At 43.7% G+C, this 72,089-nt stretch overlaps 2 protein-coding genes across 5 annotated transcripts in view; one reads left to right on the forward strand and one right to left on the reverse strand.

The window, feature by feature from the left end:
• Window positions 1–11,366: 11,366 nt before the first annotated feature.
• On the reverse strand, window positions 11,367–35,011 carry LOC115162513 (saccharopine dehydrogenase-like oxidoreductase). Its single transcript, XM_029713876.1, has 12 exons — window positions 34,690–35,011; window positions 30,590–30,702; window positions 20,537–20,617; window positions 20,214–20,343; window positions 15,457–15,506; window positions 15,184–15,314; window positions 14,950–15,067; window positions 12,866–12,985; window positions 12,651–12,707; window positions 12,422–12,533; window positions 12,246–12,327; window positions 11,367–12,118 (listed from the first exon to the last, which is right to left on the reverse strand). The coding sequence occupies exons 1-12, from the start codon at window positions 34,886–34,888 to the stop codon at window positions 12,028–12,030; spliced, it is 1,284 nt and encodes a 427-aa protein (XP_029569736.1). The 5' UTR covers window positions 34,889–35,011; the 3' UTR covers window positions 11,367–12,027.
• A 30,648-nt stretch (window positions 35,012–65,659) lies between these two features.
• LOC115162515 (consortin) overlaps window positions 65,660–72,089 on the forward strand; it is a 20,670-nt gene continuing 14,240 nt past the window's right edge. The window contains exons 1-4 of one of the 4 annotated variants that reach the window (XM_029713878.1): window positions 65,660–65,763; window positions 67,293–67,381; window positions 67,497–67,583; window positions 70,796–71,137. In XM_029713878.1, the coding sequence (XP_029569738.1) occupies window positions 67,574–67,583; window positions 70,796–71,137 (352 nt within the window). In that variant the 5' untranslated portion in view covers window positions 65,660–65,763; window positions 67,293–67,381; window positions 67,497–67,573. The remainder of the gene's footprint in view (window positions 65,764–67,292; window positions 67,382–67,496; window positions 67,584–70,795; window positions 71,138–72,089) is intronic. The other 3 variants (XM_029713879.1, XM_029713877.1, XM_029713880.1) reach the window with 3 other exon arrangements.

Consider the following 72,089-nt stretch of genomic DNA (forward strand, 5'->3'; position numbering starts at 1 on the left):
TAGGAACATCAACTGAATAATGTTTTCTACTATTTAGCAAGAGGAATGACCTAAAGAAGCCCATTTTTATTCTCAGCTTCTTAACCAACTCATCTATATGCCTCTTTTTTTAAGACAGCATTTCATCTATCCTTATTTTGTAAGCAGGGACACGATCAATACGGACACCATCCAGAGTTGGCCTAGGCCAATGACTCCTGATAAGTGCAAATATTTAGAAAAATATTTTAAACTTGTCCTGTTTCTTATCCGTTTGTATGTCTGTAGCTAGGTTTCCATTCAATTGGCGACAGATTTTCATTCGAATATTCTACAATTTGCATATAGAAAATGTGTATTTTCCCACCAGTGGTGTTTCCACTAAACTGACTTGATGCATAAAAATCAGTGCATGATGACAAAATGTAGGCCTACTTTTCCCACTTTAGTTTTCATTTCGGAATAAACATTTAAAGTTGAAAGTTCAACGTGTTAACTCTACCAATAGTTTTGTTCCAAAAACAATTGTGTTAAATAGCTAAATGTGTCTACTCTGGTTTTGGCACGTACACTTTAGCCAACAGTTTGCAGATACAGTGCAGGTAGGACTTTACTTGCATAAACAAATGAATGGAAACATCGTTACTGTACACTATTTTTCACTATCAATGCCTCCTTCACCAAAGGGGCCAGGGAACATAAGGTGCCATGAGTGAATAATCAAAAAAAAAAAATATATATATATATATATGACCGCTTTGTTCTTGAATTTAAGATTACCCCAATTTAACAAGAAAAAAAACTAGGCCTAAGACTCCTGATACGTGCAAACATTTATCAAAACGTAGGCTAATCTTTTAAAATGTGTTTATTATCCGTCTGTAATTCTGTGTGGTGTATTTCTCACGATCAACGATAACGCTTCGAACACACCGACTGTTTTTGCATCAACGCTGCGTAACATTTTGCGCAGCTAAGCAACTATACTTAATGCAGGTATCTACAAATACTTTCTATAGGACAAACTTCACGTCAGGATAGGCAACCGAAAGTAATAATTCATCTATGTATATTATATTAAACAGAGAGGGAGTAAAATGTAGGCAAGCAATAAACATTTCAGAACAACTACTAGTCAAATAAGACAGTGGAGAGAAGACGAATTTTGGCAAAGAGATATCAGACTAACACACTTGAAACAAATACCCAAATTGAAAACTGCAGACATTTCTAGTATCTCCCCCGCGATCAAACAGCCAGAAAAAAATGAAATGAAAGCGGCCTTGAAGGAAACACATTTAAAAATGCTTTCTGCTACTAAGATCAGTGAAATGTAGGCTAAACTGTCAACGGTACGAAGAGCAGAAATCTCAACTAGCAAGCAAGTCTCAGCAATGAAGAATTTAGTGTGTGCGCGTTCACGCGAAGGAGGGGGGGATTTTCGGTACAACAGCGCGATCGTGACCACTTTCCTCAACGTTGGTCTCTGTTGTTATCTTGACTATTTATTATTCCATTTCGCTCCAAAACTATGCATTTGAGGGAAATTATAGGCTCTCACGATTAAGTTTTGGATGTAATCTAATAAATAATACGTATGCTACTTGGCAAATAAATGAACACAAAATGTAAAGAAATTCTACAGTCAAACTGTTTTTATTATGTAATCCCCAAAAACTTCAATGGATACATGTGCAACAAATTCAACATTCACATTTTACTACTTTCTGTCAAGTCAACGCATACAATTTGATGCATACGTTCGATAAATCCAACGTATGTACCACACAGAACGCACGATAACTGCCTCCGCAACTCGACGCTGCAAGGCAAACGCCGCGTGCCATTGGAAATTAATGTACTTCTGGTGTACCGAGACGCAATTTTACAGTCGGTGTGTTCGAAGTGTAAGGATAATTCTGTTCTAGCTTTCATTCACCAAACGGGCCAGGTACCATATACGGAGCACTGAGTGAAGGACAACATAATGACTAAATGTGACCAATAGCCTTGAATGCGATATCACAGCAAAATGTGTCATGAGGGAAATTGTAGGTTATTTAATAGTAGATCGTGTTACTTTCCATGTCTAGTTCCATCTTCAATTTAGGAAAACATGTAAACTGCTTGGTTGCAGCGACTTGTTGAATGCTCTTTGTCTGGCAGAGACAAAGCACATGCGCCAAGCTTTTTTTTTCTCTCTCCTAGGGACCTTCCACATCCCCTCCTTATTTTTTCCTTCTTCTTCTTCTTTTGGTGTTATAGCAGGACTACAACCCAAAAAGGTGTGTCGCTGCCTCCAGCTGGATGGGTTGAAACAACATTTAAAAAAATATATAAAATCCATATGTAATCGTGAAACTAACTTAATCCCTCCCAATAAAAATAGTACATTGCCAAAACAAACAAAACTCCCACTTCTTCCTTCTTTTAATTCTCCATTTCTCCCTTCTCGGGCTCTAGGACCCGAGAGGGTGGTACGGCTTGTGCCAATATTCCATGTAACTCCTTCGCTGAGAAATCTTTTAGCCCCAGGAACCGCTCCGCTGCATCCACTATGATTTCTGTCTTCCTGGACCTTCTCTCCACATTGGCAGTGCCAATAATCACCATAGCTATAAAGGCCACAAAGTCCACCTTCTTAACCTTTAAAATGTCAGGATCCTGCCGGTGAAAGGCAACCGCTGCAGCCTGCAGTGTAGGCTTATCCACCACCATGGACTCTTCTGGTGCACCATTCAAACCCTCAACCCTTTTCACAGCTGCTGCATATGAAATGCTCTGTACAGCCCTGACTGTGGCCACCTCATTCTCTTTCACCCTTGTGGGGCATTCGAAAGACATGGCTTCATGGTTCCCACAGTAATTGCAACATGTCACATGTTCATCACTTTTATAACATATAATATGATATTTTCCACAACTTGGACATCTCGGCTTCTCCCTTCTGCAAACATTTGATACATGACCAAAAGCTTTGCAATGATCCCACTGCATTGGTCTCGGGATAAATGCTCTGACTCGGTAGTTAATATACCCTAACTGCACTTGAGTAGGGAGACTCCATATCAAAAAAACTAAAGAACAGAAAAACTCTTCACTTCTTCATTCACCACAGGAATATTTTTCATCTCTTCAACATCTACTTCCCACGATACACCAGACATAACCCCCTTGAGGGGTGCCTTGTTCCTAAGAGACACACACAACACTTCAAACTTATCAAATCGGGCGAGACGCAACACACGTTTCTTCTGTTCCTCTGAAGCACAAACAATCTAAACAAGTCCACCTCTAGTGATCCTCACAGCCTTCACTCTTCCCAGCACGCTCTCCACCAGTTTGGATATGTCAAATGGATTCCTCAAGATCGGTAATTCGTTCAGCTGCTCCTCATTTACAAACAGTACTCCTACAAGATACGAAGTGACATTTATCTTCGCTGTACTCTACTTTGCTCCTTTTTTCCTTTCTTTTGGACTATATTCAAATTCTCCTTGATTCTACCGCCGTTAGATTCAGAATGCACTTCATCATCAGTCTATCGTTCTGACCTCTTGTCATCTGCCTCTTGCAGATGACAAAGCGTTTCCCAAACTCGGTCCTCGGGATCCCAAGCTTTGATCGATTGAATCAGCTGTGTAGTGCTAGGGCAAAAACCAAAACGTGCACCCCTTGGGGTCCTGAGGACCGAATTTGGGAAACGCTTTCCTAGGTCGCCACTAGTTACCACAGCCACAAAGTAATATACCCCTCCTTTTTCTGCAATTACTCTTCTTAAAATGTGATTTTAAACCTAACCCTAACCTTAAATCACACTGCAACCTTATCCCTAGCCCTAACCTTAAATTAAGACCTAAAAGCAGATTTTTATTTTCATGAATTTTTACAATAGCCTATAGGTCGCCTTGCCAATTTTGACTTTGTGGCTGGGGTAACTGGTGGAAACCCTCCCACTATAGGCACTCCCACCTTAGTGGAGTTGAGTCTTTGTCTACTGATGTTCAGCAAACGTTGAAGAGATAGCTCTACGGGTACTTAAGAATGGCTTGACAGAATGGAAGAGAGCCATGGTGAGAAGAACCACTATTGGTAGAGGGACTGAAAGTGGTGCGGTTTGGAAAATGTTTTAAAAAAGGATGGGGAAGGATAAAACTGCTGGAATTCCAGTGTTGATAGAAGGAAATGTCACAGCTGTGTCAAGTAAAGAAAAGGCAAATGTCCTGGGTGGTGCGTCTGCAGTGGTTCATAGATGTGAGCACCTGTGTGATGAGAGTGAGAGGAGATGCAGGGGGAAGTTAAAGGGGGATGGGAACGTCTTAAAGAGAAAAGGGGAGTCAGGAGAAGCTATGGATGCAGAGTTCCCAATGTTTGAGATGACAAGGGCGTTGCAGGGCTGCGGGCGGCTCCTGGAGAAGATGAGGTGTGTTCTCCTGGAGAAGATGAGGTGTGTTCTCCTGGAGAAGATGAGGTGTGTTCTCCTGGAGAAGATGAGGTGTGTTCTCCTGGAGAAGATGAGGTGTGTTCTCCTGGAGAAGATGAGGTGTGCTCTCCTGGAGAAGATAAGCTGTGTTCTGTGATGTTTAAGCATGCACTGGACAGTGTGTTGGAAGCAGTGCTAGGGTTGTATGATAAGGAGTGGAAGACTGGGGTGATACCTGCTGGGTGGAAACGTGCGGTGGTGTTGCCCTTTGTAAAACCAGGTCAAGTTCCAGCTAGGTTGGGCAGTCATAGGCTTATTGCGCTGACATCCAACATGTGTAAATGGATGAAAAGATGATTGTGAGTGGAATGATGTACCTCTTGGAAGTCAGGGGTTTGATGAGCTTCTCACAGAGTGGGTTCAGGAGAGGGAGGTCTGCCATGGACGCACTGGTAACAGTTAGTACAGAGATAGCCAAGGTCCGGGCAATAGAATTGGTGATGTATTTTGACATTGAGAAAGCTTACGATACCATGTGGAGGGAAGGGTTGTTGATCAAGTTGAGTGTGTCGGGCATTGGGGGACGTCTGTGTAACTGGATCATGGACTTCAAATCAAATTGTGTTGGTCACATACACAGCAGATGTTATGTAGCGAAATGCTTGTTTTTCTAGCTACGACAGTGCAGTAGTATCTAACAATTCACAACAATACACACAAATCTAAAAGTAAAATAATGGAATTAAGAAATATATAAAAATTAGATTGAGCAATGTCGGAGTGGCATTGACTAAAATACAGTAGAATAGAATACAGTATATACATACGAGATGAGTAAAGCAGTGGGGTGAACAGGCTGTGGCTCAGGTGGTTGATGTCCTTGATGATCTTTTTGGCCTTCCTGTAACATCGGGTGGTGTAGGTGTCCTGGAGGGCAGGTAGTTTGCCCCCAATGATGCGTTCGGCAGACCGCGCCACCCTCTGGAGAGCCCTGCGGTTCCGGGCGGTGCAGTTGCCGTACCAGGCGGTGATACAGCCCGACAGGATGCTCTCAATTGTGCATCTGTAAAAGTTTGGGAGTGGGGAACTGCCACTGAGGATAAGGCGGAACAAACTTTCATTAGCATACTGGGTGAGGTTGAAAGGGAGTTCAGAAGGACATCCTGCGGTCACGGCAACTTGGGAATGCTAGGACAGAGGAGTGGGTAAGCAGCGGGTGTACTGGTGGACAATTGGGCAGAAGGTGTTGGAATGTGGACAGGGGGAGAGAGAGACAGGGCTGGTAATTGCATAGCGGAACGTTTCTCCGTGGCTGTTTCCGAAACCAAGTGTAGATGTGGATATGATTGAGGGCCGGAGAGAACGGAGTGAGGATGTGAGACGGTGTGTGGAGAGATAGATAGATAATCATTTTTATTAGTTTTTTAACGATATACAGTATACCAATGGTTCAAATGGATCCAGTCAGTGGTAAGGTGGGGGCAGGGGTGTATATCCCAGATTTCAATGTTAGAATATGTAAGCGGTTAACTGATTATGTGTCAGTGTATGCGGGAATGTTGATGGCCATGATTCTAGGTTTGGGATGGGTGGAGGAGGTGAAACCACTCAGAGTGGTGATCTGCTCTGATTCAGCTGCAGTGTTGAGTGGTGTGAAGACGGGCAGATCAGACAGGGGAGACTTGTTTGTGGAGACGATGGTGCTGTTAATGGGATTGGAGAGGATGGGAGTGGTGGTAAGCATTTGCTGGGTTCGCACCCATGTAGGTGTGGAGGGTAATGAGAAGGCCAATGTGGCTGCTAAGAGTGCTGTGAGGAGAGAGGGTGTAGATATTCAGGTCCCGCTGGGTCACAGGGAATTCAGGTCCTTGATCCGGGCAAAAGGGATCGATCTTTGGCAAAGGCAGTGGGATGTTAGTAGTAAGGGGAGGCAATTTTATCGCGTGCACTGGTCAGTAAAGGAAGAGGTGGGGAGTATGGGATATTTTCAAAACTAAATATTTAATGCTATTACATTCCAGAATCCGAATTCGGCCATGGTCTCTGCTGTCATTAAACTAATATACTGTAGGTTTTAAATCATTTTTAAAAAGTGATGTTGTTCTCATGGATAGGAGTCCAGCGGTAGGCCTTGTTCAGGCTTCCACAAACTTAAAGTGGGGGGAGGGGTGGGAAGGTGGGGCTCAACTACAAAGACAGGAATTCAAATGGTTTACCCTTTGCTAGGTCCCAGCCCAGAATGAGGTGGTTGATGTGTTGGCTAAACAGGACCCTACAGCAAACGAGAGAATATAGGCTAAAATGTACTATCTTTCTTTACTTTTAAGCTATTACACTGCTCAAAAAAATAAAGGGAACACTAAAATAACACATCCTAGATCTGAATGAATGAAATAATCTTATTAAATACTTTTTTCTTTACATAGTTGAATGTGCTGACAACAAAATCACAAAAATAATCAATGGAAATCCAATTTATCAACCCATGGAGGTCTGGATTTGGAGTCACACTCAAAATTAAAGTGGAAAACCACACTACAGGCTACAGACCCCGTTCATTGCTGCTTGCAGATATATTTCAGGCTACACAGCTGAACTAAGCTCATGAAGCATTTATCAGTTATATTTTTCAAGAATCAGTGGTTATATATACAATTCTGGATTTTTTTTTTAGCAATTGCAGATAACCTAGACCAGACTCTTTAGTCTTTATATTTATCATATGTGAAAATGGTTAAATACATATTTATGCTACATTTGACAGTTACCCATCTTGGCAAAGATAGTTAATGACTTAATGCAACCAGAATTGGCACATTTATCCTAGGGACCTTAAAAGCATCCAATTGAGTTTATTTATCCATCAATGAGTGAGGCTGGTTTGATCATGGAAGTAAATAATCCCAACTAGTCTACCATACCTAAACCTGCCACTATACCCTAAGCCGAGAACCAAATACATTTCAATATTCATATCTTAATGTAACGATGTGTGTTTGTTCTTTTAGGATAAAGACGAGCGCTCCTTCCCTCTCAAGAGGCTGTCTGTGATCCTGACAGACTACAGGAAGATACAGGTCATTATTCATAAACCAACCAGACAATATACTCTACATCTTGGGAAAATAAACCCAGTCAACATTTGGTGTTGATGGTACATAAAGCTATCTTTAATTTAGAATGTGGATACTTTGAGATTAGAAAGGTTCACAATTCATTTAAGACAGCACAGTTAAAATACATGGCACATGGAAATCAAGAGAGGGTGGTCTACAGATATAGGTGGGATGGGCTGAGAGAAGTTGAGGGGTGGCATTAAAAACTCATGATCTGTAAGGACCGAAAACACCATATCATGTATACCGTATGTCAATCTATTTCATGTGTAAATAAAACAATATTTTGTCATATAACATGTGTGAAATGTATGAATAATCTATGTAACAAAGTAGCTGGAAAAAAACAAATGTAAAAAAAAGTTGTTTGTCCTCTGAAGAGAATGGGCCAATAAGACATTTTTAAACAAATACAAAATATTATCATGCATTTAGATATCTTATACCTAAGTCTAAGATGTCAAAGTTTCAATTAATGGAATATACTTTGAAAAATATGATATGAGTGTGGCCTGTAGCCTAGTGGTGTGTTTTGTAATTGTAGAATACAGAAGACCAGTCAGAGCCCAGTGAAGCCGAACTGGGTTCTGACTGTAACAGTGGAGTTCAGCACTCCTTTCCTCCCCCCAAGAAACTGTCTGTAAGCCTGACAAACTGCAGGAAAACAATGGACATCAGGGATTGGATTTCTCAGAGTAAGTGCATGTTTTATTAGAGCTCTGTGCAATGTTCCCTCTACTTTTCTCCGGCACTGAGCAAATTTCAGGTCTGCTGAGTGCAAACTTGAACTTTGTGAAAATTCTGTGCAACTTCCAGTGTGTGTTTTAATTGAAACACTGAGGCAGTATCTGCTTTGAGTTCGTTTCAGACAATGGTCAAGTAGGCTACTGTGGTAAACACAGTCCAGTTCAAAATGAATGGCACAGATACGTATATGGAAATGGTTTATTTGCATATAGGCCTACTGCAGCTCTGGTTATGCCGCACCGGTGTGTCTCAATGCAATAGAATCCTACTCCGATGCGTTCTGCCTACAACAAAATCTATTGCATAGTTTTGTTTCGGTATGTTGCATTGAAAGTGGCTAATATTGCATTGATTCGATCACAATTCCCACAGTAAAGGGAAACTTAACTAAGGGGTAAACTCTAGAAAGTTGAATGAAGTTCAATCTTGTCCTTCTCTGCACGGGCTGATATTTCTTCTGCGCTGCAGTCCCGGGAGTTACGCGCAGCTTAGAGGGAACATTAGCTCTGTGCACTTGAAGGATATTTTCAAATATGCAGCATACGGTTATATTCAGCCACAATTCTGGAATTACAAATTGATTCATAGCTATTTCATAAACCCAGGTTCTTGCTGAAATCCTGTGCAAGTGTTTGGTTGGTATGTGTGGCTGTTCTGTCTATTGTGTTACCCCAGTCTCTCATTTCAACAGAAGAAAGACCCAACCCTCACTCTGCCTCAGGAGAAGCCAAACAACATCAGAAAACCACAGCCAAGAAACCGATCAACTGCTCTCAATGTGGGAAGAAATTTGTATGTTTATCATTCCTGAAAAGACAGGAGCTTGTACATACAGCAGAGAAGCCATACCCCTGCTCTCAGTGTGGGAAAAGATTCAGTGGTTTATCAAGCATGCATGTACACACAAGCGTATACATACAGGAGACAGCCCTTACCCCTGCTCTGACTGTGGAAAGAGTTTCAAAACATCAACTGGATTAAAAATACACAACAGAGTTCATACGGGAGAAAAACCTTACCACCGCTCTGACTGCAATAAGAGCTTCTCTCAAGCAGGAAATATGGCGAAGCATCAGCGAGTACATACTGGAGAGAAACCATATTACTGTTCTGACTGTGAGCATAGATTTTCTCAATTAGCACATTTAACAAGACACCAGCAGATACATACTGGGGAGAAACCTTATCACTGCACTGAACGTGGGAAAAATTTCAGAGCAATGAGTGCTCTTAAATCACATCAGATGTTACATACAGGAGAGAAGAGGTATGGCTGCTCTGACTGTGGGAAAAAGTGTGTTACCTCAGGAAGCCTAATCAGTCACAAGCGCATACACACTGGAGAAAAACCTTATCACTTATCTTCTGACTGTGACAAGAAATTCGCAAACCGCAATTCCTTAGTAGCACACCAGTGGTGGCACACAGGAGAAAAACCTTATCACTGTCCTGACTATGGGAAATCATTCTCTCAGCTCAGTAACCTAAACACACACCAGCATATACACAGGAGAAAAACCCCACTACTGCTCTGACTGTGGGAAGAAAGGTCTCTCTCTCCATGAATTACAATCACACCAGAGGATACACACTGGAGAGAAGCCATATCACTGCTCTGACTGGCGGAAGTGTTTCGCCCACGCTTCAGGTTTAAGATCACATCAGAAAATACACACCGGAGAGAAGCCCTATCATTGCTCTGAGTGGGATGTGTTTTACAACATTAAGTGTATTAGCAGTGCATAAGGTCATACTGGAGAAAAACCATACCACTGCACTGAGTGTGGGTTGGGATTCTCTCAATTAGGAAATGTCAAAACACGAGAAGGTGCATACTGGAGAGAAGCAATACTCCTGTCCTGATTGTGGGAAACACTTCAATACGTCTTCATCGCAGAGCACATACAGGAGAGAAGCCCTACCATTGCTCTGACTGTGGGAGGGGTTTCACTTTCGCATCCAACATGTAAGAGCATCAAGAAAACATATGAGAGATCATGGAACTTAAACCATTAATTGAGTCAAGTTATCACAACCATGGATAACGTTGACAAGAGCAGTAAAGTCCCAACTGTATGCTTGTATAATATACTTTAAACTGGAGGTAATGAGCCATATTAAAAGATCACATACACAAAAGGGGAAAATAATTCATATTGGATACGTTCCCTGAAAAATAAATATGCAGTATTGCTATCAGAGTGCAGATTCTGGTACTTCTTAAGATCAAGAGCCTAATAGTAAAGACGTACCAACTTTTAATGGTGCAGTAACACCCAGGCATGTTTATGATTGTCAAACGAATACTTAAGTAGGCTATACCTGGGCACGTTCGTCAGCAAAACAAGAATTCCTGTATCTAAAACAGTGCACCCGCCCTTTGATGGAGGCAATTAACACAAGTGTAATGACAGACACACTTATAGCCGGAGTTGTTTGATGTATCCCTCTGTCCCAGCCAGTCATTTGACTGTTTACCTCAAACCACACCGAACTGAAGCTATACCACCCATTTAAGTTAATTCGCTAATTTCTCATGCGGTAATGATAAATGGTGTATTAGCCTGTTTTCTTTCCATCTTTGTTTTAATTATGATAGGCTCATGTTTTACCAGTATGCCATACTGGCCCTTTTATGCCGGTAATCATCCGATGGAATCTGAATGGCACAACCGAAGGGTGATGATTGTAATAAAGATTGTTAACTCTGGCTTCAATTCGGACATCTGGTCTCTTCTTTCCCGGACTTTAACCATTTCCAGCATTCCAATATCCTGCATGCACATTCAAGTATTTAAAATGGACCTACGTCCATCAACACTGCTTTACATTTATATTTAATATACCTCTAACACTTGAAATAGTTCTGAGCCAACTACATCAAATATGAACTGTAGAGCCAAAATAAAGCCAACGTTCCCACGTTTGCGGAGACTTCATTCACGGCAAACGCTGCACATGTCGGCTCAATCTGAAATTACCTTCATTTTTTTATGCAGATCTTCTGCAATACGGATTTAATCCAGCCTTAAGAGTTGTCAGACCGGGACCTCTGAAACTAAACTCTGACTGGTCAGGTGAGGAATCAGACACGAGGCTAGTTTATTTCAGTAGTGTTGGTTTTATTCAGCCAAGTAGAGAACAGAACCTGTCCAACACACGCTCAGTGAATCACAGAAGACACTGCAAAGTTGTGGAAAGGATAATTTCAGCTTTGTGTGTATGTAGTACCCAAACAACCATTTCTAACAAGCAGCAAGCACTATTTTGTTGCACATTCTTTAAACAGATCCTGCTAAACTATATTTGATTACAGCACACCATCGTTCAAAGGAGGAATTTCTGATCTTCTTGAAGTAAGGTAGGTTTCGGACAGTGCTTGGAAATTAAACAAGTATTGATCAGAGGAAGGACAGAAGCATCATAATGCAGTCAAGCTTTTTTGAGAGAAACAGGCACTCACAGGCATTTCTCTTCTACTCTACTGAGCCATGACAAACTGCACAACTGTTGGCGAGTTAGTTAAAGTGGAGGCACCATTATTTGACAAGAAGGAAACTGTCTCTTTAAAAACTAGTCACAGACAAGCAGCATTATTGGGCCATGTTGGAAGGAAAACGCCCCCCCCCCCCCAAAATCAGATTTTAAACGTAACCTTAGACCTAAGCCTAATTAACTAAATGTTGCCGCTAGCCAAGTTTCACTTTGCAGCATGACCATCTAGTGATAAGTGCTGATGACATGGGGGTCAGGGGTCACACATTAGATGACAGAGAACTGGATGCCATGCTTGTTGAGACGCTCCACCAGCTTAGTTTTGGCAAAGGTTGCTCCTGGGGTGTACACACCTCCCCTAGAGAGAGAGAGAGAGAGAGAGAGAGAGAGAGAGAGAGAGAGAGAGAGAGAGAGAGGAGGTTGAGATGACATGCATCAGATGTAATACAATAGCCGCACAAACACTACCCTGTGTGTGAACTCACTTCTTGGGGAGGGCTGTGGGCTCGTTCAGGATGGTGATAGCGGCCTGTACCATGGCGATGGGCGTGGCCACGTAGCCCGCCTCTGAAACAGGGAGAGAAGCGTTGTGTTAACCCCAGCAGCGGCAGATTACGTGGAGGAGGGGTTGGACTAGTGCGGTTTGTGTGTGTTCATGTACCTGGTCCTTGGACTAGTGTGCGGATCTTAGCATTGGGTCGTCCCTGGCTGGGGTCCTGTCCCTCAGTGTAACCTTCTCCGTAGAAGGCAAACTTGAAGGACGAACCCTCCATCTGAGTGACACAGAAGCACACCAATCACTGACGAGAAGGACCAACCATCCATCCGAGTGACACTCAAACACCAATCACTGGCAATTTTGCAAACAAGAGATATTCATAAAACTGTACCTGCTTTCTTGTCGGTCCATCCTTGGAGAAGAAACCAAAGGAGAAAAACTCTGGATACTAAAGACAGAGAAGAGGGGAAAAAAAGAGGTCGTGAGAGGTTTTCATTCTGTGTGTATGTATGTATATATATATATATATATATATTTATTTATTTATTTATATAAATATAAATTATTCATATAAATATAAATAATTGTGTGTGTGTCCTTGTTCACCTTAATCAGCAGGTCTCGTCCAAAGCTGAATTTGACCAGGAACCAGAACATCATCCCAGCGAATAGCATCTTGACAATGTTGGCCACACCTCCTACTCCTGCATATGCACCATACTGGACCTGGGGTCACACAAAAGGCCAAACGGGTCACAGAGGTCCATTTCTCAACTGGGTTTGGACATGAGAGCCACATCACACTAAATTTGCGGATTGCCCAGAGAGAGAGAGTGAGCAAGAAAGGGGGGCTGAAGCTCATTAGCTAGAATTTTAATTGCAAGGGGGCTGGGCCCACAAGGGAGGAAATGTAGTGAAAATTGCATGGCATAGCTTCAAGAAAAGTCGCTTTCAAACCTAGGGAATTCGTGGCTAATTGATGTAAAACAGTCAATCTGCTCATAGATTATCCTCTTAAATGTAACTACATTATTTGAGACTGTTAATGCAATGCTGTATACTGTAGAATGCTGTATACTCCACGAAAGGTTAAAATCTCACCTTTCTGGTAAAAATAGTTAAATTGCTGAGGTGTAGTCACTTGAACATAAGCTCAAGTACACAGTACAAATATTTTACTGTATATGATGTATTTCCTATTGAACAAAAATGTATGAATAAATCTTGAAATTACATGTTTTCTAAATATAGAATTATCAAATTATAAAAGCACTAACTATAAGATTTAACCTTATAACTGTGAAATACATACTTGTATGTTTAGTGTTCGAGATAATGTGCATATATTCTAAAGATTTTTCGATCAAAACATCTGCCCCCATCGCTATGAACGTCACAGAGCTGTAGCTTGGCTTCCTGAACTCGTTAGGAACTCGCCTTTCATCTCATAATAATCTTGTCCATCTATGACAAACAGAAAGTGTTTAAAATCTATGGATTATTTTAGATGAATGGCTACAAATCGATATCAATGTGCTATAGTGATGAAACCACTCTCCCCTGCTGTGCTACGATGTAAGGATTGCAGGCATGTTCTTTGTCAGTGGCAGTGACGTGGGGCTCAGCAAGGAGTTGATGGACAGTCGGAAAAGGGAATGAAATGGTAGGAGGGACATCCCAGCTTCAAGTTGTTTCAGATTTCACATCCTACGTCACACAGGTGCAAAAAATATACTACCGTGTCTGTGGGAACCAGGGCTATCGCTCAGTCATAACCGGTTACAGAACCACGCAGGTCCCCTAAACGGGTGACTTTACACCTAAGACTATGTATCTAGTAACTACACATTGACACAGAGCCCAAAGCGGGAGGTTTAAAAAATACTTTCTTATTCGCCAAAGAACCAGAGCATGTCTTTCTTTGACTTGAATGCCGTTGTAAACAACTGCCAACTTTCCGGGACATAGACATATCTTATATGGGCAGAAAGCTTAAATTATTGTTACTCTAACTGCGCTGTCCAATTTACAGTAGCTATTACAGAAAAAAAATACCATGCTATTGTTTGAGGATAGTGCACAACAAAACATTTATTACGGCAACTGGTTTGATATATTCACCTCTGAAGGTAAATAATGTACTTACATTCAGTAATCTTGCTCTGAATTGTCATCCTGAGGGTCCCAGAGATAAAAATGTAGTGTAGTTTTGTTTAAAAAAAATAAATGTTTATATTCAAAATGTAGGAACTGGGGTCTACAGTTTGACCCCACTGCTGTCTCTGGCTCCACACCCACACCACCCAGCCATCTAGATGTGTGAAGGTTAGTCTTTTCTGTAGGGAAGCTAATGATCCATCATGTATGACATTCCTGGGAGTGTGTAAACTTAAATTGAAAAAAAAAAGGGTCCGATCCTTAAGATGTTTTAACATAAATAAGGCTTACATCAACAAAATGTACTCCATTATCCCTTGTAATGAAGTTTGGAGCCAACATTATTACATTAAATACATACAAGTCATCACCCCATGCCCTAGCTGTGATGCACACACAGACACCCAAGATTTAGTAGGCCATATTCTATTTCTCACGTTTAGACAGAGCCACATCCCACAAAAATTGCACTGTGCTCATGACAGGCTCTCGCTCTGTGTGTGTGTGTGTGTGTGTGTGTGTGAGAGACCCACAGGTGTTTCCTGGTGTTCCTCCAGCAGAAAGCGTTGAGATCTCTTCACCACCGAGGGGTCGGCTCCCATGAACGGAACTGCATACTGCTGAACCTCATTGCTGTAGAACAGGGCACTCCTACACACACACACACACACACACACAATGTAAAGTTAATTCAATATCAAATAAACACACGTGCAAGCGCGAACACACACACACACACACACACACACACACACACCTCCCTGTACCTGCGTTTGATCTTTGAGCCCACCACAGGGAGAGGTTTGTGTCCAAACTTCTTTCTGAGGCTCCGCAGCTTCCCACTGTCAGCAAAACCATAGATGGCCGACTTCCATGTCCCATCATTGATAGAACCACCCTGAGACAGAGACGGATCGGAGTACCAACACACTTTTAAAAACAGATTCTTACAAAGATGAGGCAGGGATTACAATGATTTACTGTTTACAGGACAAATGAGGCCTGGGCAGTGTGTGGATTTATGGGTAATGGAGTCTTACCTCAGGTCCTGTGCTGGCTGTCAGGAAGCTCTCTAGAGCTGTGAGTGTCCCTGTGATGAGAGAAACACAACTGTGACACACAAACCCAATGGAGAGCACACACAAACAGATGACGTATAGATTGCAAAATAGTTGGGAAGAGATTTGCAATGTACCAATTCCATGGCACATGGTTTATGAACTGATACGCAAAACGACAGCAGATCAAAACTTAGAATTTTTCTATTTAAATTATGCAAAATTCATGCAACCAAAAAAATATCATATATATGGGGGATACAACAAGCCTAGCTCTGCAGATTTTGTTTGCGAAGAGACAATCATTCAATAATTTGTTTTGATACTGTCCATATGTAGCTTGTTTTTGGTCGTAGGTCCAGGAATGGCTGAAGAATTGCAACATTTACCTGAGCTAACTTTACAAAAAGCAATACTGGGTGATTTGAAAAGTCAGTCAATCGATCAATAATATATGAATACTTTTTGCAGAAAATTGTATCTGTAGAAACTATGAGAATAGCAAGGTTCAGAACTTTTGTGAAACATCATAGCACAGTTAAAATATGGCAAATAGAAGAAAAAAAATGGGATGTCTTCAGAGATAGATGGGAGGGGTTGAGTGGAGCTGAAGGGTGGGACTAATAAGATAACTAATGTAAAAATATACTGTGTCCGTAAAGTGTATATAAACTCAGCAAAAGAATAAACATCCTCTCACTGTCAACTGCGTTTATTTTCAGCAAACGTGTAAATATTTGTATGAACATAAGATACAACAACTGAGACATAAACTGAACAACTTACACAGACGTGACTAACAGAAATGGAATAATGTGTCCTTGAACAAAGGGGGTCAATATCAAAAGTAACAGTCAGTATCTGGTGTGGCCACCAGCTGCATTAAGTACTGCAGTTCATCTCCTCATGGACTGCACCAGATTTGCCAGTTCTTGCTGTGAGATGTTACCCCACTCTTCCACCAAGGCACCTGCAAGTTCCCGGACATTTCTGGGGGGAATGGCCCTATCCCTCACCCTCCGATCCAACAGGTCCCAGACGTGCTCAATGGGATTGAGATAGGGGCTCGTCGCTGGCCATGGCAGAACACTGACATTCCTGTCTTGCAGGAAATCACACAGAACGAGCAGTATGGCTGGTGGCATTGTCATGCTGGAGGGTCATGTCAGGTTGAGCCTGCAGGAAGGGTACCACATGAGGGAGGAGGATGTCTTCCCTGTAACGCACAGCATTAAGATTGCCTGCAATGACAACAGGCTCAGTCCGATAATGCTGTAACACACCGCCCCAGACCACGACGGACCCTCCACCTCCAAAATCGATCCAGCTCCAGAGTACAGGCCTCGGTGTAACGCTCATTCCTTTGACGATAAACGTGAATCCGACCATCACGCCTGGTGAGACAAAACCGCGATTCGTCAGAGAAGAGCACTTTTTGCCAGTCCTGTCTGGACCAGCGACGGTGGGTTTGTGCCCATAGGCGACTTTGTTGTCGGTGATGTCTGGTGAGGACCTGCCTTACAACAGGCCTACAAGCCCTCAAGCCCTCAGCCCAGCCTCTCTCAGCCTATTGCGGACAGTCTGAGCACTGATGGATGGATTGTGCGTTCTTGGTGTAACTCGGGCAGTTGTTGTTGCCATCCTGTACCTGTCCCGCAAGTGTGATGTTCGGATGTACCGATCCTGTGCAGGTGTTGTTACACGTGGTCTGCCACTGCGAGGACGATCAGCTGTCCGTCCTGTCTCCCTGTAGCGCTGTCTTAGGCGTCTCACAGTACGGACATTGCAATTTATTGCCCTGGCCACATCTGCAGTCCTCATCCTTGCAGCATGCCTAAGGCACATTCAAGAAGATGAGCAGGGACCCTGGGCATCCTTCTTTTGGTGTTTTTCGGAGTCAGTAGAAAGGCCTCTAGTGTCCTGAGTTTTCATAACTGTGACCTTAATTGCCTACCATCTGTAAGCTGTTAGTGTCTTAACGACCGTTCCACAGCTGCATGTTCATGAATTGTTTATGGTTCATTGAACAAGCATGGGAAACAGTGTTTAAACCCTTTACAATGAAGATCTGTGAAGTTTGGGATTTTTACAAATTATCTTTGAAAGACAGGGTCCTGAAAAAGGGACGTTTCTTTTTTTGCTGAGTTTAGGTTCAGAACTTGTTATAACAGCACAGTTAAAAATAAATGGGAAATAGAAATCAAACTGGATGGTCTTCAGAGATAGATGGAAGGGGTTGAGGGTAGCTGAAGGAAGGGATTAAAAACAAACAATAACTATTGTAAAATACATTGTGTCCGTAAAATGTATAACCTAGAAGTAGAAGCCTAAGTGTTGCTGTCCGTTAATTTACTCCAGATAGGGGTGGTAAGGTTAGGGGAAAACATACATTACATTACATACATACATAGGAATGTGTGATCTAAGAAAAAGGATTGTCAGGAGAGAGAGCATGACCGATAAGGGCCTAGTACTCCAACTAGAAGTGTAAAACTTCTCACAGCCGTCCATAAAGAATGCCTGAAGCCTCTTGGCCTGTGCTGAATGTATTATAGGTATGTTGTGCTGCAAGCTCCCTTTTTTTTCTCCACAGGTACACCTCCAATTGACTCAAATTATGTCAATTAGCTTATCAGAAGCTTCTAAAGCCATGACATCGCATTCTGGAATTTTCCAAGCTGTTTAAAGGCACAGTCAACTTAGTGTATGTTAACTTCTGACCCACTGGAATTGTGATACAGTGAATAAGTGAAATAATCTGTCTGTAAACAATTGTTGGAAAAATTACACAAAGTAGATGTCCTAACCAACTTGCCAAAACTATAGTTTTATGAACAAGAAATTTGTGGAGTGGTTGAAAAACTAGTTTTAATTACTCCAACCTAAGTGTATGTAAACTTCCGACTTCAACTGTAGGGATGGCTCTATCTATATACACACAAAAACACACACATTTTACATTACATTTTAGTCATTTAGCAGACACTCTTTTCCAGAGCGACTTACAGTAGTGAATGCATACATTTCATACATTTTCTTTTTCCCGTACTGGTCCCCCGTGGGAATCGAACCCACAACCCTGGCGTTGCAAACACCATGCTCTACCAACTGAGCCACACACACACAAAAGTTTGCACACCTACTCATTCAAGAGTTTCTTTTTTTTTTTTACATTGTAGAATAATAGTGAAGAAATCAAAACCATGAAATAACACATGTATTAACCAAAAAAAGTTAAACAAATCGAATATTGTATTTTATAGATTCTTTTAAGTAGCTTTTGCCTTGACAGTTTTGCAAACTCCTAGCATTCTCTGAACCAGCTTCATGAGGAATACTTTTCCAACAGTCTTGAATGAGTTCCCACATATACTGAGCACTTGTTGGCTGTTTTTCCTTCACTCTGCGGTCCAACTCATCCCAAATCATCTCAATTGGGTTGAGGTCGGGTGATTGTGGAGACCAGGTCATCTGATGCAGCACTTAATCACTCTCCTCGGTCAAATAGGCCTTACACAGCCTGTAGGTGTGTTTTGGGTCATTATCCTTCAGAAAAACAAATGATTGTCCCACTAAGCACAAACCAGATGGGATGGCGTATCGCTGCAGAATGCTGTGGTAGCCATGCTGGTTAAGTGTGCTTTATTCTAAATAAATCACTGACAGTGTCACCAGCAAAGCATCCCCACACCATCTCCTCCATGCTTCACAGTGGGAACCACACATGCGGAGATCATCCGTTCACCTACTCTGCGTCTCACAAAGACACGGTGGTTGGAACCAAAAATCTAACATTTGGATGGATTTCCACTGGTCTAATGTCCATTGCTCGTGTTTCTTGGCCCAAGCAAGTCTCTTCTTCTTATTGGTGTCCTTTAGTAGTGGTTTCTTTGCAGCAATTCAACCATGAAGCCTGATTCATGCAGTCTCCTCTGAACAGTTGATGTTGAGATGTGTCTGTTACTTGAACTCCGAAGCATTTATTTAGGCTGCAAATTCTGAGGCTGATAACTCTAATGAACTTATCCTCTGCAGCAGAGGTAACTCTGGGTCTTCCTTTCCTGTGGCGGTCCTCATGAGAGCCAGTTTCATCATAGCGCTTGATGGTTTATACAACTACACTTGAAGGAACTTTCAAAGTTCTTGAATTTTTTTGGATTGACTGACCTTCATGTCTTAAAGTAATGATGGACTGTTGTTTCTCTTTGCTTATTTGAGCTGTTCTTGCCATAATATGGACTTGTTCTTTTACCAAATAGGGCTATCGTCTGTATACCACCCCTACCTTGTCACAACACAACTGATTGGCTCAAATGCATTAAGGAAAGAAATTGTAAAATACAATGCCACAGTGACTACCTCATGAAGCTGGTTGAGACAATGCCAAGAGTGTGCAAAGCTGTCCTCAAAGCTAAGGGTGGCTACTTTGAAGAATCTCAAATATATTTTTTGGTTTAACACTTTTTCGGTTACTACATGATTCCATGTGTTATTTCATAGTTTTGATGTCGTCACTATTATTCTACAATGTAGACAACAGTAAAAATAAAGAAAAACCCTGGAATGAGTAGGTGTCCAAACCTTTGACTGGTACTGTATACAAAAAATATATATCGGGGATTGGAAATGATGCATATAATTACATTGATGGAAGCTACCATCTATCTGCAATATTAAAGCTGATCTACCCCTAAAATATATATTTTCAAAACCCTCAGGGAGAGAACACACATACACACCTTTGAACTGGTCCCTGGTGTAGAGAACTCCCATGTCTGCAGGTATGGAGTCGAAGCCACAAGCCCCCACGATGTACACTCCTTTATCAGCTGCCTGGCTGTCGTAGTTCAACTGCATACTCTCTAGGAACTACACACACACACACACACGTAATAGGGAACAGCATGGCATCCAGCAGGCCTCCCAATTCACCTAGTGGTGTGTGTGAGATATTTCTTCCATCTATCAAGTCCTGTCAGCTCTACATGAGCGATGGACGGTAGGGAACAGGGTCAATTAGGGATTGTAGCCTTGTGAGTGTGTTGTTATGTTGTCAACTTACCTGGGGTTCTCCACTGATGTCAATGCAGTGTGCGCCGTTCTCCACGCATGCCTTTACCACAGGCTCGCCCCAGAACCTGTACTACACACAAATATAAACAAAATCCCTTCACCAAGTTGCTTGTGTCACTACAGTATAATTTCTTCTCCAATCATTTATTTATACATTTTGTATGAAGGCCTTTAGAAGTCATTATGATTTCATGTCATGTTCAATGTCTGGTCACTGTTACACTCACAGCTATCGCTTTTCTCTGGACTGGCTAATCTAGCGTGAACCGAATACAGTTCTTGATTCGGCTTTCCTTTCAAACCTCCCCTGAAACGCTCTGGTGCCCCCCTGGGGAGGCGCACCTAGGGCTGTGGCGGTCATGACATTTTGTCAGCCGGTTATCGTCATGCAAGAGACTGCCGGTCTCACGGTAATTGACCGTTAATTAACATGAACAAGTTTAGCATCTCCAGGCCTACAAACCACTGATGCGTGCCTTTGGAACATCTACATTTTTAAAAAAAGTTATAAATCAATTTACAATGAACAAAAATATGAATGCAACATGTAAAGTGCTGAAATAAAAGATCACAGAAATGTTCCATACGCACAAAAAGCTTATTCCTCTCAAATTTTGTGCACAAATTTCTTTACATCCCTGTTAGTGAGTATTTTATCCTTTGTCAAGATAATCCATCCACCTGACAGGTGTGGCATATCAAGAAGCTGATTAAACGGCATGATCATTACACACTCTAAAATGTGCCGTTTTGTCATGCAACACAATGCCACAGATGTCTCAAGCTTTGAGGGAGCGTGCAATTGGCATGCTGACTGCAGGAATGTCCACCAAAGCTGTTGCCAGAGAATTGAATGTTCATTTCTCTAACATAAGCTGCCTCCAGCATCGTTTTAGAGAATTTAGCAGTACTTCCAACCGGTCTCACAACCGCAGACCATGTGTAACCACGCCAGCCCAGGTCCTCCAAATTCAACTTCTTCACCTGTGGGATCATTTTAGGAGGGAGGAGGGTTCTGAGGATTATTTCTGCCTGTATTGAAGCCCTTTTGTTGAGAAAAACTCATTCTGATTGGCTGGCCTGACTGTACAGTGGGTGGGTATTGCTCCCAAGTGGGTGGGCCTATGCCCTACCAGGCCCACCCATGGCTGCACCATAGATTAGGGCCTAATTTATTTATTTATTTGACTGATTTCCTTATATGAACTGTAACTCAGCAAAAAAAATTAAATTGGTGTATTATACAAAAAATATAAAAACGCAACATCACAGTAAATCCATTATTTATTTTAGTCAGGTCTAAAGAAACATTACGATATGAAGAAAATGTGAGTTGGCCTACTCTGTTATCTGGCTATTCTCCATGCCATAGGCTGAAGGCTTGTTCATTAAGCTAACAAGATACGCGTATAAGTCCTGTGCCATTATTTTATATTATAGGATTTTAAAGTAAGAGTATAATTGAACTTTGATGAATAAAATATGAATGATCTTTTTCCAATCCGGGCGAGCGTAAAAGTGACCATTTGAAACAGGTCCTATATGCTAGATTTAGAGTTATTTGGCAACGTCAGTTGTGAATGATACAAACCTTCGAATGTCTTAGAAATCAAAACATATATGAGCTGCATGGTCCGACTATAGGCTACTGATGATTTGAGAAAGTCGCAAAAAAAGCTTGCAGCGGCAGGGGGGGGGGGAAGATGGGTAGGATGCTTCGGTTTTATAGCGGAGCTGTGCTTAATATGAGCAAATGAGAAAAATATAAAAACACTTACTTCACTCCACGCATCAACCACTGTTTGAGGAGCATACTCTCGCTGAGCAACAGGCCATTTCCCGCCCAAACTCTGTAAACCATGGGCTCGCGAAGCCCGTTTCTGAAGCTACCCAGTGCTTCATTTAAGAAACCAAATGACATCTGTTCGGGAACATCGATAGTAACAGGTTTTCACTCAAATGTTGACACGTTCGACACATTAATAAAGGAGAGAGAGGAGGAGGTGGATTTGCATGCTGGATCAGATATTTTGTATAGCTGAAAAAGTAATGCGTCACCCAATTAATTATGAAAATGTAGAATTGTTAAATACAAATTCCCTGTCGGCTAAATGTAAGCCGCCCTGCGCAATCAATAAACTAACAGCATCGCCTAGGGCTATACGTCATCTCCCATACTCGTGGATAGACATTTTTGGAGCAATAACATTAGGTAACCTGTCCATCCAGTATGCATAATAACAGTTCACACTCAAAGGCCATGACTTGAATTTGTTACATTTTGGAGTATAGGCTAGACCAATTATGTACCAATGACATCTTAAATCAGCTTTATGTTTTTCTGCCATGCCTAATATGTGGTAGGCTATGTATTGTAGAACAGCACCATCATCATTGTAAGTTTTGTTCTGGGGTGAGGGCTCATAAACCTATGTATCAGCTGTAATATGCGTAAGAAAGCATCCATTGTGTTACATTTCGTTGTGTTAGGCTTTGAAACAACATCCGCAACCCGTGTTTTACACCGTTTCAACCTGCTGTTGAGATTCTTTCTATAAAAAATCAAAACCTCTCAGATTTGTGCATAGGGTCCAGGGGTCCATTTGGGATTGGGACCTGTCTGTTCAGAACAATACATTTCTATCTGAGCTTTGTGTAACGTTGCACCTTCCTGAACACGCCCCAGGAAGTGTTTGAAGAAGGTAGGGAGAAAACTGAGAGGCTGAGGTGATGATCAGACATGACACCAGTGCCCCCTACTGGTGGAGATGGGAATAGACACTTTACTTCATCAAGAGTTCTGTGGTGAAGCTGTGTATCACAATGACAGGGATTCTACCACACCCAGTCACACCTGACAGCCCTGCAATGGCTGTCTGTGTGTGTGTGTGTGTGTGTGTGTGTGTGTGTGTATGTGTGTGTGTGTGTGTGTGTGTGTGTGTGTGTGTGTGTGTGTGTGTGTGTGTGTGTGTACAAGGTGCACTGGTGATAGCCACCATCATCATTGCAGGTGTTTCACAAGCTGTGAGGCTATGGCCTTACTGCTATCAGGCCACTATCTGCTGCCCCATGGCACAACAGGAGAGCAGAGTGGTGATCAGGTCTGATATAACTTATGACAGAGTCATTGTGTCTCTGCAGTACTGTCACAGTGTGTATGTCTACAGTATTTACCAGATGTCTGTGGGTGTGTGTGACTGCTGTAGTGTATTGCATCTCCACAGTCAGCTCTGCTACCCGACCCCGACGTTTTTTCATCAATAACAAACGTACTGGTAGGGTTCGGGTATCATTAAATTGATCACTACCATTTTGAAAATTAAATAAATAATAAGTCATATCTGCTTCAACCTCATCAAATATAAGACAGGGGAGATTATTTCACAGAAAATAAAAATGTTCCTTGAGTTTTGTCGGAGTTTAGTGATGAAAACTATTTAACAGTTCACTGCTCTCTAGGGTTGGGCAATATCCAGATTTCCATATCGTCATATACCGTCCTTCTCTCATCCCTGGATTGCAAAGACAGGCAATTCAGCTCATAAAGTTGTACATATATAGCTAGATGCTACAGAATGTCATTTTTGGTGAGTTTGGATATTTACAAGCAAATGTGAACTAGAGAAATTGAGCAAATGAACAAAGTTGCTTGCTTGCATGCTTGTCTGAAGGAAGAACACTACTGGCTCTGGAGCAGCTTGTGTACATGTTGTGTCTGTGTGGAGTCTGGAGTCACGAGGGAAACGGGCCTGCCTGCTCTGCTCAGAAAAGATGGGGGAGGAGCAGACAGAGGAGAAAAAAAACGCTAGGAAATCAAAAGCTAACAGCTGTACAGATAACTCATCCAAATGGCTTTGACTTCTCAAACACGGCAGAAAGCTAACACAATATGATGCGCCGTCACTTTATTAATTCAGCCACTTAAGATTAACTACTATAGTAAATAAAATTAAAACATTTAAAAACGCATAAGAAATATATTTCTGCATTTTGTAAAAGCAGATCTAAAATGCTTCCTATTGTAATTTCTGCTCTTCATCAGACTAATTGTGTGCTTCAGTTGCACTTCTCCACTCAGACGAGAATTAATGAACTGGCATTCTAAACTCAGCAAAAAAAAAGAAACGTCCCTTTTTCAGGACCCTGTCTTTCAAAGATAATTAGTAAAATCCAAATAACTTCACAGATCTTCATTGTAAAGGGTTTAAACACTGTTTCCCATGCTTGTTCAATGAACCATAAACAATTAATGAACATGCACCTGTGGAACGGTCGTTAAGACACTAACAGCTTACAGACGGTAGGCAATTAAGGTCACAGTTATGAAAACTTAGGACACTAAAGAGGCCTTTCTACTGACTCTGAAAAACACCAAAAGAAAGATATCCAGGGTCCCTGCTCATCTGCATGAACGTGCCTTAGGCATGCTGCAAGGAGGCATGAGGACTGCAGATGTGGCCAGGGCAATAAATTGCAATGTCCGTACTATGAGACGCCTAAGACAGCGCTACAGGGAGACAGGACGGACAGCTGAATGTCCTCGCAGTGGCAGACCACGCGTAACAACACCTGCACAGGATAGGTACATTCTAACATCACACCTGCGGGACAGGTACAGGATGGCAACAACAACTGCCCAAGTTACACCAGGAACACACAATCCCTCCATCAGTGCTCACACTGCCTGCAATAGGCTGAGAGAGGATGGACTGAGGGCTTGTAGGCCTGTTGTAAGGCAGGTCCTCACCAGACATCACTGGGAACAACGTCGCCTATGGGCACAAACTCACCGTCGCTGGACCAGACAGGACTGGCAAAAAGTGCTCTTCACTGACGAGTCGCGGTTTTGTCTCACCAGGGTTTATGGTCAGATTCACGTTTTTCGTTGAAGGAATGAGCGTTACCCTGAGGCCTGTACTCTGGAGCGGGATCGATTTGGAGGTGGAGGGTCCGTCATGGTCTGGGGCGGTGTGTTACAGCATCATCGGACTGAGCTTGTTGTCATTGCAGGCAATCTCAATGCTGTGCGTTACAGGTAAGACATCCTCCTCCCTCATGTGGTACCCTTCCTGCAGGCTCATCCTGACATGACCCTCCAGCATGACAATACCACCAGCCATACTGCTCGTTCTGTGCGTGATTTCCTGCAAGACAGGAATATCAGTATTCTGCCATTGTTAGCGAAGAGCCCGGATCTCAATCCCATTGAGCACGTCTGGGACCTGTTGGATCGGAGGGTGAGGGCTAGGGCCATTCCCCCCAGAAATGTCTGGGAACTTGCAGGTGCCTTGGTGGAAGAGTGGGGTAACATCTCACAGCAAGAAATGGCAAATCTGGTGCAGTCCACGAGGAGGAGATGCACTGCAGTACTTAATGCAGCTGGTGGCCACACCAGATACTGACTGTTACTTTTGATTTTGACCCCCCCTTTGTTCAGGGACACATTCAATTTTCTGTTAGTCACATGTCTGTGGAACTTGTTCAGTTTATGTTTCAGTTGTTGAATCTTATGTTCATACAAATATACTGCTCAAAAAAATAAAGGGAACACTTAAACAACACAATGTAACTCCACGTCAATCACACTTCTGTGAAATCAAACTGTCCACTTAGGAAGCAACACTGATTGAAAATACATTTCACATACTGTTGTGCAAATGGAATAGACAACAGGTGGAAATTATAGGCAATTAGCAAGACACCCCCAATAAAGGAGTCGTTCTGCAGGTGGTGACCACAGACCACTTCTCAGTTCCTATGCTTCCTGGCTGATGTTTTGGTCATTTTGAATGCTGGCGGTGCTTTCACTCTAGTGGTAGCATGAGACGGAGTCTACAACCCACACAAGTGGCTCAGGTAGTGCAGTTCATCCAGGATGGCACATCAATGCGAGCTGTGGCAAGAAGGATTGCTGTGTCTGTCAGCGTAGTGTCCAGAGCATGGAGGCGCTACCAGGAGACAGGCCAGTACATCAGGAGACGTGGAGGAGACCGTAGGAGGGCAACAACCCAGCAGCAGGACCGCTACCTCCACCTTTGTGCAAGGAGGAGCAGGAGGAGCACTGCCAGAGCCCTGCAAAATAACCTCCAGCAGGCCACAAATGTGCATATGTCTGCTCAAACAGTCAGAAACAGACTCCATGAGGGTGGTATGAGGGCCCGACGTCCACAGGTTGGGGTTGTGCTTACAGCCCAACACTGCGCAGGACGTTTGGCATTTGCCAGAGAACACCAAGATTGGCAAATTCGCCACTGGCGCCCTGTGCTCTTCACAGATGAAAGCAGGTTCACACTGAGCACATGTGACAGACGTGACAGAGTCTGGAGACGCCGTGGAGAACGTTCTGCTGCCTGCAACATCCTCCAGCATGACCGGTTTGGCGGTGGGTCAGTCATGGTGTGGGGTGGCATTTCTTTGGGGGGGCCGCACAGCCCTCCATGTACTCGCCAGAGGTAGCCTGACTGCCATTAGGTACCGAGATGAGATCCTCAGACCCCTTGTGAGAACATATGCTGGTGCGGTTGGCCCTGGGTTCCTCCTAATGCAAGACAATGCTAGACCTCATGTGGCTGGAGTGTGTCAGCAGTTCCTGCAAGAGGAAGGCATTGATGCTATGGACTGGCCCACACGTTCCCCAGACCTGAATCCAATTGAGCACATCTGGGACATCATGTCTCGCTCCATGCACCAACGCCACGTTGCACCACAGACTGTCCAGGAGTTGGCGGATGCTTTAGTCCAGGTCTGGGAGGAGATCATCCTTATCAGGAGCATGCCCAGGCGTTGTAGGGAGGTCATACAGGCACGTGGAGGCCACACACACTACTGAGCCTCATTTTGACTTGTTTTAAGGACATTACATCAACGTTGGATCAGCCTGTAGTGTGGTTTTCCACTTTAAATTTTGAGTGTGACTCCAAATCCAGACCTCCATGGGTTGATAAATTGGATTTTCATTGATTATTTTTGTGTGATTTTGTTGTCAACACATTCAACTATGTAAAGAAAAAAGTATTTAAGATTATTTCATTCATTCAGATCTAGGATGTGTTATTTTAGTGTTCCCTTTATTTTTTTGAGCAGTGTATGTACACATGTTACGTTTGCTGAAAATAAACGCAGTTGATAGTGAGAGGACGTTTCTTTTTTTGCTGAGTTTATAAACAGACAGCACTCCGACTTTTGTAGATGTAACCAGCCTACTTTTTTTCTGTTAAAATGAAAGATTAACTTTAAAGCTGCAATATGTACATTTTTTGTAAAAAAGTGAGTCTAAAAATGAATCTGACATTCTCATTGGAAATAAGTCTAAGGAACGGTAGTAGATCTGTTTAATGTGCGCCATTTCTATACTGCCCGTTCTTAAGTTTAGTTTTGGGTCTTTTACATTCGGTTTTGTACACCATCTTAAAATACAATATTTGGTGTTGTTTAGATGGTACAATGATTCTCTACACAATGACTGCTTTTTTTGTCACAATCTGAAATTAGGCGAACTATTACAATTTTAGCAACCAGGAAATGACTGAGCGGTTTCTGCATATTGCATCTTTAAGCAAAACAATAGGAAATGTAGCTGGCTACGTTGTTTCTATGATAAGCATTACAAATATGATGTCCATGCATCGTTTTTGCAAAAAATATCTTCCTTTTTAATTGTAAGCTAATTTACCTGTGTGGCTGCCAGCTAAATAGCTTTGCACTTTGTCGTCATCTGATGAAAATGAAGCTATTTTCTGCAGAATGTGTTTTCTGTGAATGAAAACGTTATCCGCTTTGTCTCCTATTGCAAGTGTGAGACTGCAAGTAGTTACTTAAAAAGCAGCTATTGAGCAGGGCAGTCAAGAGGAGCCGTTGCTATGGATACATGTGCTAACTAGCTAGCGCCATGAGCATAGTGCATGCAGAGCGAGATGCCTGTAGCAAGTGACTGACAGAGAGGAGCAGCTAATGGATTTACTAAAGAGGGAAGTTATTTCTGACGTCAGGCAGGGCTTTAAATTGGGAAGAAGCAATCGGGCCTAGGTAGGGTAGGGCCTGAATGTCACAGGCATGGGTAGGGCTCGGGTTTAAAATGCATGCCCGTGGAGGGCTCTACAGTCAGTACTTTTATTTTACTTTTTGGTATTTTCACCCCTTTTTTCTCCCCAATTTCATAGTATCCAATTGGTAGTTACTGTCTTGTCTCATCGCTGCAACTCCTGTACAGACTCAGGAGAGGCCAAGGTTGAGAGCCATGCGTCTTCTGAAACACAACCCAACAAAGCCGCACTGCTTCTTGACACAATGCCCATCCAACCCGGAAGGAGGAAACACCGTTTACCTGGCGACTGTGTCAGCGTGCACTGCGCCTGGCCCGCCACAGGAGTCGCTAGTGCGCGATGAGACAAGGATATCCCTGCCGGCCAAACCCTCCCCTAACCCGGACGACGCTGGGCCAATTGATCCCGGCCGGCTGCGACAGAGCCTGGACTCGAACCCAGAATCTCTGGTGGCACAGCTAGCACTGCGATGCAGTGCCTTAGACCACTGCGCCACCCGGGAGGCCCTACAGTCAGTACTTACTGGCCCCACACAGTTGAGAACAATGACAGCCTGTTTTCACATGGCAACCAGAGTCAGGCTCTTCCACATCAGCCACGATGACCTCCACCGCAGACTGACTAATCCTAGTGTGACCCGAATACAGTTTGTTTTGGCTTTCCTTTCACACCTACCCTGAAACTCTGGTGCCCCTCTGGGGAGGCATGCCATATTTTGAAAACCTCTGGTATAAGGAATATGGTGAAACTTTCACCTAGTCTATCAGAGGGAAAGGTGGAGCTATTACCATATTGATTGCCCTGTGAAATCCTCTCAGATCTGTGCATAGGTTCCTGGGGTCCATTTGAGATTGAGACCTGTCCGTTTTGAACAATACATTTCTATATAAACGTTGTCTAACGTTGCACCCTCCTTATTTCATTTATAAACAACACAAAACATACAAACGACTACATCATACAAACATCACACCTGCCCAAGCCCACTAGCCCACACCCCCATCGCCTTTATATCACTTTCTGTCACATGGCCTCAAACTGCATGACATTTTTTTTCTCTCCGTCGCCCACGTTTTTTAGATAATAATGCATTTGACCTTTCCATTGTGTGAAAGACGGAGGATTGGCTGATTTCCAGTTTGAGTATACATTTTTTGTAAGATAATTTATGAGAAGAGTATTGTCCAACCCATTGGATATCTCACTGCACCCTCATATGTCATGTCTTGAAATAGATGAATTAAAAGTATATTTACATTACAATATCTCTGACGCCCATCTTTCCAACTCCGCCCAGAACTTTAGTATTTTGTAGCATTCCCAGAAGGCATGAATTGTTGAGTCATTAGTAGTTTTACACTTCATACATGACTCGTGACATTGTACTCTCCTGAACACACCCCAGGAGACAGTTGAAAGTGTTTGGAGAAGGTGCAGCCCGCAATTCGGGGCATTCCTGCATATGCAGGAACCCCTCTTTACACTTCTATTATTACGCCATGACTCCAGTACATAGATGGGTGGCAAGGGCGCTCCAGTACAGTAAATGGCGGTAATGCACCATAACGTTGGATGCCAACCTGCCGATAAACCCCACAGAAGAAGAGGCGGGGGCGACAATGGTAGATAGCTATATCTAGTACACACCAGTAGAGTGTCCTTCGCTGTAACGGCTGTGTGTGTGTGTGTGTGTGTGTGTGTGTGTGTGTGTGTGTGTGTGTGTGTGTGTGTGTGTGTGTGTACAAGGTGCACTGGTGATAGCCACCATCATCACTGCAGGTGTTTCACAAGCTGTGAGGTTATGGCCTTACTGCTATCAGGCCACTATCTGCTGCCCCATGGCACAACAGGAGAGCAGAGTGGTGATCAGGTCTGATATAACTTATGACAGAGTCATTGTGTCTCTGCAGTACTGTCACAGTGTGTGTGTGTGTGTGTGTGTGTGTGTCTACAGTATTTAAAATATGGGTGTGTGTTGCATCTCCACAGTCAGTACTTACTGGCCCCACACAGTTGAGAACAATGACAGCCTGTTTGCACATGGCAGCCAGAGAGTCAGGCTCTCCCACATCAGCAACGATGACCTCCACCGCAGTCCTCAGCTCCGGCTTACCTAATAACATAGCAGAGGACTAAGTCATTTCACCTTTATATTATAAACATCTACTTACCAATACACCACACATCATTATGTGTTTAACTAAGTCACTGAGGACTTGTCACGGACCAACACCACCACCGCTGGGCGCAACAGCGTCTCTACTTCTTAAGGCAGCTGAAGAAATTCAGCATTGCCACCCTGGGTCCTCTCCAAATACTACCACTGCACCATTGACACCGTCCTGACTGGTTGCGTCATGGACTGGTACGGGAAATGCTCTGTCCATGACCGCAAGGCCCTCCAGCAGGTGACGAAGACGGCCCAGTACGTCACTGGAGCCGTGCTCCCACCCATCCAGGACATCTACTTGAAACAGTGCCCGAGGAAGGCCTGCAGCATCATCAAGGACCCCACACACCTCAGCCACAAGCTGTTTACTCCCTTACCAGGCAGACGGTATCGGAGCATGAGGTCTGATACCAACAGGCTCAGAGACAGTTACTATCTACAAGCCATCAGACTACTGAACACTTTCACTGGACTGAGCACCTGCTCTGACTCTCCACACCTTAGCACACACTCACACATGCACACATACAAGCATACACACACAAACACACAACACAAGAGAAATAAAAGAGAAATAATCAACATTGTCTGAATACAGCAGTACAGAACCTTTGGGAAGAATTAAACTTGGTTAAAGCTTCTCTAGTGTCCGTGAGTTATTTACTCTGAAAAAATGAGAACCTAACACTACTTATGCTAAAATGTTTATTATATTCCACTGAGCCATTTACGTTATGTTCCTATTCTGAGCTTTTATTATTTCTTACTGTTGCTGCATTGTCGAGAAGGAAGCTGCCAGTCAGAATTTTGTTGGATGGTGTAAACCATGTGTATCCCGTACAGACGACTAATAACGTGAAACTTTAACTAGCTAGGATATGATGATACATGTACAACCTGGTTTAAAAAGCTCAGTGACCAAAATGTTTGTCAGACCCCTGAACTGAACGCTGTATGTGTAGCCTGTGTGTGTGTGTGTGTGTGTGTGTGTGTGTGTGTGTGTGTGTGTGTGCACACATAGCATATCCTTTTGCTTGGGGAAAACAGACTTTGCTAACCGTTTTCCCCAAGCCTCGTGTCACCGTTGACTTCAAATGTAGGCCAGGTAAAATATCTAAGTACTAAAACGCTGCTATGTTTGTATTCTGGTTCAATAAAGCACATTTGAGGAGCGTCAACAATACACCGTTTGTTCTGTGCTGCTTTGTAGGGCCGGGACGATGCCTATATCGCAATCATTTTTTCCATGGCAGAAATGAAAACACGAAGCAGACCAAACTCTTCTGTCCTTTTAAAAACCTGCTGAATGTAAAATATTGTATTACAAGACAATGTTGGTTTCCAACATTCCCAAAGTTATATTTCGCTTTAAATGGCTTGTTTCCTTGCCAAGACACCGATGAGTATCGCGATACTGGTATCGTCCCAGCCCTACGGTGCTTTGCGTCAGCCCCCTGAATAGGTTAACATGTTATAATGTACATGGTATAATACCCCCTGTAGCTCATGACCAAACACGGACTGTTATAAGTTAGCCACACGTTGAACTCTGTCCCGTAGCCATAACAGATAGGAAAATACTGCCCTACTGAAATCTCAATGACGGAGGCAAAACATGGGCCATAGCAGGACGAATGGCTATCAAATAAGTCATATTGTACACGCATGACGAAGTAGACCACGTGTCTGGTGCGTATTCCAAACAAGCTCTCTAATGTACCTGCAAATGTATTATATTTAGAAAATATTGCCTAACCCATGACAATTGTGTCTGAAATATCAACCTGGCCATGTAGACTGTCACTTTTGGGCAGGGTAACCATTGAGAGGCCAGGGGGTGGGATTGTATAGAGGCTATTGCGCTGCAGGGGCATTTTCAATCAGCTGTTGGTGAGGGCTATCCCAGGAGGGCAGAAGGTACAAAGAACAGCTCCATTCTCTTTGATGCCAACCCCATCAGAACCTAGGCTATCCCTTTTCTGGCAAGCCAACCACTCTCCCGATTTAAAATTATACTGAATGTATCGAGTGCTGCAACTTTGTACGAGTGCGCGATATCTGGTCTGACAACATATTCCCAGCTACCACAACTACTATTCACAGACATTCCTTATGTCTGTGAAATTGAGATGTATACTTTTGGTTGTTGCGAGCCTATGGCACTAAGCGCAATGCAAGTGCAGAACATCCTTGATCAAAACACTTGGTGGTATGATAACTGATACAACACAGTGACTAGGTTTTAAATGAGTCCAGGTGAGCGTCCTGTCTGGCATGACACACAGTAAACTCAGTGCGGACACGATGACACAGAGCTGTCAAGAAAGCTTCCTTCCTTGAATCCCCCTGGAAAATCCGATTACAACGCACAAATGGTGTCAATCAACTAAACTAGACCAAAGGTCATCTCTGGTTAATCTCTCGTGGACAGTGTAAACATATTGACGGGAAACTTTAGATCCGAGTTAACTGAGATTACTCTCGAGTTAACATCCAGCGTGACCAAATTAAATGTGGAATATAAATTCTATTAGCTAGTTAGGGCAATGAAGCCAGTCTGATGATGATGATGCTCGGTCGCCAGACTTTGAGCGCACTGATTAAGATATGAAATCTAAAGACCTTATTGTCCCTAGAATTTCTAAGCAAACAGCTGGAGGAAGGGCTTTCTCCTATAGAGCTCAATTGTTATGGAATGGTCTGCCTACCCATGTGAGAGATGCAGACTCTGTCTCAACCTTTAAGTCTTTACTGAAGACTCATCTCTTCAGTAGGTCCTATGATTGAGTGTAGTCTGGCCCAGGGGTGCGAAGGTGAACGGCAAGGCACAGGAACGACGAACTGCCCTTGCTGTCTCTGTATGGCCGGCTCCCCTCTCTCGACTAAAATTCTCTGCCTCTAACCCTATTACAGGGTCTGAGTCACTGGCTTGCTAGTGCTCTTCCATGCTGTCCCTAGGAGGGGTGCGTCACTTAAGTGGGTTGAGTCACAGACGTGACCTTTCTTTTCCGGTTTTGCACCCCCCCTTGGGCGGGGGAGATCTTCGTGGGCTATACTCAGCCTTGTCTCAGGGTAGTAAATTGGTGGTCTGTTGATATCCCTCTAGTGGTGTGGGGGCTGTGCTTTGGCAAGGTGGGTGGGGTTATATAACCTGCTTGGTTGGCCCTGTCCGGGGTTATCGTCGGACGGGGCCAGTGTCCCCCGACACACCCGTCTCAGTCTCCAGTATCTATGCTGCAATAGTCTATGTGCAGGGGGGCTAGGGTCAGTCTGTCTTATCTGGTGTACTGTGTGAATTTAAGTATGCTCCCTCTAATTCTCCCTCCCTCCCTCCCTCCCTCCCGGAGGACCAGAGCCCTAGGATCATGCCTCAGGACTACCTGGCCTGATGACTCCTGGCTGTCCGCAGTCCACCTGGTCATGCTGCTGCTTCAGTTTCAACTGTTCTGCCTGCGGCTAGGGAACCCTGACCTGTTCACCAGATGTTCTACCTTGTCCCGGACCGGCTGTTTTCCACTCTCTACCGCACCTGTTGTCGACCTCTGAATGCTCAGCTATGAAAAGCCAACTGACATTTACTCCTGAGGTACTGACCTGTTGCACCCACTACAGCCACTGTGATTATTATTTGACCCTGCTGGTCATCTATGAACGTTTGAACACCTTGAAGAACAATCTGGCCTTAAATGGCCATGTGCTCTTATAATCTCCACCCAGCCCAGCCAGAAGAGGACTGGCCACCCCTCAGAGCCTGGTTCCTCTCTAGGTTTCTTCCTAGGTTCCTGCCTTTCTAGGAAGTGTTTCCTAGCCAACGTGCTTCTACATCTACATTGCATGCTGTTTGGGGTTTTAGGCTGGGTTTCTGTATAGCACTTTGTGACATCTGCTGATATAAAAAGGGCTTTATAAATACATTTGATTGATACGTACCGAGGGTTCCGGCGGTCTGCTCTAGAACTTTGTCAAGTTTCTGTCTGCTTCTCCCAGCCACAGCCCATGTCAGCGACCCATTCGGCCCCTCCGATACGGTCCTGGCCACCTCTTCAACCACGAACTGCCCGGTGAAACCCGAAGCACCAAAAATAACAATGTGATAGGGTCTGCTAGAGGAGGTATCCACCTTCGCCATAGTCACAACTAGTTATACTCAGGGAAACGCTACGACGCGAGAGGGTATGGGAATGAGCGAACTGCAAGGAGCGTGCTAATATAAATGACAGATAGCAAAGCTGTCACTTCCGTAGTCTGATGATGATGCTCGGTCGCCGGACTTTGACCGCACTGATAAAGATATGAAACCTAAACACCGCTGATGCAAATAGTCTGCATGCACGTTTTATTGATGTTAGTTTAAATACAGCTTTTTGTATTTGTTATAAACATTTGTTATAAACATATTAAATAACATAACCAATTGAAACGCTGATATCTGAAAAGTAGGTGTGGTTGTAAAGGTTTTGGTTTACAATTGGATGTCTGTGCTGTCAATCCGTCTTATTTTGAATCATGGCTTGATAGCGCGGGAGTTCGATTAATCTCGCCCAGGCGCCCGTGTATGCCCGTGTATGCGTGTTTTGCTCCGGCTGAAATTTGGATGCATTCCATTTGGAACCAGGCTGCCTCCTGGGCGATAGTCAGATTCGCCCTCTGTCAGACGGAGAAGTCGGCTCAAAAAAAAGTAATGTAATTAAGCAGATGTACTAATGAGGGACAGTTGCTTTTGTGGCACAGTTGATGACGTGCAGGTCTACATACCAGAAGGTTCAGGGTCGACTGACCAGCTAACAGCTCTCCCTGCCTGTTTCATTAGACCTACTCTATGATCAGAGCCGGCTGCAGACAATGATCAGCTAGGTGGAAATCAGATTTTCAACATCTTCATGCTATATTTATAATTATATAACATATTGTAATGAACAGGCAGGGAGCAGGTCTCGAACCCTCGACCTTCAAACCCGAAGTCCGGCGCGCTATCGACTGTGCCGCAAAAGCATGCTCGTCCGGCAGAGTCGATTTCCGCGCTTATAAACCCAGGGTCGTTACAATATATTCAAGGAATTGTCCACCAAGTTTCTGTGCCAATGCATCACAACCAATAAACAAAACAGACTTCGGCACTTCAACATCATGGTTTGCTTTTTCAAAACCACAATTTGGATGCTGGAATTATATTTTGGGTGAAAGTGAGCAGGTAGCCTAATCAGATTAATACATTGTGACTGGTTGTGTTTAAGCCACACACACACACACACACACACACACACACACACACACACACACACACACACACACACACACACACACACACACACACACACACACACACACACACACACACACACACACACACACATATATAAATAAAAGGTAATACATCAAAAAAAGTTAAATGAACAAATATTTAGGCTAAAGGCTATTGAAGAGTTATGGGTTCTAGGTGCACGAGGAATAGCCGCTTGGATCAGAGCAGGCAGAGTGCATTTTAAGCTTCCCTACACCTGTTAATTGAAATGCATTCCAGGTGACTACCTCATGAAGCTGGTTGAGAGAATGCCAAGCATGTGCAAAGCTGTCATCAAGGCAAAGGGTAGCTACTTTGAAGAATTGCACATATAAAATACATTTTGATTTGTTTAACCTTTTTTTGGTTACTACGTGATTCCATGTGTTATTTCATAGTTTTGATGTCTTCACTATTATTCTACAATGTAGCTAATAGTAAAAATAAAGAAAAATCTTTGAATGAGTAGGTGTGTCCAAACTTTTGACTGGTACTGTATGTATACACAGTATTTTATGTGCACTACTTCCTCACGCAAAGCCTTTTATCTGCAACAAGCCAATTTGATAGAAACATCTCTGGTGGGAAAATGTGAATGTTGTTTTTATGCAGATTTTTGAATATTCGCTTGAAAATCTGGCGCCAATTGGATGGAAGCCTAGCTAATGACATAAAACCGATAGTTGCGAGATCAACAAGGGTCAAGAAATGCATGCTCAATCAATCTGGGAGTTATTTTACGCTGGCCCAAATTCGCTCAAATTCTGTGCACAAATGTGTTTACATCCCTGTAAGATTGCATTTCTCCTTTGCCAAAATAATCCATCCACCTGACAGTTGTGGCATATCAAGAAACTAATTAAACAGCATGATCATTATACAGGTGCACCTTGTGCTGTGGACAATAAAAGGCCACTCTAAAGTGTGCAGTTTTGTCATGCAACACAATGCCACAGATGTCCAAGTTTTGAGGGAGTGTGCAGTTGGCATGCTGATTGCAGGAATATCCACCAGAGCTGTTGCCAGAGAATTTAATGTTCTTTTCTCTACCATCAGCCACCTCCAACTCTGTTTTAGAGAACTTGGCATTACATCCAATCAGCCTCACAACCGCACATCGTGTGTATGCAGTGGCGATTTTAGCATGTACATCTTGGTGGGGAAAACAAAATAAGTGGGATGCATGCCAGCAAAGCCACAACACAATACAACACTAAACAATACATTAATTGCACTATAACGGTGACAAACGGTGCCCACAAACAGCCTACATAAAGCTGTCCAACAGCAGTCCCAACATCTTACAACGGCTACACCTGGCTATCAGCGGAGCCTTGTCTGGCAGCGAAACAGTTCATTCAGCCTCATTTACTGCCTTTTAAAAAAACATAGCTGATATGTCTGACTTGCTTAAACAAATGTGATTTCTCATGACAATTGAGATGTTCAAACTATGGCATAAGCGGACGACAAGAGCATTAGAGGCAATCCGTCATTTCAATTAAGACAAGCTAGGATTGACGTAGTCAATATAACTATTTTGTTTAGCACTTTTGAAATGTACCATCGACAGAATTCAGAACATGGGCCGTTCTTAGTGTTCTCCCTGTACACCAAGTCAGAAGCGTAGAATAAATAAAGGGGGCATATAAACAATGAAAGCTCTAACAATATTCAATGATTACATTTCTCTAAAACAGGTTATAGGCTACATGTATCATGACACAAGGCGAGACCCAGATGCAGACACAGGAAGCAGATGGTTGGATGGTTGGAGTCTTACAATGTTTAATAATCCAAAAGAAGTAGGCAAGAGAATAGTCGTGGACAGGCAAAAGGTCAAAACCAGATCAGAGTCCAGGAGGTACAGTGGCAGAAAGGTTCGTGGTCAAGGCAGGCAGAATGGTCAGGCAGGCGGGTACTGAGTCCAGAATAGGCAAGGATCAAAACCGGGAGGACTAAGAAAAAGAAAATAGCAAAGGCAGGCGTATGGGAAACCCGCTGGTTGACTTGGAACATACAAGACGAACTGATACAGAGAGACAGGAAACACAGGGATAAATACACTGGGGAAAACAAGCAACACCTGGAGGGGGTGGAGACAATAACGAGGACAGGTGAAACTGATCAGGGTGTGACAACATGTGCACCACCAAGTCAGAACAATAGGTGAAATTAAGAGGGATAAATAGACCAAATTATTTGAGCGAGGCACATGGGCTACTAACATCTTACTACACAACATACACTTAGTATTACTTTCTTAGCTACAGTATACATAAACTCAGCAAAAAAAGAAAGTTCACTTTTTCAGGACCCTGTCTTTCAAAGATAATTCGTAAAAATCCAAATAACTTCACATATCTTCATTGTAAAGGGTTTAAACACTGTTTCCCATGTTTATTCAATGAACCATAAACATTTTGTGAACATGCACCTGTGGAACGGTCGTTAAGACACTAACAGCTTACAGACGGTAGGCAATTAAGGTCACAGTTATGAAAACTTAGGACACTATAGAGGCCTTTCTACTGACTCCGAAAAACACTAAAAGAGAGATGCCCAGGGTCCCTGCTCATCTGCGTGAACGTGCCTTAGGCATGCTGCAAGGAGGCATGAGGACTGCAGATGTGGCCAGGGCAATACATTTCAATGTCCGTACTGTGAGATGCCTAAGACAGCGCTACAGGGAGACAGGACGGACAGCTGAATATCCTCGCAGTGGCAGACCACGTGTAACAACACCTGCACAGGATCGGTACATCCAAACATCACACCTGTGGGACAGGTACAGGATGGCAACAACAACTGCCCAAGTTACACCAGGAATGCACAGGACTGGCAAAAATTGCTCTTCACTGACGGGTCGCGGTTTTGTCTCACCAGAGGTGAAGGTCGGATTTGCGTTTATCATCGAAGGAATGAGCGTTACACCGAGGCCTGTACTCTAGCGGGATCGATTTTGGAGGTGGAGGGTCCGTCATGGTCTGGGGCGGTGTGTTACAGCATCATCGGACTGAGCTTGTTGTCATTGCAGGCAATCTCAATGCTGTGTGTTACAGGAAAGACATCCTCCTCCCTCACGTGGTACCCTTCCTGCAGGCTCATCCTGACATGACCCTCCAGCATGACAATGCCACCAGCCATACTGCTCATCCTGTGCATGATTTCCTGCAAGACAGGAATGTCAGTGTTCTGCCATGGCCAGCGAAAAGCCCGGATCTCAATTCCATTGAGCACGTCTGGGACCTGTTGGATCGGAGGGTGAGGGCTACGGCCATTCCCCCATAAATGTCTGGGAACTTGCAGGTGCCTTGGTGGAAGAGTGGGGTAACATCTCACAGCAAGAATGGGCAAATATGGATCAGTCCATGAGGAGGAGATGCACTGCAGCACTTAATGCAGCTGGTGGCCACACCAGATACTGACTGTTACTTTTGATTTTGACCCCCCCCCCCTTTGTTCAGGGACACATTATTCAATTTCTGTTAGTCACATATCTGTGGAACTTGTTCAGTTTATGTCTCAGTTATTGAATCTTGTTAGGTTCATACAAATATTTACACATGTTAAGTTTGCTGAAAATTAACGCAGTTGACAGTGAGAGGACGTTCCTTTTTTTGCTGAGTTTATATCCCTGGGATATTACATAATGTATGCAGCAGCATACAATACCTTTTTGGACTCACCTTGTTGTGCTGTGCTCACTTGAACAAGAAGGTGGTGCAGCGGTCCTTCGTGGGCAAATTTTGTCATCAAAGTCTGGCATTCTCTGGATTTATGGTGCTTTCAAACAACTGGGAACTCTGAAAAAAGGTTGAATCATGATGACGTCATTGATCTTCAGGTCGTAGCTCTAGAAAGAGGCCGGATTTACAATTCCAAGTTGGATGACCGTTCAAAACGTATTTTCCCAGTCGGAGCTCATTTATTCCCGACTTCCCAGTTGTCTTGAACTCACTGAAGTCAAGTTTTTGCAGTTCCGAGTTAACAGTTGTTTTGAGCGCGGCACAAATCATGTTTCATTGACAGCACAGCCAATAATGAATGTTTATCATTTTATCTGTGGCCAATGACCTTGAGCCTTCTTAGATGGGCACTTCTAATGTAACTCAATTGGATCACCCAAGGGGCTAGAATTTTCTAGCTCTACCCTTAGACTTGGCGGTGACGTAGTGTCCCCATGAGTGACAGAACACTGAGCCAATCACGGTGCAACACTACGTATTTTCTGCTGGCTTGCACCACAGAAAGCACTGAGCTAGGCTGAAACACCTGCATTTTGGAGCTGCCTTACTCAAGAAAACAAAAAATAGACCATGTTTGTATTAACTTAATGATATTTATATTTACATTGTTTATAACTGATATGTGACATGTATTAATGCCAAAATAACATGCAAAACAGGCAAGCCCAAAATAACATTTATTTTATTTATTTATTTTTGCTAAAAATGTGGGACTCAAAGCCCACCTGCCCTGAATGGTTTGCTGATGTCAACATTGAACGTTGTGAACAGAGTGCCCCATGGTGGTGGTGGGATTATGGATTTGGCAGGCATAAACTACAGACAATGAACACAATTGCATTTTATCGATGGCAATTTGAATTTTATTTTATTTATTTATTTCACCTTTATTTAACCAGGTAGGCAAGTTGAGAACAAGTTCTCATCGCTTAAAACTAGTGAGGGAGATAAGTGTTTCCAGTTTCAGAGATTTTTGTAGTTCGTTCCAGTCATTGGCAGCAGAGAACTGGAAGGAGAGACGGCCAAAGGAGGAATTGGCTTTGGGGGTGACCAGAGAGATATACCTGCTGGAGCACGTGCTACAGGTGGGTGCTGCTATGGTGACCAGTGAGCTGAGATAAGGGGGGACTTTACCTAGCAGGGTCTTGTAGATGACCTGGAGCCAGTGGGTTTGGCGACGAGTATGAAGCGAGGGCCAGCCAGCGAGAGCGTACAGGTCGCAGTGGTGGGTAGTATATGGGGCTTTGGTGACAAAACAGATGGCACTGTGATAGACTGCATCCAGTTTGTTGAGTAGGGTATTGGAGGCTATTTTGTAAATGACATGGCCGAAGTCGAGGATCGGTGGATGGTCAGTTTTACGAGGGTATGTTTGGCAGCATGAGTGAAGGATGCTTTGTTGCGAAATAGGAAGCCAATTCTAGATTTAACTTTGGATTGGAGATGTTTGATGTGAGTCTGGAGGGAGAGTTTACAGTCTAACCAGACACCTAGGTATTTGTAGTTGTCCACATATTCTAAGTCAGAGCCGTCCAGAGTAGTGATGCCGGACAGGCGGGCAGGTGCTGGCAGCGATCGGTTGAAGAGCATGCATTTAGTTTTACTTGTATTTAAGAGCAGTTGGAGGCCACGGAAGGAGAATTGTATGGCATTGAAGCTCGTCTGGAGGGTTGTTAACACAGTGTCCAAAGAAGGGCCAGAAGTATACAGAATGGTGTCGTCTGCGTAGAGGTGGATCAGAGACTCACCAGCAGCAAGAGCGACATCATTGATGTATACAGAGAAAAGAGTTGGCCCAAGAATTGAACCCTGTGGCACCCCCATAGAGACTACCAGAGGCCCGGACAACAGGCCCTCCGATTTGACACACTAAACTCTATCAGAGAAGTAGTTGGTGAACCAGGCGAGGCAATCATTTGAGAAAACAAGGCTATTGAGTCTGCTGATGAGGATGTGGTGATTGACAGAGTCGAAAGCTTTGGCCAGGTCAATGAATACGGCAGCACAGTATTGTTTCTTATCGATGGCGGTTACGATATTGTTTAGGACCTTGAGCGTGGCTGAGGTGCACCCATGACCAGCTCTGAAACCAGATTGCATAGCGGAGAAGGTGCGGTGGGATTCGAAATGGTCGGTAATCTGTTTGTTGACTTGGCTTTCGAAGACCTTAGAAAGGCAGTGTAGGATAGATATAGGTCAGTAGCAGTTTGGGTCAAGAGTGTCCCCTCCTTTGAAGAGGGGGATGACAGCAGCTGCTTTCCAATCTTTGGGAATCTCAGGCGACACGAAAGAGAGGATGAACAGGCTAGTAATTTCGGCAGATAATTTTAGAAAGAAAGGGTCCAGATTGTCTAGCCCGGCTGATTTGTAGGGGTCCAGATTTTGCAGCGCTTTCAGAGCATCAGCTGAATGGATTTGGGAGAAGGAGAAATGGGGAAGGCTTGGGCGAGTAGCTGTGGGGGGTGCAGTGCTGTTGACTGTTGTAGAGGTAGCCAGGTGGAAAGCATGGCCAGCCGTAGAAAAATGCTTATTGAAATTCTCAATTATAGTGGGTTTATCGGTGGTGATAGAGTTTCCTATCCTCAGTGCAGTGGGCAGCTGGGAGGAGGTGTTCTTATTCTCCATGCACTTTACAGTGTCCCAGAACTTTTTTGAGTTTGTGTTGCAGGAAGCAAATATCTGCTTGAAAAAGCTAGCCTTGGCTTTTCTAACTGCCTGTGCATATTGGTTTCTATCTTCCCTGAAAAGTTGCATATCACGGGGGCTGTTCGATGCTAATGCAGAACGCCACAGGATGTTTTTGTGTTGGTTAAGGGCAGTCAGGTCTGGAAAGAACCAAGAGCTATATCTGTTCCTGGTTCTAAATTTCTTGAATGGGGCATGTTTATTTAAGATGGAGAGGAAGGCATTTAAAAAAAGATAACCAGGCATCCTCTACTGACGGGATGAGGTCAATATCCTTCCAGGATACCCGGGCCAGGTCGATTAGAAAGGCTTGTTCGCTGAAATGTTTCAGGGAGCGTTTGACAGTGATGAGTGGAGGTCGTTTGACCGCTGACCCATTACGGATGCAGGCAATGAGGCAGTGATCGCTGATATCTTGGTTGAAAACAGCAGATGTGTATTTAGAGGGCGAGTTGGTTAGGATGATATCTATGAGGGTGCCCGTGTTTACGGCTTTGGGGTGGTACCTGGTGGGTTCATTAATAATTTGTGTGAGATTGAGGGCATCAAGCTTGGATTGTAGGATGGCTGGGGTGTTAAGCATGTCCCAGTTTAGGTCACCTAGCAGCACGAGCTCTGAAGATAGATGGGGGGCAATCAGTTCACATATGGTGTCCAGAGCACAGCTGGGGGCCGAGGGTGGTCTATAGCAGGCGGCAACGGTGAGAGACTTGTTTTTAGAGAGATGGATTTTTAAAAGTAGAAGTTCAAGTTGTTTGGGTACAGACCTGGATAGTAGGACAGAACTCTGCAGGCTATTTCTGCAGTAGATTGCAACACCGCCCCCTTTGGGCGTTCTATCTTGTCTGAAAACGTTGTAGTTAGGGATGAAGATTTCACAGTTTTTGGTGGACTTCCTAAGCCAGGATTCAGACACGGCTAGGACATCCGGGTTGGCAGAGTGTGCTAAAGCGGTGAATAAAACAAACTTAGGGAGGAGGCTTCTAATGTTAACAAGCATGAAACCAAGGCTATTACGGTTACAGAAGTCATCAAAAGAGAGCGCCTGGGGAATAGGAGTGGAGCTAGGCACTGCAGGGCCTGGATTCACCTCTACATTACCAGAGGAACAGAGGAGGAGGAGGATAAGGGTACGGCTAAAAGCTATGAGGATTGGTGATCTGTGACGTCCGGAATAGAGAGTAAAAGGAGCAGGTTTCTGGGGGCGATAAAATAGCTTCAAGGTATAATGTACAGACAAAGGTATGGTAGGATGTGAATACAGTGGAGGTGAACCTAGGCATTGAGTGATGATGAGAGAGTGATGATCACAGAGATACTGTGATGAGATCCAGAGGCCCGTTGTTGTGCCATTCATCTGCTGCCATCAACTTATGTATCAGCATGATAATGAACGGCCCCATGTTGCAAGGATCTGTACCCAATTCCTGGATGCTGAAAATGTCGCAATTCTTCCTTGGCCTGCATACTCACCAGACATTTCACCCATCATGTTTGAGATGATCTGGATCAACGTGTACGACAGCATGTTCCAGTTCCCGCCAACTTCTCACAGCCATTGAAGAGGAGTGGGACAACATTCCGCAGGCCACAATCAACAGCCTAATCAACTCTATGCAGAGTGGATGTGTCGCGCTGCATGAGGCAAGTGGTGGTCACATGCTCTTACTTTTCTGTGTCCAACAGATGCATATCTGTATTCCCAGTCATGTGAAATCTATAGATTGGAGCCTAATTTATTTATTTAAATTGACTGATTTCCTTATGTGAACTGTTAATCAGTCAAATCTTTGAAATTGTTACATATTGCATTTATATTTTTAAGTATAATAATAATATTTGCCATTTTAGCGGCCGCTTTTATCCGGGTTAAGGTTTAGAGTAGGGACGTTCCAAGGTTCCCGGATAGCACTGACCCTTGACTCACTCCCGGGAGGCAGCCCAGTTTCAAATCGAAAGCAATCAACTTTCAGCCGGTGCAAAACACGCCCAGACTGGCGCCCGTGCAAGATTAATCAACCCCCTCTATGTCCCTACCATTTTACAACATTCAGGAAAGATGTACGCTGCCCCTAGATGAAAATAAGATCCATATCAGGACAAACCAAACATGGCTATGTCTGAGATCAGGTACGCCCAGTTTTTACATGAGGTGAGGGCTTCCCCTCAGGAGAAGATGGTGGAAACCAGAGTATGTGAGTGGAGCTGATCTGGAGCTGAGCGTGCCCAATTTGACAGGTTCATGGTGCGAGATTCCCAAAGGCTGGAGCGTCGGCCTTCTCGCCCGCTCCAATTTCGCTCCAGCAGCGCTCACTTCACGAGCTCAGGGCATGCCCGCCCCAGCATGCATTTGTAGTCTACTTGTGTGCTGATATAGCCCCTTGCTTTAGCTACTGTCATGGAGTTCGAAAATTATTTTCATAAAGAAACGTATAAAACACACGGATGCTAAATCAAGGTGCCTTACAAAGATGAGGACCAAGAGGAAGAGAGGGAGTGCGGTTATGGATTTATTATGGATCCCCATTAGCTGCCGCCACTCTTCCTGGGGTCCAGCAAATTTAAGGCAGTTAGACCATTTTAAAAACATTACAATACAATCACAGATTTCACAACCCAATGTGTGCCCTCAGGCCCCTATTCCATCACTACCACAGATCTACAATACAAAATCCATGTGTACGTGTGTATAGTGCGTATGTGCTCGTGTGTGTATGCATGTGTCTGTGCCTATGTTTGTGATGTAGTGTCTACAACTAAAGAATGATTGTGGATTCTGAAAAAACACTTATCCCAAAAACATGATGGTGTACTTACTACATGCAAATACTAAAAGAAAGGAACGAGGTGGGTAGATAACTATAAAATAGCCTCCAACACGCTACTCAACAAACTGGATGCAGTCTATCACAGTGCCATCCGTTTTGTCACCAAAGCCCCATACACTACCCACCATTGCAACCTGTACGCTCTCGTTAGTTGGCCCTCGCTTCATACTCGTCGCCAAACCCACTGGCAACAGGTTATCTACAAGTCTCTGCTAGGTAAAGCCCTGCCTTATCTCAGCTCACTGGTCACCATAGCAGCACCCACTCGTAGTACGCGCTCCAGCGGGTATATCTCACTGGTCATCCCCAAAGCCAATTCTTCAGGGCGTGACAGGGGGTGTTTGTTTTGTGTGTTTTGGTGTTTTTGGGTTAGGTTCTATGTTTTCTATTTCTATGTTTAATTCTAGTTTTCTATTTCTATGTTGGGTTTTTGGTAGGACCTCCAATTAGAGTCAGCTGGTTGTCATTGTCTCTAATTGGAGGCCATATTTAGTTGAGGTTTGTTTCACTTGTGTTTTGTGGGTGGTTATTTTCTGTATAGCCTGTGCCTTATGGAACTGTTTTTCCTCGTTTGTTTATTTTTGTTTAAGTGGTTTCATTGAATAAATTAAGTATGAGCACTTTACCCGCTGTGCCTTTGTCCTATCCTTACGACGCCCATGACATATTAGTAATTCCTCTCTTGGTTTTTGAGGTATTTTCATCATTGCAGCATCAAAAGTTATGTCCTTGTAGCCTCTTATTTTGAATTTATCTGTCATTTTTTTCACATTGCTGTCAAAATCTGTCTGGTGGTCACAGATTTGTTTAACCCTGCATAACTGGCTATATGGTAGATCATTCTTGAGGGGAAGGGGATGCACATAGCAAGGTATTTCGGTTTGTGGGCTTTGTGTATAAGTCTGTGTGTAATGCATCATTAGTATTTAATTTTTCTCTCATCAGTCTGCATGGTGAATTTGAGGTGTTCAGAGCTCAGAGTTCCTGCTGACTTCCTTCCCAGAGCACAAAGACATCATCTATGTATCTCTTCCATAGGAGGATTTTAGAAAGTAGGGGGTGTGTCTCTGTTTTGTAAAGGAGTGCTTCCTCAAATTGTCCCACACACAGGTTTGCATAGTTGGGGGGAACAGGGCTACACCCTGAATTTGAAGGGAAAAGTCTGACTCAAAGACAAAGTAGTTATTGGATAATATCAGTTCAGTAAGTTGTAAGATGCGGTCATTGCATGGAGCAAGGGTAGAGTATCTTTGCTGAAGGAAGCGTTGCAGCGCCTGCAAGCCTCCAGTGTGTGGGATGTTAGTGTACAAGCTCTCCACATCAAAAGTGGCCAGCAGGATGCCCTCTGGTATCCTTCCTAAGCCCTCTATCAATGAGATCATGTGACTAGTGTCTTTGACATAAGATGGGAGATTCTCAACCATCGGTTTAATGTGGTAATCCACAAACTTAGAAATGTTGGATGTCACAGAGTCGATTGCTGCTACAATGGGTCTACCTGGAGGAGGAGACACTTGTTTGTGTAATTTAGCGACTGTATGGAAAGTTGGTATCTTAGGAAATTTCACACTTCTTTTTTGGTGATTTGTCCTGATTCCAAACAGCTTTCCACTGTGGATGAGATATTATGCTGGAATTCTAGGGTAGGGTCATAATTCAGTTTGTGATACAAGTCACCTTTAGATAGTTGTCGGCGACATTCATTCAGATAGTCACATTTGTTTTGTATCTAAATTCCTCCTCCTTTGTCACATTTTTTAAATTATTTTTTTATGATAATTGAAGGATCTGACTATAAGTCCTCAAGAGCCATTCTTTCATCTCTACTCAGGTTATCATAGGATTTGTGTTTCTGTTTGACTTTCAGTAGGTCACCTACATCATTTTCAACAATCCTACGGTAGGTTTCTATGGATGCATTGCGTTTGGGGGAGGTACGAATGAACTTTTTGCTCTAAGTGTGGTTCTCTCAGAGTTCTCGGGAATCTCAGCTGGGTTAATGGCTCCAATTCCTTCTTGACTCACGGCAGGACAGGTAAATCTATTGATTAGCGTGGTAGACCTATGTTTACATATCACTGAGGATGACATTTCAAGTGGAGTAAATTTCACTCTTATCAAAGAACTCACGCAATCTCAGATTACGGAAAAACCTGAATAGATCTATCTGGACGTCTAAGTCATTCATGTATGCAGTGGGTACAAATGTTAACCCCTTATTGAGAACGCTAAGGGGAGCTGATGTCAGGGTCTTGATAAATTGAAGACATTTAGCTCCTGTTGGACTGGGAGCCTGTCCTGGATCTCAATTGATAGTGGATTTCTTCTTCCCCCGACGTATGTGCCGAACCCTCTTACGTGCTGGGTGTGTTGTCCTCGACGTTGTCCCCGGTGTCCCCACACTCTGTTGTAGAAAAAACTCTCACCGTTGGTAGAGGAGCCAGAGTTAGCGCTGTCTGTAGAGGAGCCAGAGTTAGCGCTGTCTGTAGAGGAGCCAGAGTTAGCGCTGTCTGTAGAGGATCCAGAGTTAGCGCTGTCTGTAGAGGATCCAGAGTTAGCGCTGTCTGTAGAGGAGCCAGAGTTAGCGCTGTCTGAAGAGGAGCCAGAGTTAGCGCTGTCTGTAGAGGAGCCAGAGTTAGCGCTGTCTGTAGAGGAGCCAGAGTCAGCGCTGTCTGTAGAGGAGCCAGAGTTAGCGCTGTCTGTAGAGGAGCCAGAGTTAGCGCTGTCTGAAGAGGAGCCAGAGTTAGCGCTGTCTGAAGAGGAGCCAGAGTTAGCGCTGTCTGTAGAGGAGCCAGAGTTAGCGCTGTCTGTAGAGGAGCCAGAGTCAGCGCTGTCTGTAGAGGAGCCAGAGTCAGCGCTGTCTGTGGATAGTTGGTCTGACAGAGGAACTCTGCGTCTGTCATCGGCTTGTCTCTTCCGGTTTTGCGGTTTCTTGTGCTCAGGATCTCGCCAGAGGTATGTTAGTCCGTTGTTCTTTTCTTCCAAAGGATGTTTATACTTCTTGATTTTCCTCTTCTTCGGGTCGGCGGTAATCTTAGTCTGAAGGTCAGCGTTACTCTTAATGAGATCATCCAGTTTGATAGGGTCATTAAGCTCGTCTCGTAGAGCTTGCTGTGAATTTTCAACGGAGGTTGCGATCTCGGTAATATCCTTTTTAAGTCGTTCAATGATCAGAGTCATCAGGTCCAATGAACATTTATTAAGTATAGCACACCATCGTTCACAAAACTCTTCAGTGCGTTGGCCAAGGGAAGGCTCTTTTTTCCCAACGTAGTCCGCGTGGGATAACTCCATTTCGAACATACTCACTTAAAGTGGCGATGTGCAGGTGTGTGCAGGTGTGTTCTAGTTTTCTTCAATGAACAGTCTTGGAATTCTTTAAAATGATTTTTACAAGTGCCTTCTGGCCGATCAAAGGGAGACTGTTACTAAAATGCTGTCTCATTGCTGTTGGCTCTATTCAAAAAGGCTCCATTGGGCATCGTTTTGAATTGAAGTTATCCTGTACGAGCTTTTGTGCCAAATACATTACGTTGTTACAAGTGTCAAGCTTATAGACATGTGGCAGCAGTGTGTAGGAGGGAGGTTCCTAGGTGTGAGAAGTGTGCAGAAGGGCATGAGACAAAGAAATGGTTTGTGTTAACTGTAGGGGAGCCATGGGGCTGGGGATCAGAAATGTCCCGGGCGAGAGAGGCAGGTTGAGGTTTCCAGGGTTAGAGTAGTGCAGAAGTTGTCATATGCTGAGGCAGTGAAGACAGTAGAGTAAGATGGGTTAAGGGGGAGGAGTGGTGAGGAGTGGTGAGAGTTGTAGGTATATACCAGTACAGAGGGATAGGCCAACAAGTGATATATGTTTCAGTAAGGTTGGATTTTTAGCATTTATAGCAATGGTTATCAACTGTACTGCAGGGATGGAACGGAAGTCGCAGAAAATTGAGGTTCTGGTGGCAGCAGCAGAGAGGTATTTGGGCGTGCGAGACACCCTGTAACTCTCAGCAGAGAGAGTTACAGGGTGTGTTAAGTGGTGATGTCCCATCTTTTCAGGTTGTTGGCATGAGGTAGGACTAAATAGATTTAAATAGTGGCATAGGGTGGTGTTATATTTTTAAATAAAAAATATATGTATTTAAAAATAATAATAATAATTGTGAGTGTAGTGTTAGATGGTAGGGTATTTGTTTATTTATTTATTTCTCAAGCAAAGCATAATGGAGTTGTACTCCAGTCTAGTAGGTGGCAGTAATGCAACATATTGGATGCCAACCGCCGTTAAACCTCATCGAAGAAGAAGAAATGTTGGAGCGCTCCATTACGGATGAGCGGGATTTCCAACCACTCAACTCCGCCCACATGCTCTGGTGGAAACGGAAGTTTTGTTTGAAACTGCTAGTGACTTGAGTGAAGCTAATAATGCAGAAAGTGAGAATGAGTGGGTTACCGTGATGAAGAAGAAGGAAAACAAGAGGAGTAAAGCTGTGGTGGAAAACAGGAAACCACGAGACTCGTGTTTAGTCGGAGTGAGGGTTTTGGATCAATGCTGCTTGGGAAATCCGTGTAATGTCTGAAGGAAAATATGGAATGTGTTGGAGGAAAGTGTTGATTCAGTGTTAGTCACAAGAAGTGGTCTTATTTTTTTTAAATGTGTGTCTGCGGAGCAGAAGAAGCGTGTTTTAAGACTCAAAAAGATATCAGAGTGGAATGTATCCTGTATTGATTTTCGTAAAAGGGCACCTCTCTAGGGGGTTATTTCTGGGATGGTGCAAGAAATAAAGGCAGAGGATATTACTGAAGACATCGATGGAGTGGTTGGTGCACGTTGACTGACCTATATGGTGGACGGAGAAAATAAATTCACTTCATCCATGCTACTGTTCTTTGATGAAGAGTATCTCCCTTTTCATATAAAGTTAGGATTCATGAGATACCCTGTAAGAGCTTTTGTGTACAAACCCCTTCAGTGTCATAAATGTAAAAGACATTTCTAATGTGTCAAGTGTGTGCAGAAGGGAAGAATATTGCATGCCAGATGAAGTGAAATGTTGCAACTGTGGAGGTGAACATGCGCCTGAATTCATGGAATGCCCTGTTAGTGTGAAGGAGAATGAGGTGGCAAGGTTAAGGAGTGTCCAGCATGTCTCCCATCTGGAGGTGGTGAGAAAAATGGAAGGAATGAGCGGCGGGGAAGAAACAAGGGTAGTAGAGCCACCACGACCAGTGAAGGTTTCTAGTGAAACCTACATAGTGAAATGCTACATGTTAAAAAGGTGGACTTTGTATTGTTTATTGTGATGGTCATAAACTGTACAGCACAAGCGGAGAAGAATTCTAAGAAAATTGGAATTATTGTGAATGCAGCTGAATGTTTTTGGGGTCTTTGTGATTTCACAGCCGAGGCCGTGCAAGAAATCCTGTCGGTGAATGTTCTGACATCACAAGCCCCTGAGCCTGTGTAGGGATGGATTTTGGAGTGGACTGTGATTGAAGAAGTGGGATGGGTTTTGTTTGTTGAAGTGTTTAATTTTGGATGATCTTTCCCATAATGGTTTTTAAGTTTGTTATTGAATACCCCGTCCAGCAGGTGGCAGTAATGCACCATTAACATTGGATGCCAACCGTCGTTAAACCCCATCAAAGAAGAGGGTTTTGCGCGATTTATCATACTTGATGTGGCTGATCAGCTTGCCAGATTACTCGAAAGTTAGCAAGCTAGCTACTTGCTAAAGACAATGTTGCACTTCAGTTTCCGTAATAATAAAAGGCATGCAAGCGAACTAGCCAGACATACAGATATCTCCAAACTGTTTTGGCATGTTTAGCTATCTAAAGTAAAAGGTTAGGCTGGTATATAATGATAATGTAACTAACTAGCTAACTTCCGTCCTTAGCTTTGTCTACATCTGTTTGATATAGCTAGCTTGCTTGCTAAATACTTGATCCGATTCGAACTCAGCTAGCTAAGGGAAATTATTCACACAGCTGCATGTAGCGATCTAAAATGAAGGTAACAATGAGAATAGATTTTGGTCATAGATCCTTAGCTAACTGAAGTCACGTGGTGTCGGGCTTGCGTGCCAGCTAGAATGTTAGTTACAATCGGGACATTGTCATATTTCAAGGACATGTGCTTGTGCAGCATGACATGTTTAGGTTGACAGTACAGTGCATAGACGTGGTCCCCATCAACTTAAGCTGTCATAACTATTTTTCCAAACTAAGCAAAGCTGCAGACAGTCTCTACTCATGAAAAAAGTTCTCATTGAGTGGTGTCTAACCAAAAACTATTGCACCCAGAATCATATTTAGTCCCACTCCTAACCATAGAGACACTTACTCAGAATTCTTCCCTTATCTCTTCTTCCTAACCTCTGCTCCTCCTCCATTCACAGCATGTGACTGTCATCCCTCCTCCCTCTCACCATCTATCCACCCAGGTGTATACACTGTGCGTGTTGCCATCCCTGGGCTAGGCCCACCCTGAGGCAGCCTGCCTCTACCTTTAACCCCAGGGTCCTGATCCAGAAACCGACCTTAACCTCTCTGGGACATCTGAGACGCTAGAGTCCCACCCGCGCTACACACTATTAACAGCCAGTGAAATAGCAGGGCGGCAAATTCAAAACAACAAAAATCTCATAATTCAAATTTCTCAAACATACAAGTATTATTCACCATTTTAAAGATAAGATTCTCCTTAATCCAACCACAGTGTCCGATTTCAAAAAGGCTTTACGGCGAAAGCATAAAATTAGATTATGTTAGGACAGCACAGAGACAAGAAAAACCACACAGCCATTTTCCAAGCAAGGAGAGGCGTCACAAAAACCAGAAATACAGCTAAAATGAATCACTAACCTTTGATGATCTTCATCAGATGACACTCCCAGGACTCAATGTTACAAAATACATGTATGTTTAGCTTGATAAAGTTCATATTTATATCCACAAACCCCATTTTACATTGGCGCGTGATGTTCAGAAAATGTATTCCCACCAAAACCCCCGGTGAATGAGCACATCAATTTACAAAAATACTCATCATAAACATTGATAAAATGTACAATAGTTATTGAAAGAATTATAGATACACTTCTCCTTAATGCAACCGCTGTGTCAGATTTTAAAATAGCATTACGGCGAAAGCACATTTTTCAATATTCTGAGTACAGAGCTCAGCCATCAAAGCAAGCTATACAGTTACCCGCCAAATTCTGGAGTCAACAAAACTCAGAAATAGTATTATAAATCTTCACTTACCTTTGCTGATCTAAGTCGGAATGCACTCCCAGGACTCCCACTTCCACAAGAAATATTATTTTTGTTCAAAATACTCTATATTTATGTCCAAATACCTCCGTTTTGTTCGCGCGTTCAGATCACTAATCCAAAGGCATAACGCGAGAGCGCAAAACCAGAGACGAAAAGTCAAATAGTTCCATTACCGTTCATAGAAACATGTCAAACGATGTTTACAATCAATCCTTAGGGTCTTTTTAACATAAAACTTAGATAATATTCCAACCGGACAATAGCGTATTCATTACAGAGGAAAAAGAAGGAGTGACACGGCAGTTTGCCTGCGCAGTAAACAACTCACTGGTCCCAGGCAGTCCACTGATTGACTGAGCTCCTATTCTTTGCCCAGTAACAGTAGACTCTTGAAACAAGTTTCTAAAGGCTGTCAATGGAAGCCTTAGGAAGTGCAAAATGACCCCACAGACACTGTAGTTTGAATAGGGATTAGACAGAAAAACTACAAGTCACTTCCTGGTTGGATTTGATATTTTTTGCCTGCCATATGAGTTATGTTATACTCACAGACATCATTCAAACAGTTTTAGAAACGTCAGAGTGTTTTCTATCAAAATCCACTAATAATATGCATATCCTAACTTCTGGGCAGGCAGTTTAATTTGGGCACGCTTTTCATCCGGATGTCAAAATACTGCCCCCTATCCTAGAGAAGTTAAGCCTGGACTAGCTGTTCTCTGACCCTGGCTGGCCTCAGCCCCAGCAGACTAGAACAGACCTAACGTCCCCTTCAGCCCTGACCCACAGGAACCTGTCTGCTGTTGCCGTCACTGTCCTGGTAGAGACAGGGGTGTTGTTAATGGACAAGTACATCCCATATAACAATAAATCCACGCAAACAACAGCAAACTCGTAGCTCCATAACAATGCTCCAGCTACTGGGTTTGTGTTGTTCATGTGGACAATGTCTAATTGGTTTTACACGACAACAGCATAGAAATGAACAATGTTATTAAACAACACAGATTCAGCTAAAAACACATCATAGGAAATGCTCAATGAATGTTTTTGAAGGAAGGAGGAGCAATAGAGAGACAGCAGATGGAGGAAGAGGGGAGAGAAATTTCATTATTATTTGTTACTTTTATTTTACATTTTTTACTTATCCATTTTTTACTTAACACTTATTTTTCTTAAAACTGCATTGTTGGTTAAGGGCTTGCGAGTAAGCATTTCACTGCAAGGTCTACACCTGTTGTATTCGGCGCATGTGACAAATGCATTTTGATTTGATTCGATTTTAATCCTTGGCCACATTGATAATCAAGTTTGCCCTTTTCCTCACTCTCCCCCTACCCTCCCTCTCTCTCCAACTACCCTCCCTCTCTCTCCCCCTACCCTCCCTCTCTCTCCCCCTACCGTCCGTCTCTCTCCCCCTACCCTCCCTCTCTCTCCCAGTATGTGGAGTCCAGACAGTGTTCCTAAGCTGCTGAAGGAGATGGGGTTGCAGGAGGATGTTACTGACGGGCCATGTCTACCCAGAGTGGTACAAGCAGCTGTTTGAACTGGTGTAGAGGTTCCAGGAGTTCGAACCGTTCGACCACATTTTGTCATACTGTGTTAACCATGGGTTTTTACTGTCGTTTTTTTTGCTGACGCAGCACATGAAATCAACTGGTTCATAATAGTGTGTGATGAAGGGTGCCTACTGCTTGTATAATTTAGTATACATATGTACCATGTTTGCATGTAGGGACAGTTCATTCAATAACATATACAGTTTGTGGGTATTAGAGCCTCTTCTGATCGGTAACTAGGTACTCAATGTCCGACAGGTTCAGTCACTCATGATCAGTATCATTCTGTGGTCACTGGTCGTCGTATATGCCTTTAGCGTTTCCGATGGATAAAGATAGCATTGTGTTGTTCTCATATGTGCTAAGAGCATGCCAATTGTCACACTGAATTGTTTAATTCCATAACCATTGGAGGAAATGTAATTGTATCAAAATAAATATTTTGTCAATGTTGACAAGGGCGTATTATTGAAAAAGTTCTCAATATTGTATTTCAATATTTCCATATTTTATTTATGCATGATAATTCATATTGTGCATTGTGTGTTGCAAATTATCAAATCAAATGTTATTGGCCACATACACGTGTTTAGCAGATGTTATTGCGGGTGTAGCAAAATGCTTGTATTTTGTGCAGTAATATCTAACAAGTAATATCTAACAATTTCACAACAAATACCCAATACACACAAATCTAAGTAAAGGAATGGAATTAAGACTATATAAACATATGGATGAGCAATGACAGAGCGGCTGTCACGCCCTGATCTGTTTCACCTGGCTTGTCTCCACCCCCTCCAGGTGTTGCCCATCTTCCCCACTTATCCTCTTAGTATTAATACCAGTGTTTTCTGTCTTTTCAGAGCCAGTTCATCTTGTTTGTCAAGCTTACCAGCGTTTGTTCTGTCAGCGTCTGTCTTTTCCCAGCCTCTCTTTTTCTTGTCCTCCTGGTTTTTGACCCTTGCCTGTCCTGACCCTGTACCCGTCTGCCTGCCGTCCTGTACCTTTGCTCCAATCTGGATTATTGACCCCTGCCTGCCTTGACCTGTCATTTGCCTGCCCCTTTAACAATAAACATTGTTACTTCAGTCTGCACTTGGGTCTTACCTTGATAACTGATAGCGGCATAGACTGAGAGAGTAGAATAGTATAGAATACAATATATACATATGAGATGAGTAATGCAAGATATGTAAGCATTATTCAAGTGACTAGTGTCCCATTAAAGTGGCCAGTGAGTTCAAGTCTATGTATATAGGCAGCAGCCTCTCTGTGCTAGTGATGGCTATTTAACAGTCTGATGGCCTTGAGATAGAAGCTGTTTTTCAGTCTCTCTGTGCCAGCTTTGATGCACCTGTACTGACCTCGCCTTCTGGATGATAGCAGGGTGAACAGGCAGTGGTGCAGTTGCCGTACCAGGCGTTGATACAGCCGACAGGATGCTCTCAATTGTGCATCTGTAAAAGTTTGTGGGCTTAAGGTGTCAAGCCACATTTTTCAGCCTCCTGAGGTTGAATAGGCGCTGTTGCACCTTCTTCACCACACTATCTGTGTGGGTGGACCATTTCAGTTTGTCAGTGATGTGTACGCCGAGGAACTTGAAGCTTTCCACCTTCTCCAATTACGGTCCTGTCGATGTGGATGTGGATGGGGGAGGGGGGGGGGTGCTCCCTCTGCTGTTTCCTCAAGTTCACAATCATCTCCTTTGTTTTGTTGACGTTGAGTGAGAGGTTATTTTCCTTGCACCACACTCCCAGAGCCCTCACCTCCTTCCTGTAGGCTGTCTCATCATTCTTGGTAATCTAACTGACTACTGTTGTGTCGTCTGCAAACTTGATGATTGAGTTGGAGGTGTGCTTGACCACGCAGTCATGAGTGAACAGGGAGTACAGGAGGGGGCTGAGCACACCCCCTTGTGGGGCCCCAGTGTTGAGGATCAGCGAAGTGGAGGTGGTGTTTCCTACCTTCACCACCTGGGGGAGGCCCGTCAGGATATCCAGGACCCAGTTGCACAGGGCGGGGTTGGAGGTTACTATGGTGTTGAATGCTGAGCTATAGTCATGACTGGGATTTGGTGTGCAACTCCGATGTTGTTTAAAGGAAAAAGGAACTCTTGACCGAAACCATTGATTCACGCAGTAAAGAAAGTGTTTCTCTGGATAACACAAAAAAATAAGAATATGAAATTTCACCTGCGAAATGCCCACACATCTCTGATACTTGACCTCACCTTATTTGTACCTACACACCATGACCGCATGATGGCTCCAAATCACCTCTAAAAAGTTCTGCAAAACTCGTTTGGACAGCACAGACAGGGAAGCGTCTGACTGTGAATCCCCAGGCAGTATTAACAAAGATTTTTACAATTGAACTGTTCTCCTAGCAGCAGGATATTATGCTAGCAGTACGATCGCAGAATATTTTTTTTTATAAGACTCCACCTGCAAAGACATTAACTTTGTGAATATCGATGTTTTTTTTACACTCGTGCAGTAGAACTGTTTTTCACAGCATTGCAACCACCTTTGAAAAAGTTCATGGATAATTTGATGTATTACATTTTTATACACTGCTCAAGAAAATAAAGGGAACACTTAAACAACATAATGTAACTCCAAGTCAATCACACTTCTGTGAAATCAAACTGTCCACTTAGGAAGCAACACTGATTGACAATAAATTTCACATGCTGTTGTGCAAATGGAATAGACAACAGGTGGAAATTATAGGCAATTAGCAAGACACCCCCAATAAAGGAGTGGTTCTGCAGGTGGTGACCACAGACCACTTCTCAGTTCCTATGCTTCCTGGCTGATGTTTTGGTCACTTTTGAATGCTGGCGGGGCTTTCACTCTAGTGGTAGCATGAGACGGAGTCTACAACCCACACAAGTGGCTCAGGTAGTGCAGCTCATCCAGGATGGCACATCAATGCGAGCTGTGGCAAGAAGGTTTGCTGTGTCTGTCAACGTAGTGTCCAGAGCATGGAGGCGCTACCAGGAGACAGGCCAGTACATCAGGAGACGTGGAGGAGGACGTAGGAGGGCAACAACCCAGCAGCAGGACCGCTACCTCCGCCTTTGTGCAAGGAGGAGCAGGAGGAGCACTGCCAGAGCCCTGCAAAATGACCTCCAGCAGGCCACAAATGTGCATGTGTCTGCTCAAACGGTCAGAAACAGACTCCATGAGGGTGGTATGAGGGCCCGACATCCACAGGTGGGAGTTGTGCTTACAGCCCAACACCGTGCAGGACGTTTGGCATTTGCCAGAGAACACCAAGATTGGCAAATTCGCCACTGGCGCCCTGTGCTCTTCACAGATGAAAGCAGGTTCACACTGAGCACATGTGACAGACGTGACAGAGTCTGGAGACGCCGTGGAGAACGTTCTGCTGCCTGCAACATCCTCCAGCATGACCGGTTTGGCGGTGGGTCAGTCATGGTGTGGGGTGGCATTTCTTTGGGGGGCCGCACAGCCTTCCATGTGCTCGCCAGAGGTAGCCTGACTGCCATTAGGTACCGAGATGAGATCCTCAGACCCCTTGTGAGACCATATGCTGGTGCGGTTGGCCCTGGGTTCCTCCTAATGCAAGACAATGCTAGACCTCATGTGGCTGGAGTGTGTCAGCAGTTCCTGCAAGAGGAAGGCATTGATGCTATGGACTGGCCCACCCGTTCCCCAGACATGAATCCAATTGAGCACATCTGGGACATCATGTCTCGCTCCATCCACCAACGCCACGTTGCACCACAGACTGTCCAGGAGTTGGCGGATGCTTTAGTCCAGGTCTGGGAGGAGATCCCTCAGGAGACCATCCGCCACCTCATCAGGAGCATGCCCAGGCGTTGTAGGGAGGTCATACAGGCACGTGGAGGCCACACACACTACTGAGCCTCATTTTGACTTGTTTTAAGGACATTACATCAAAGTTGGATCAGCCTGTAGTGTGGTTTTCCACTTTAATTTTGAGTGTGACTCCAGATCCAGACCTCCGTGGGTTGATAAATTGGATTTCCATTGATTATTTTTGTGTGATGTTGTCAGCACATTCAACTATGTAAAGAAAAAAGTATTTAATACGATTATTTCATTCATTCATTCAGTGTTCCCTTTATTTTTTTGAGCAGTGTATTTATATTTATACCAGCATTTATTTTAAACATTACACAAGTAATGGTATGTTGAAAGCTATTGTGTAGGCTATATTTAAAGATATAAACTTTTTATAAAATGCAAATGTATATTATCGTACTTTTTCAATAGTCTGCAAAACTTAAATGGGTATATTCTGCTGTGCAACTGGTTAAAAGCTGCAATATGTAAACTTTTTGGGCTACCTGAACAAATTTACATAGAAATAGGATTTATTGATCTGTCATTGAAAGCAAGCCTAATGTCACAGGGGTCGTTGAATGGAGACCAAGGCGCAGCATGTATAGTGCTCATTCTTTGCTTTAATGAATATACGTTAACAACAAAACGACCAACAACAGTCCCGTCAGGTACACTAGACTAAACGGAAACAACTACCCACAAAACCCAAAGGCAAAACAGGCTGCCTAAGTATGGCTTCCAATCAGAGACAACGATAGACACCTGCCTCTGATTGGAAACCATACCTGGCCAAAACGTAGAAAACAAAACATAGAAATAGGAATCTAGAAAAACCACACAAACAGAAACCCCAAAACAACCACCTGTCACGCCCTGACCACTCTACTATGAAAAAATGACCTCTTACAAGGGTTAGGACGTGACACCTAAGAAGCTGTAGATCGGTTCTAAGTGCACTATTTCTATGCTTCACGTTAAGTTTTTGTATCTTTTACTTGGTTTTGTTCACCAGCTTCAAACAGCTGAAAATACAATAGTTTTGGTTATGGAAAATATATTTCACAGCGTGTAACGGCTGTCGTCGGGAATAGAGGACCAAAACGCAGCAGGAATGTGGATGCTCATCTTGTATTTAATTTTAAATAAAGAGAACACCAAAATAACAAACCAAAAAAAATGCACGAACAACAAAACAGTCTTGTCATGCTCACACAGGCAAAACAAGAAACAATCTCCCACAAACAGTTAACCAAACACATACCCATATATAGGACTCTCAATCAGAGGCAACTAGAAAACACCTGCCTCCAATTGAGAGTCCAACCCCAATAAACTAGACATAGAAATACAAAAGACTAGAGACCACATAGAAATACAAACCTAGAACATTACCCCAAAAACCCGGAACTAACTAAACCAACACCCTACTAAATAAACCACCACCCCGAACCACATAAACAAAATACCCTCTGCCACGTCCTGACCAAACTACAATAACAAATAACCCTTATACTGGTCAGGACGTGACACAGAGGTTAAGATGGTGCAATGACTCTCTACACTATACATGCTTATTTTGTCACATAAACTGAAATTAGGCTAATTATTTGAATTTTAGCAACCAGGAAATGCTGGAGCAATTTATGCATAGTGAATCTTAAATAAAAAGTTCTGGTGACTCCTCCACCCACTCCAATCACTGCAATTCAATACAAGGTATATGGGATACTTGTTGGCTTGTAGAGATAACTTTTCTACCCGTCTCAGCTAAAGTGGGGTGGGAAATACTCAGTAGGTATCACGTCCTGACCATAGTAAGATGTTATTTTCTATGATAGAGTAGGTCAGGGCGTGACAGGGGGTGTTTTGTGTTTTTCTATGTTTTGTATATCTATGTTTAGGTTCTAGTTTTTCTATTTCTATGTTGTTTTTTTGGGGGATGATCTCCAATTAGAGGCAGCTGGTCCTCATTGTCTGTAATTGGAGATCATACTTAAGTAGTTTTTTTCCCCCACCTGTGTTGGTGGGTCTTCTGTTTAGTTTATGTACCTGACAGAACTGTGCGCTTTTGTTTTTCTCTTTGTTATTTTTCCTTTAGTGTTTTGACTTACAATAAATATTCATCATGAGCAATCAACACGCTGTCCTTTGGTCCCCTCTCTACGACAGCCGTTACAGTAGGGTCTCTACTAAGAAAATATGTTTAGTTTTGGAGGTGAACAGTGTCACGCGGCCTGTTGCTGGCTTTTCACTCTGCCCCCTCTATAGCGCCTAATGCAATACACTGTAATAGACTGTGCTGTTCCCCGGGCGCTGAAGACGTGGATGTCGATTATGGCATCCCCCCGCATCTGGTTCAGAGGGGTTGGGTTAAATGCAGAAGACACATTTCAGTTGAAGGCATTCAGTTGTACAACTGACGAGGTATCTCCCTTTCCCTTACAATGGATATATATGGGCTTACCTTTCTCAGTTAAAGTGGGGTGGGAAATATTCATTAGGGTCTCTACTAACCAAATATGTGTAGTTTTGGTGGGGGACTATGTCGGGCTATGTCGTACATATCCAGGAACACAGCTGTAAATGGACTGGTACTATCCATGTTGCTGAAATCAATACACACTCAACAAAAAAGAAACACAAAAGACACATCAAAACAAAAATCTCTATTTTCAAGTTAAATGTAATGAATATTAACCAGTCTATTAGGACACAGTATAATCACACTTTCTGAACAGCAATGGATATCGGCTTCTTATCTATCAAGGTTAGCAGTATACTGTAAAGGCTTATTACCTAGTTAATAATCAAGCTTTCAAAACAACAGTGGAGGACATTCATTACAAGTTATAGGCCTCTATGTCCAATTTGTAAGTCGCTCTGGATAAGAGCGTCTGCTAAATGACTTAAATGTAAATGTAATGTGTTTCTTTTCTATCAAGGTTAGCAGTATACTGTTAAGTTCTATTAACCATGTTTTCACACCCAATAATAGTGTCACAGGCGTCGAAAGGATTAGACCAAGGCGCAGCGTGTTGAGTGCTCATCTTTTACTTTTAATGAAATGCACTTTAAATAACAAACGCTCAAACAGTTCCGTCAGGTACGACAACTAAACGGAAAATAACCACCCACAAAACATAAAGGAAAACAGGCTGCCTAAGTATGGCTTCCAATCAGAGACAACGAAAGACACCTGCCTCTGATTGGAAACCATACTCGGCCAAACATGGAAAACGAAACATAGAAATAGAAAACTAGAACAAATTCCCCTAGAAATAAACAAACCCCAAAACACACAAAACAACCCCCCTGCCACGCCCTGACCATGCTACTATGTCAAATGACCCTTTTTACTGGTCAGGACGTGACAAATAGAGACAAGATTGGAAGACGATACATAATACGGAGACTTGCTGATTATCAAGCTCAATAAAGACATTTTCTGTTCAGTTTTAAATGTATTTGTCATTTTCTCTCTGATAACTGATGCACGGTGAAACATACTCTCGCATGCCATTTTTACAAAGCTTTTTCACATGGCCCTCTATCTAATAAGGCTGCTTCACATAAACATCACAACTACTACCGTCTGACTGTTTTCTAAAATTGACGAGAAAATTCATAGTTTAGTGTCACATCCACCACAAATCCATTCATTGCCAGATACTGTAATGCCAGGTATTTCTGAAGTGGAAGTTGTGTATCCTTTAATTCTCTTTCATATTGGCATAAGGAATCCATAATTGTAAGATTTAATGTAATGTATTTAGTTCTACTAACTACAGTATATGTTGCATAGCTATAACTGTCCCATGTGACTTTAATTTCACAGGCGCTATCACATGATCAAAACGCCACCAATTGTGCACCGTTCCAGGCACATTTGGCATAACCCCTTTGCTGTCACAAAGCAGACTCTGTAATTCCTGACTCGCAAAAGACACAGGTGACATTAACACACATTTTTACTTAAGGTGTGACTTCAAAAGATAATTGTACCCGGCAATTATTCGGTCATTGAACCACTTGTCGGCATTGCTTAATATTTTATAATCCTCTTTAGTAAGTGGAGATGGAAGAGTTTCGACACAGATGAGTCAGTCTTTGTGCATTTGTCAGAGTACAGATTACTTTTGTCTTTCTTAGGGTCCTCTGCGGGACGGTTGAGCTAACGTAGGCTAATGCGATTAGCATGAGGTTGTAAGTAACAAGAACATTTCCCAGGACATAGACATATCTGATATTGGCAGAAAGATTAAATTCTTGTTAATCTAACTGCACTGTCCAATTTACAGTAGCTATTACAGTGAAAGAATACCATGCTATTGTTTGAGGAGAGTGCACAGTTTTGAACATGATAAGTTATTAATAAACAAATTAGGCACATTTGGGCAGTCTTGATACAACATTCTGAACAGAAATGCAATGGTTCATTGGATCAGTCTAACACGTTGCAGAAAATGTTGTACTTTTTCACTGTGCTTCTTTTCATATGATACCAGATAGAACACAACTTGCTTCAGGAATTCTTGGACCTTCTTTGAGGTAAAGCCCACACTTGATACTTGAGTGCAGTTGATATACCAGAGCGTGCAATGTGTAATTATCTGAAAATGCTATAATACTAGATAATTCAAAGAGGTGTATGTTATATATGCAGGATAGATTCAAGCTCTTGGGTAAACAAGTCTCTGCTGTCTACCTTCACAAGTAATATCTTTGGAGCATGGATGGCAGAGCTTGAACGCTGAAAGTTGTTAGCAGTATTACATGTTTTACAAATCTTGTTTTCTTGGGATGCTTGCAGTGAAAGGAATTCTTTGATGCCTCTTTCAGAAATATGACTTGGTTTAACTATTCGTTTTTTACATGGATTTCTTGCACTGACTGCAACTTCGAGAGCATAAACTGTGGAATGTGGAGATCATTTGCTAAGAAACTTTCAGGTAGCGTTTCCTTCACAAAAGATTCCATAACGTCACATATATCGCTGTTTTGAGGCCTCTGTTGAAGCAATGACTGTTTAGTCTGTCCTGTTTTCACTGCATCCATCAGTGAAATGATTTTGCTGAATTACTGATTTGGACTGATACAGTTTGCTTTAAGTAATCTTTTGTTACATTCTTTGAAAGCGGATGTTTTCCTCAGAAATGTCAAAACAGGAAAGGCTTTACTCTCAAGATGATTGAGGAAATAGTTGGAATAACATCAGTATCTGAAACTGACTCACAGGACTGTACTTGCTCACTGATATCAGAGATTCTGTGAAAGCCCTAATTACATAATTCATAAAATTATATAACTCCTGCTGTGTCCTCAATGTTTATAGATTCTATAGAGATAATAGCTATAGAGATAATCTTAGTCTTAAAAGAGTCAAATATACAGTGCATTCGGAAAGTATTCAGACCGATTTACTTTTTCCACATTTTGTTACGTTAGAGCCTTATTCTAAAAGTGAGAAGAAAAAAAATGTTTTCTTCCCCTCATCAATCTACACACAATACCACATAATGACAAAACCAAAAAATATATTTTTTGTAATGTTTGCAAATGTATTAAAAATAAAAAACTGACCATTTACTCAGTACTTTGTTGAAGCGCCTTTGGCAGTGATTACAGCCTTGAGTCTTCTCAAGCATGGCACACCTGTATTTGGGGAGTTTCTCACATTCTTCTGTGCAAATCCTCACAAGTTCTGTCAGGTTGGATGGGGAGCGTCGCTGCACAGCTATTTTCAGGTCTTTCCAGGGATGTTCGATGGGGTTCAAGTCCTGAGCGCTTTGGAGCAGGTTGTCATCAAGGATCTCTCTGTACTTTGCGCCATTCATCTTTCCCTCGATCCTGACTAGTCTCCCAGTCCCTTCCGCTGAAAAACATCCCCACAGCATGATGCTGCCACCACCATGCTTCACCGTAGGGATGGTGCCAGGTTTCCTCCAGATGTGGCGCTTGGCATTCTGGCCGAAGAGTTCAATCTTGGTTTCATCAGACCAGAGAATATTGTTTGTCATGGTCTGAGAGTCCTTTAGGTGCCTTTTGGCAAACTCCAAGCGAGCTGTCATGGGCCTTTTATAGAGGACTGGCTTCTGTCTGGCTCCTCTACCATAAGACCTGATTAGTGGAGTGCTGCAGAGATGGTTGTTCTTCTGGAAGGTTCTCCCATCTCCACAGAGGAAGTCTGGAGCTCTGTCAGTTCAAACCTCTCATTGCCAACTGTTGGAAGATCAATAAAGCGAGATGGGGATACAGGGTTTCGCATTACAGTGGTGACTTTTGACCTTACAAGAGAAACATAAAGTACATAATATATGGAGTGCTGGTCCAATGAGTACTGCTGCATATTTACTGTATTTTCATGGTTAAGAGCGCCTTTTATGTTTGGAAGTGTAATGCTAAACATTTAAGTTGATAATAAGACAAAGGCCAAGTAATAATCACATGTTTTTTCTCACAAATTACAATTTGGGGAGATGGACTATGATCCATGAATCAGTCCAAAACCCAAGTCCAAGAGGCGAACCTTTGGATTGATTGCGACCAAGGTGGGTTTAAGAAAATAGTTGGAAGGCAATGCATAATTGGGGTGATATAAACCTATAGCAACATGGTTTTACTAGGACAGTACCTCAAAAATATTTGATTTGTCAGGCCAAGCGATTGACCTGATGCATTTTTAGGCACATGTCAAAGCTGGCCTTGGGCTGATTTAAATGTGTGAAGTTGCAGCATTACCATCACCATTAGGTCAATCAAGTTAACAGGTATGCCAGTCCATCATTGTTTACATTGTGTCTTTGTCTTTGTTCAAATTTTATTTCACACTGGAAGCAAACAAGGTAAGCAAAAAAAAGTGTTTAAGTGTTTTGTCTTTACAACGGATATTCAACACAACAACAGTACATTCACTTATTGCTCTGGATTAATTTAACATGCAGGACTAAATGCATATGTCTATAACATAGTGCCCCTCCAAAACTAACCATTTTTGGTTAGTAGAGAGCTGACTTGAGTATTTTCCACCCCACTTTAGCTGAGACAGGTAGAAAACGTATTTCTCTACAAGCTAATATATACCCCATGTACAGTCTATTACAGTCTATTGCGTTTGGGGCTTTGGAGGGGGTGGAGAACGAAGTGGTGCTGGATATGTACGACACACAGTCTCCCTCCAAAACGAATCATATAAAGGTTAGTAGAGACCCTACTGAGTATTTCCCACCACACTTTAGATGAGACATGTAGAAAAGGCTTCTCTCTACAAGCCAATACTGTAAGTATCCCACGTACAGTCTATTACAGTGTATTGCATTATGCTGTACAGAGTGAAGGTGCAGCAGCAGGTCGTGCGACACAGTCCCCCTACAAAACGAACCATATTTGGTAGAGACCCTACTGAGTATTTCCCACCACGCTTTAGCTGAGACAGGTTGAAAAAAGTTTTCTCTCTCCAGCCCAATATTCTCAACATACCAGTGTCAACCAGGGTATTCTTTTCATTATTGGTTTAAAAAAAATATTAATTCAACCATATTTTTTTAATTCATTATCATAAACTACATATTGCATGTTCTTGTTAATAAAAGTGACCATTGATTCAAATTCTGTATCATTTGAATGCGTTAGCCACATTGCGATGTTTTGAAATTGCGACGTTTATTTTGAAGGTTTCCTCATTACCGTACGAAAGTTACGTCATTTTTTTGGCTCGGTCTCAGGAAGAGAAATCTGCAACATCAGTCAGTCAGTCAATGTTCCGTTCAGCAGCTGGATACAAGACACGGAATTAATTACATCGTAAGTACCACCAGTTATTGCCGTGTACTAGAAGGCGACAACTTGCATCCAAGCGCGCCGCAAAAGCCAGATATAAGTGCTAACGTTAGCTTGACAGCCAGCCAGATGTGTAAATGAGCTAGGTGACAGCTAGCTAAACATGATCCAACCGTGTGTTAAACATTCATAGTACGCATGTATTCGGCTATCGTTTTGAAATTGTTAATACATATCGATTTTTACAAAACACAGGATCTTGCTAGCTAGTAGGTACAGCAGCGTTAGCTTCAAGCAGCAAAACAGACAGCGGTAGGTAACGTTAGGCTAGCTGTTAACTTGCTATGCTAGCCAGTTAATCAAACCCATTGACAAGCCAGTGAAGAAAACGAATCACTGACACTACACGAGCTAAGACCAGCTCGAGTGTATCGCATCAGTGTAACGTTAGCTCGCATTTGCAGGAACAGTATTGTAACCTTAGCGGCAACGCCAATTTTCCCCAATATGTGTTTATTATAATCTTATCTGACTGATTGGTAGCTAAGTGTAGTGCCTAGGGGTTCTGACTACAAAAAACAGCTGATTTAATGACAGTATGATGTATGTACAGTATGATGTATGTACAGTATGATGTACATACATCACATTAGCAAAGTGATTGGATGTGTCAGAGAGAAGACCCAGAGCCCCGGGGTAAGAACAGTGTAGTAGTTTGATTCTAGGAGAGGAACACATATGTCACTATCTAATATCCTCCACGTAGGCCCTCAGATACACATGTAGCAGCTGTAGAGATGGCATGGAGGGGCTCTTATTAGATTCAGATGAGTTACCTGAACAGCCCCCTCTTTCTCTGCTGTGTGTGTGTGTGTGTGTGTGTGTGTGTGTTGCTGTGTGCAGTTAGGCTAGTTTTTCTGGAACCTACTCCCTGTGTGTGAATTTGCCTAATTGTGAGTGCTAGACTGTGCATGTTGTCACTTGTGTGTTTTTGTCAGTTGAGTTGGCTTTGGATTGATAAATGTGTTTGTGTGTGTTGCTGTTTTTTTTTACCCATTCTTCTCTCACGTGAGATGGTCTAACCTACTGCCTGGTAGGCCCGTGTGTGTCTATCCCCCCCTGTCTATGTACTTCATTATTTATGGACACCCTGGAAGAGGACAAAGAGATGTGATGACGGGGAGGGGAAAGGAAGACAGAGAGAGTGAAAAGGGAGAGGGCGAGCTCTGGATAGAAAGGGGGGGCCAAGAGTAACAGAGTGAGATTGCAAGTAGGGGTTAACAATAACAGTTGCCAAGTTCAGCTGGCATCAAAATGCCCTACACACACACACACACACACACACACACACACACACACACACACACATACATAGAGGTAGGCGTTGCGTAAACCACCACACCTGCCTTGCTGCTCTGTTAAATTCTCCACGTTCCATGTACTGTAATTCTCAGGGGAAACGTCCATTCTATGAAGTCTATTTCTATGGGCCTAACCCTACTGTGCTCTGAAGGGGGACCATAGGGATAAGTGCTCTCTTTTTTACCTAATAGTCACTAAGAGCTAACAGGAGCAATTAGCCTTCTGCTGGAGAGAACCAGGACAACACTACTCCACGGAGGCACTTTTAGGCCTAAATAGGGTGAGTGTGTGTGTGTTGTGTGTGTAAATATTCATGGTTTGACACTTGTAGGAATGACGTTAGACTTGTTTTCTATTGCCTTACACTCTCTCTCTCTCTCTCTCTCTCTCGTCAGTAGGAGGGCTGTGTCTGGTAAGCCTGGCAGGGGGAGTGGCTGACCTTCATGCTGAGAGGTCACGGAGGAGAAGACCCATGGATGATGGTAAGGAGAGAGAGAGAGGAAGGGAAGAGGTAGGGGAGACTGTTGGATGATGGTAAGGAGGAGAGAGAGAGGAAGGGAAGGGGTAGGGGAGACTGTTGGATGATGGTAAGGAGGAGAGAGAGGAAGGGAAGAGGTAGGGGAGACTGTTGGATGATGGTAAGGAGGAGAGAGAGGAAGGGACGAGGTAGGGGAGACTGTTGGATGAGGGTAAGGGGGAGAGAGAGGAAGGGACGAGGTAGGGGAGACTGTTGGATGATGGTAAGGAGGAGAGAGAGGAAGGGAAGAGGTAGGGGAGACTGTTGGATGATGGTAAGGAGGAGAGAGAGAGGAAGGGAAGAGGTAGGGGAGACTGTTGGATGAGGGTAAGGAGGAGAGAGAGGAAGGGACGAGGTAGGGGAGACCGTTGGATGAGGGTAAGGAGGAGAGAGAGGAAGGGACGAGGTAGGGGAGACCGTTGGATGATGGTAAGGAGGAGAGAGAGGAAAGGAAGAGGTAGGGGAGACTGTTGGATGATGGTAAGGAGGAGAGAGAGGAAGGGAAGAGGTAGGGGAGACTGTTGGATGATGGTAAGGAGGAGAGAGAGGAAGGGAAGAGGTAGGGGAGACTGTTGGATGATGGTAAGGAGGAGAGAGAGGAAGGGAAGAGGTAGGGGAGACTGTTGGATGAGGGTAAGGAGGAGAGAGAGAGGAAGGGAAGAGGTAGGGGAGACTGTTGGATGAGGGTAAGGAGGAGAGAGAGGAAGGGAAGAGGTAGGGGAGACTGTTGGATGAGGGTAAGGAGGAGAGAGAGGAAGGGAAGAGGTAGGGGAGACTGTTGGATGAGGGTAAGGAGGAGAGAGAGGAAGGGAAGAGGTAGGGGAGACTGTTGGATGAGGGTAAGGAGGAGAGAGAGGAAGGGACGAGGTAGGGGAGACTGTTGGATGAGGGTAAGGAGGAGAGAGAGGAAGGGAAGAGGTAGGGGAGACTGTTGGATGATGGTAAGGAGGAGAGAGAGAGAGGAAGGGACGAGGTAGGGGAGACTGTTGGATGATGGTAAGGAGGAGAGAGAGGAAGGGAAGAGGTAGGGGAGACTGTTGGATGATGGTAAGGAGGAGAGAGAGGAAGGGAAGAGGTAGGGGAGACTGTTGGATGATGGTAAGGAGGAGAGAGAGGAAGGGACGAGGTAGGGGAGACCGTTGGATGATGGTAAGGAGGAGAGAGAGGAAGGGAAGAGGTAGGGGAGACTGTTGGATGAGGGTAAGGAGGAGAGAGAGAGGAAGGGAAGAGGTAGGGGAGACTGTTGGATGAGGGTAAGGAGGAGAGAGAGGAAGGGAAGAGGTAGGGGAGACTGTTGGATGAGGGTAAGGGGGAGAGAGAGGAAGGGACGAGGTAGGGGAGACTGTTGGATGATGGTAAGGAGGAGAGAGAGGAAGGGAAGAGGTAGGGGAGACCGTTGGATGATGGTAAGGAGGAGAGAGAGAGGAAGGGAAGAGGTAGGGGAGACTGTTGGATGATGGTAAGGAGGAGAGAGAGGAAGGGAAGAGGTAGGGGAGACCGTTGGATGAGGGTAAGGAGGAGAGAGAGGAAGGGACGAGGTAGGGGAGACTGTTGGATGATGGTAAGGAGGAGAGAGAGGAAGGGAAGAGGTAGGGGAGACTGTTGGATGATGGTAAGGAGGAGAGAGAGGAAGGGAAGAGGTAGGGGAGACTGTTGGATGATGGTAAGGAGGAGAGAGAGGAAGGGACGAGGTAGGGGAGACCGTTGGATGATGGTAAGGAGGAGAGAGAGGAAGGGAAGAGGTAGGGGAGACTGTTGGATGAGGGTAAGGAGGAGAGAGAGAGGAAGGGAAGAGGTAGGGGAGACTGTTGGATGAGGGTAAGGAGGAGAGAGAGGAAGGGAAGAGGTAGGGGAGACTGTTGGATGAGGGTAAGGGGGAGAGAGAGGAAGGGACGAGGTAGGGGAGACTGTTGGATGATGGTAAGGAGGAGAGAGAGGAAGGGAAGAGGTAGGGGAGACCGTTGGATGAGGGTAAGGAGGAGAGAGAGGAAGGGACGAGGTAGGGGGGACTGTTGGATGATGGTAAGGAGAGAGAGGAAGGGACGAGGTAGGGGGGACCGTTGGATGAGGGTAAGGAGGAGAGAGAGGAAGGGACGAGGTAGGGGAGACTGTTGGATGAGGGTAAGGAGAGAGAGGAAGGGACGAGGTAGGGGGGACCGTTGGATGAGGGTAAGGAGGAGAGAGAGGAAGGGACGAGGTAGGGGAGACTGTTGGATGAGGGTAAGGAGAGAGAGGAAGGGACGAGGTAGGGGGGACCGTTGGATGAGGGTAAGGAGGAGAGAGAGGAAGGGACGAGGTAGGGGAGACCGTTGGATGAGGGTAAGGAGGAGAGAGAGGAAGGGACGAGGTAGGGGAGACCGTTGGATGAGGGTAAGGAGAGGGTGACTGGGAAGTAATAGAAGAGGGATCCCCGTCTCATTCAGAATTGAATTCAAAACACTCCTGCTGACATTCCAGTACATCCATGGCAATGCCCCTCCATACCTCAAATATCTTCTCGTATCCCATAGCCCCCCCCCCCCAATGCAATCCCAGACCACCTGAAGGCACCACAGACTCTGGGCTCCTTTAAAACGGGCCCTTAAAACCCTTCTCTTTAGGAAGGCCTTCTGTTAGTAATAGCTGTGTTATAGCCTTGCTGTCCTTGTTCCTTGTAGCGTCAGTTGTGTTCTTTGTGTCAGTTGCCCGATCTTGTTGTGTCCTTATTTTGTCTACGTCTGTTGTTTTGACTTATTTTCATGCACCCGCTGCAGCAAATTGAGATTGGCTTTCAATGAAAAGCGTGTTACAAATTCAATGTATTCTTATTATTATTAGTGGAGGCAGGGGGAGAGAGAGAGGTGAAATATGTTCTACGTCCCGATTCTCCACCCTTTTCCTGCCGGTCATTCATTTCAAAGCTTGGGATTAGTGTAAGCTTTGACCGGACGGAGGTTCTACCATTGTAAAAACCCGTGCGTGAAAGTGTGCAAATGCACATTCTGGAAGAAGGGTGACGAATTGGAACTCAGCCATGGTGAAAGTCTATCTGAATGGTAAGATGGAGCTAACCCTGTATTGCTTATACCTTAATTCTCTCTGGTCGTCATGAGCGCCTACGGAGCAGATCAGGATTTCCTGCCGTGTGTAATGACAACAACAGAAGCTCTTGTCTAATCTCTCTTCATCTGCTCCCAGGTCAGTGTGAGAGGGAGGGGCCAGTGTTGTCTGAGGGTCAGGAGGGTGGGGTCGACCTCCACTGCAACCAATCAGACCCCTCGGAACCAAATCGGAACCAAAACCAGAACTGGACGCAGACTCAACTAGATGATGGTCAGAGGGTTGGACGAGACGTCATCCAACAAAACTCTTTAAACAACAATGTGGAGGAAGAGGAGGAGGAGGAAGGTAGAACGGTGAAGGGAGAGGGAGATGGGGATGAGGATGATGTGATTGTGGAAGAAGAGGTGGAGGACGGCAGCGTGACTCGCGGCCAATCACCCGACACTCCTATGACTGACTGTTCCTTCTCAGACACAGGTAAGGTGGCGCACACACACACACTGAGACAGCTTGGTTTATAGATATAAATATATATTTTGGGATTTATAGAAATATATCACCTTCACCTATTTTTTGTTTTATCTGTTTGTGTACCATTGATCAGGAGGAGGCAGAAGACCAGTCAATTCTATTAATTCAACTGTGTGTGTTTGAGGCCATGGTTGAAGGTCTGGGTTAGTCAATTGGCTGGACTTGTGTGCGTGCGGGCGTGCTAACCCTGTTAATCGGTCAGCGGATCAGATTTGTAGCATACAGACCGGGTCTCACCCAATTAATCGCACCCGGTGATGTCCGAGCAACCACATCAGCTACAGTCGGAGAGGGGGAGAGGTAAAGGAGAAAGGGTACAGCAAGGAGGGGGACAGAAGGAAAAGAAGAGGTGGAGAGAAGGGAGAGAAGAGATTAGTAGAAAGTCTTTTGGGTATGGTGTCTGAACTGTCCCAATACACACACTCTCTGGGCAAGACCTCGTTTGGGTATGGTGTCTGAACTGTCCCAATACACACACTCTCTGGGCAAGACCTCGTTTGGGTATGGTGTCTGAACTGTCCCAATACACACACTCTCTGGGCAAGACCTCGTTTGGGTATGGTGTCTGAACTGTCCCAATACACACACTCTCTGGGCAAGACCTCGTTTGGGTATGGTGTCTGAACTGTCCCAATACACACACTCTCTGGGCAATACCTTGTTTGGGTATGGTGTCTGAACTGTCCCAATACACACACTCTCTGGGCAAGACGTCGTTTGGGTATGTGTCTGAACTGTCCCAATACACACACTCCCTGGGCAAGACCTCGTTTGGGTATGGTGTCTGAACTGTCCCAATACACACACTCCCTGGGCAAGACCTCGTTTGGGTATGGTGTCTGAACTGTCCCAATACACACACTCCCTGGGCAAGACCTCGTTTGGGTATGGTGTCTGA

Source organism: Salmo trutta, chromosome 25, assembly GCF_901001165.1.
Source record: "Salmo trutta chromosome 25, fSalTru1.1, whole genome shotgun sequence".
In the NCBI taxonomy this organism is placed as follows: Eukaryota; Metazoa; Chordata; class Actinopteri; order Salmoniformes; family Salmonidae; genus Salmo; species Salmo trutta.

Excerpts from the sequence above, each read along its gene's own strand:
- LOC115162513 (XM_029713876.1), bottom strand. The coding sequence starts at position 34,888 with ATGGCGAAGGTGGATACCTCCTCTAGCAGACCCTATCACATTGTTATT. Across the intron at positions 12,986-14,949 it reads AGGAACACCAGGAAACACCT|GTCCAGTATGGTGCATATGC; the intron begins GTGGGTCTCTCA and ends GTGTGACCCCAG. Across the intron at positions 12,328-12,421 it reads CACACTAGTCCAAGGACCAG|AGGCGGGCTACGTGGCCACG; the intron begins GTACATGAACAC and ends TCCCTGTTTCAG.